Genomic DNA, 72,089 nt, shown 5'->3' with positions numbered 1-72,089 from the left:
ATGTCCGGGAACATGGCAACAGTGATAAAATATTTTATGAATGCGTTTCATTCTAGACTTCTTCGATAACTATCGGGTATTATTGTTAAATAAATTACAGTACCTCACACTCTATTCAATCCAGACCACGATAATTCAAAGTTTTGATATTTGGTTGACGATTAACAAAGTTTTACAACCATTGCTAAAGTATGAAACAATACCGAAAATAATAGAAGTTTGTTGATTTGAGTTTACTTATCAGAAGTTTTAAATTTTAAACGAAATAGATAAAAGTAAATATTGAATGTACGTTATGGAACGCTTTATAATACAACGGTACCGTTGGAAATATATTTCGAGCCGCTATGCCGCGTTTTATATTTATTTTATAAAATAAATTAACAGGTCGCCATTGTGATACGGAAAGCCGATTTAAAATATGAAGGGAGCACATTGCAGCGTTTAATTTGGGACTTTTTATTTATTCAGCCATTTGTCTGATTGACTCTGGTGTAGCTTAATTAAGTCGCTCAAGAGGGTCGGAGTGTTCATTTTGTTTACCGTTTGTATTTCGTTTAGCTTTAACTAATGTAGTTTTTGTTCTAGTATATTGGTTTACTTTTTGGTAGGGCTTTATTCGAGCACGTCTGGGTAGGTATGGTATATTATACCGCCAAATAGCAAAACTTAGTATTGTTGTGTTTTGGTTTGAAGGGAGAGTAATTACAGGCACAAGGGACATAACATCTTAGATCCTAAGATTTGTGGCGTATTGGCAATGTAAAGAATGGTTAATATTTCTTACAGCGCCATTGGTTATCGTGACCACCTACTGATATTATAAAATAAAAGAGTGGCACATTAATATTTTGTTATTTGATCCTAATGTTTCGTAAGGAATTTAATTTGTTTTACCCTATTTTAAGTGAAAGCCAAGTGTGGCTTTAAGATTGGAACGAGTGAATTTTAAATGAGAATTTCGAATTCTAACGCAGAGATGCATGAAAATTCAGTACTAATTCGCGTACTAAATTTATGGTGGAGGGAAACAACGCGAGGAATCACATTGGAGTAGCGTATAGGAATACGTTCCAAGCCCTCAAATGTATCCATGTTATAAATTTATATACAAATTTTGACGACAGAACAGTTTCATAAAAAATCAACTTTATGTAGACTAAACTTTTAGGTTATTTGTTTTCTCTAAAATTAACAGATACAAATTTTTATTTCTATTACTCATATGAATATTGACTCAATATATTTTCTTTTATAGTTTGTATTGCGGTTAGTTTCTGCTCGGAAGAATTTACTTTCCGAACTGGTGATAGTTTTACATTTAATACAGTTCTGTACAATCACTTTTCAAAAATCCTTGTAAAAGCCCACTCGAATAAAGTATATTTTGATTTTTCAGTGTGAAAAGTATTTCATTTATGAATGCGAAAGTGTGTTTATTGGTTTGTCCTGCATTCACGCATTAACAGGGAAAGGGTTCGTCGTGATTTTTACAGTTACGTAATTTTACGACGGAAGAAGGGTGCTTAGGCTGCCTCTGCTTTGGCAAAATAAAACGGGTTTAAGGACGAGGACAATAGAATAGTATTTCTTTTCTTCAAATATGTTGGCAGACTTACAAACCGGTCTCCTTAAGGGGAGTGGACCAATAGAACGATATCGTCCGTCTGATTTCGGCCAATCCCATGTGAGATTAACCTACTACGCAGAACTACGCAGGACATATTATAATGCACAAGTGTGTGCCCAAACAGAGGCGCGGACTCTATTCCGTCACTCTCATAATCCATAATAACAAGAAAGAGTTTAGCTTTATGTAAGAGTTTCAACACACTTCCTACTGCGGACTTCGACTTCGGACTGTTACTGAGAACTTTTCGACAGAAAAACCCAATAGCTTTTTATTTGGCTGACCTAGGTCGTAGGTCTATGACATTAAATTTACATCAAGCCATTAGACCAAGGAGCCATTCACCAGCCATATACATTGGCACCTTAAGAAATATTAATCATCCCTTACATCGCTAACGTGCCAACAACATATGGAAACCTTGACGTTATGTCCCTTGAGCTCGTCGTATACGTGTGACGGCGATCGAAAATCTCGAATCGAAATATGTAGAAGTAATGTATAAGTAGTACCTTTTTATGTAATTTCAGTAGCTAGACTGGCTGAGGCACTTAGTGATAAGCGGTCACCATCGCCAATGCGCCACCAACTTTGAGAACTGATTTGTTGTCCCTTGAGCTTGTTGTTATACATGCTAAATCACCCAAAAAACCGGAACAGAACAATACTAAATATTGCTGTTTGGTGATAGAATATGTGACGAGAGGGTGGTACCTACCCAGAGGCGCTTACACGAAGTCCATTGAAGTAAATAATAATAGATGATTATTATGTTGCCCAAATACACATTGACGTGTAATAAATTGTGTAAATCCTTTGTACACAAATATATTATTATTATTTTAATTAATTTGTATGTTTTGCCTTTGTTGTGTGCTTATTATCTGAATTTATTTCAAGTAACAATGACGCTATTTGGATAATATTGACAGTAATAAAATGCTGACACGACTTAGGAATCTTCAAGAATAAACATTTCTTAAAGATCGACAATGCATCTGCAAATCCCCCGGTGTTGCATAATATGTCCATGGGAGGCAGTCACTTTCCATCACATAAACCGCCTGATTTTTTGCCACTTATTTAATAAAAAAAATTAAATTCAAATTAAAATGAAAAATAAATATTAAATGAATAAGAAATAAATAGATATAATTTTAATCGAAATTCAAACGAAATGATATAAAAATAAAATGCCAAAAAACTAAATTACAATTGATTATTAAAAATAAAATAAATTGCCAATTAATTTCATCAATATTAAAAATATATTATGGACATATCTGTTGCTATGTGTGTGTAAAAGTTGTTTTTATTCAAATCAAAACATAAATGCGTTATCGCCGTTTGAAATGAAGCTTCAGTCTACGTGACTCGGCCTATTTTTTCAGGTTCCTCACGTTGTCTGTACGTGTTCTATTACATTTGTAGAAGAGCTCTCTAAATATTTTACGGTTTTGAGGACTTCGATAATCATTTTGATATAACATTTATATCGTTAGCGAAAATGTTACTTAATTGATTCTAAATGTACTTCAGAAATTCATCTTATAATTTGTGTATAATACAATATTTTTCTAAATATTGTAGGTCTGTTATAAACGAGTATTAATCATCAAGGAGTTTAACTATGTTTCAATATAATCATTTTCTTTTTTAGAAATAGTTAAGCGGATGCGCAAGCGACCATTGCCATAGACATTGGTTCCGTAAGAATTTTTAAGCATTGCATACATCTCCAATTTAGCATTAAATATTGGAATTAAGTAGTCATGGACTTACCGAAGCAGAAGGGCTTGTACAAAAACCTACCAACAAATTGCCTGTGAAGCCTGTAAATGTCTAAAGGCTGGGTTAAATCTTCCTCTCTTTTTTGAGGTTTGGAGTTTACTGCAATACGCTGCTGTAGCAGGTAGGCTACACATGACAGATTTTCATTTGCCATATGCAGGTGTGACGTTTTCCTTCAGCACTGAGTACGTAATGAATTATTTATAAACACAAATTAAGCACGTGGACATTTTGTTGCTTGTCCGGGAAGTCGGTATTATCGGTTAAGATTCACGTCTTTTAACCAATGGACCATCACAGATCATTGAAAATTATATTTAAAATAAACCAATGTAACCCGTTTGAGTAATCTTAAAAATGTATTTGTTCTTATTTAATTGAAACGATATTTAGTAAAAAAAAAATTAACACTTTTTTTGTTTTATTAGAAGAAGGTAATGGAAGATATGCAACGAATACCTTAATCTTAATATTTCTTAAAGAAAAATCCTTTCTAATGGATTGATATTTCAAAGCAAAGGTCTCCTCCAAAATTCAAGTACATATGTTTTATGTTTAAATCCGTATATCACACATACACACACATACAAATGAAAGTCGAGGAGTTCGAGTTATGGGATCTTCGAAATTAAATAAAGATATTAAGGCAGCTTCAGTGACATTTTAATATCGAAAACAATTTATACAATTTAATTTCGACTGTAATTAATCTTACTCAGTGTTTGTTATTAAACAGTGAAAACGATTGATGTGATAAATAACTGAATATTTTATTTTGTTTATTTAAGAACCAATTCAATTTTACTTAAACGAAGATTATTATTTTAACGAAAATTTCATAATTGATAATAATATTGTATTTAACAGTATTTACAAGACTTTTACTTGGATTTATGTAAGCCCATCTGGATAGGTTACCCACTCACCAAGAGTGTTCCGGTTTGGAGGGTAAGTGAGCCAGTGTACAGTACAAGAGAGATAATATCTTAGTGTCCAAAATTTGCGGCGCATTGGTGGTAATATAAAGAATGATTTATATTTATTAAAGTACCAATATCTAAGATCTATGGAAACCAATTACTAATGACCCATTTGTTGATGACATGACTCAAAAAATTCAATGTACATCGTTAAATTGCAGTCCCTTTAAAAAATATATGAGCAAATTGTGTAAAGCACATGGCCATTATATTGCCAATATTAAACACGGGCTTTAAGTCTTTAACGTACATTTAAAATAGAAGGTCATAATGTCATCCATATGTTCCTTCGTTTGTTGTTTTTTTATTCTATCCTACTTGTATATTCCTTCCATCGCATGGAAAGTTCAGCACTTTTCTTAAGAATGTGTCTGTTTCGAGGTTCACTCAAATCCAATATGCTCCGAGTATTTGATCGGAAATCTAAATTGTAATGTGTGGTCACGGTGATTCAATCTTTACATGCGATTGTGTTTGCAGCGAGAACGTTCGGAATACACATGCATTATTCTCTGGAATTGTTGTAAAACATTCAGATATATTCTTTTGAAATACTTTTATAACAAAATTGATGTATATATTTTGAACATAAGTAAGTATATATATATAACGGATATTCAAGCGATTGTTACCGGTTTTTTGTTGTATGTTTGTAATTTATAGCCAATTTATAAGGCTGTCTGTAGTGACAGTCTCAGAACATCACTCTGACCGTGACCATCTTGACTCATTTGACTCCATTCGGAATAAACCGTTCTAAATTAACTATTTTTCATGGCTTATAATATGTTCGTGTCTTAGATGGGGCGTGGATGCATAAGCTAAGGACTTAACGTGTTCTGTTTCACACTGCTTCGAGGAGGACGGAATTTAGGAGATGAAATACCCTCGAACTGCTTTACTTACTAGTGAGCAGAGCGAGGGTCTAAAAAAATCTCGCAAATCACGACAAGGGACTCAAGATGCGTATTTTCAAGAAATCCTCTCCAATCCGTGTCGATGGTTTTAGTGACCAGGACAACTACATTACACATTTCCCCGAGGACTACCGTTTTGAATAATAATGCGTTTAATTTGCGGAAATGTTTCCAGGTCAACTTTTGGTAAGCGGCTGATAAGAATTAACCGGTTACGAGGGTTTTTATAGGCAATTATGGCGCACATCTCGGACTCGTGTACAGAGAGTGTTGTTCAGTACTTTCATTCGATAAAAACTGAATTCAACAACACTTCGTTGTCAAGTTTACTGGAATAAAATACACTTGATTTTGATTTTAATTGATTATCACGACAATGATTTAATTGTAAAGCTTTAAAATTAATTATACAGCTAAACGTGCCATGGAAAGCAGACGAAGTTGTTTGCACCTGAAGCCTTTGCAGCCGTGCTAGATTTACTGTCTCATCGGATTATGAAAGTGAGGGAATAATGAACCTGCCAATATAATTATCAGGAAATGGAACTTTGAATTTAATAAAGTTATGTTTTTTTTTGCATTTTCTATGCATTTAATAAAATTATTCAGGTCAGCCGTTCTGGTGTGACTGAGTGACAAACGTACATCCTTTTAACCAGACCTTCGCATTTTATGGGCTACGTGCTATGTGGTCACCACTGCCCATAGACATTGGCCCGTAAAAATAAATAACCATTCCTACGCCAATATGCCACCGACCTCGGGAACTATGATGTTATGCACCTTGTGCTTATAGTTACACTGGCTCACTAATCCTTCAGACTGTAACACAACGATACTGAGCATTGCTGATTGGCTGCAGAATTTATACACACTTGATTATTAAATTAGTAATATAATATTTGTGAGTGAGCCAGTGTAACTACAGGCACAAGGGACATAACATCTAAGCTCACAAGGTTGGTGGCGCATTGGTGATGTTAGGAATAGTTAATATTTCTTACAGCACTAATGTCTATGCAATGCAATGCACTTAATGACAGTTTTGACCGTTTTCCATCAGTGAATTAGAATTCCCGCACCATTACCATAAAAAAAAACGAGAAATAGGTTTCTATTTTCGTATTCAAGCAGATAATATTGACAAGCGGCGTCCCACGCAATTTGTGTGATATTTTTAATTCATATTTATTTTCAGCTTCAATATCTCATAGAGCCCTTAATGATATTCATATTTAAATATAACATAAAAAGTTATTTTCAGTCGAGTTCCGATTTTCTGGCTGAATGGGCCTAGTCGTTGGAACATCTGAAACACAACCGAAAATTTTGGAGTTAAATCAAGTACGACTGAATGAATTTTTATATGCTTAATTTGTGTTTATGAGTTATCTCGTTTTCGGCGTAGAATGTGATGATTACTTGCCATCAGGAGGCCTATTAGCCGAAGGACGCCCCTACCTAAATTATAGAAAAATAGTCGACTGTGTTAGATGACAGTGCGCCAGTATATACACTAACATAGGTGCAATGCAATCTCCATTCAATAATTCTCATAATATTATTGGAAGGTACGACTATAGAAAGAACTAGCGTAGGACCAATAACTTTACATGCCTTCCGATAAACAACATATGAACATTGGATAAATCTAAACTTCGCGCTGCTGCTGAGAATTCCTTGACAAATGGGTTAACCTGGACATTGTTACCAGTGCTTCGAAACCTGTAGCTTTATATGAAAGCCATAAGCCTATGGGCCATTTTTTTGGTTTATTTATTTAACATTGAATGGGGCAACACAATATTTTTATATATATATTACAAAAGAGAAAAAGAAGAACTTGAAAGTACGTGTGCAAAAAGAACAAAATGAAACATTACGCAAGTAAAACTTATCTGTACATCGTTTTTGCAGTAAAACTGTATAACTTACCTTTAATAAAATTTATGATATTATCATTCAACACGAAACCGACCAAATAGAGACCAATCTACCTTACTTGAATCCATTGGGTGTTGTAATAGCTGTTTATGTGTATTTATGTTAAGCACCTTAATCAACTTTATAGTGGTGGAGAACCACCAGAAAAGACATTCCAAGGATGCCGTGTAATATCGCTATCTCTAATATATGTTTTAAAACAACCGTAGTCTTATGTTGGTATTCTTGTGTAAACTTTTTGTCAAAAAAGAAAAAGTTGCATAAAAAGTCTACTTCAAGTGAAATTTAATTTGGAAACAATACGAAGTTGTCAAAATAGTGTCAAGGTCTGCTGTGTCGGAAGGAACACGGGGGCAGGAGTCATAGTTTTACTAATTTATGACAAGATACGTTTTGACTCAATTCCGATCCAACTTTGACCAAACGCAACTGGATCGTTTTGTTAGTAGAAAAGGAAATTGACTAAACGGCAACGTATTGCGTTCCGATTCGATTGCGATAAAGATACAATTTGTTTGTAGAATTAATGTCCCTTTAGTTAATATATTGTTTGACAAATGTTTTTTATAAAAAACTTGAGAATTAATGAAATATATTTCTTGACATGTGACCATGAAAGATTCGAATTTATTTGTCCAATCCAATGTTTGTTTTTTTTTCTAATGAATATGAAAAACTTTGGGAAATTTCCAGATTTTATAAAATCTAAGTGTCGGAGAGTCAAGTGTTAAAGGACTTCGAAACTATTCTAAATAAAAAAAATTGGCTAGCTGTATTTACAAAATAACCATTTTAGTAATACCTAATCAAGGTTTTTGAATATAAAATCAATTTTCAACATTTAAATATTAATTGGGTTCTGAGAGATTTACATGTTAAATTCTGAAGATCCCAGGTATTTTGTTTGGTATTAAAATTATATATTTATAAAACAAACTTAGTTAAGTTATAAATCGTTAACTTTAACACGGTTAGGAGCTAATCTATAAATCATTTAATTGCTTTTAATTTTAATATTTTCTTCCGACAGTATAAAGTAATTATAAGATTAACTTACACCCGCGTATTCATTCTCTTGTTGTCGTAATATCTCTTTTTTTATTGATTTCGCTGGAAAAACGCCTAACGCGTTTCCCCAACGTCAACGAGGAGGTAGTAGAGAGTGAAGTCGAAGGCGTTTATGGGACTCGCCTTTGCCCAGGACACCGAGTACGCCTCTGTATATCGGAATACCCACTAAAAAACCAGCGTAATCTCCGTCTCTTCGGAGAGCACCTCGGGATCGCTTTCATCGTGACGTCCTGACGGTTTGTTGTCCTCGCCTAACCTAGCGCCTGATATGTTTATTATTCCGGGAAAGTATGTGTTGTTCGAGACTATATTTCAAAACAAATTTCATTCAAATCCGTTAAGCCGTTCTTGTATTGAGTAACATATATCCGTTAAAATAAATTTCACATTTATATTATTAGTCAGAGTTTAGTGGATTATCTAAGTATCTATTAAAGAATTAAACATACTTTTTGGAACTAAGTTAACTAAGCATAAAACAAGTTACGACTTTTAATCCCGATACTGCTAAATCTGGAAAAAAATCCTGGAAGCCCCCGGAGGGCCAAAACCATATAGCTAATATTAAAAATACGGAAGTGAGTTTATTTGTTTGTTAAACCAATCTTTATGAATTTTTGCATACACGTTTTCACGGGTAAAAAAAAGAACACCCCCCTCACACATGGGCAAAGTCGTGGGTGGCGACTACTTAGATAATAATACTGTATGATTCTATTCAATGCACTTTGACATTAAAATTTACTCATTAAAACTGTAATGGAGTTGGAATTGCAGATCCAGCTTCCCGGATACATATCTGACGAGTTTGTATTTCATTTAAACTTTGATTGTAATAACTTTTGATATGAAAATGTGGTGTAATATTTTAATAACATTGTTTTTAATTATACTTATAGAGTTAATTGAGTTTAAAAATTCATTTGTTTCAAATATTATCTTCTTCTTTATCTTCTATACATATAATAAAATCGTAACTGATCGAAACTCTGTACATAGAAGATATTTGAGAAAAAATAGTACTAACACAATTTATTAACACAATAAATCACAAAAATGTATTTTTTAAAATTTTTGTCTGTTTGTTTGTCTATCTGTTCGTTCTCTACCGCTAATCTCGGAATCGGCTTAACCGCTTCGGATGCGGTTTTCACTGATGTATACAGGAGTAACGTTGGGGTAACATATAGGCTTTTGTTTCATTACAATCGAGATGTTATGGAACCAGAGCCGATGAGGTTAAAACCTTTTTAATGATTTCCAGTGGTGTTACATCATCATTTTGCATTTGAAAATAAATTTATTACAAATTAAAATGGGTACGGCGGAGATTATTTTATGTTTAAGCACCGGTTCCTTCTCATTACAAAAACAAAACTCGTTTACTTTTAAGCGAGTTCAGTGCACACGGCTTTATGTGGCTCTGTTGCATGTTCGCAAATGAAAAAAAAATCTATCCTTGAATCCCCGACGGCACTACATGTAATATCGTGTAATATACATTAAGAAGTTAGATAAATACTTATTGGAAACTACAATACCACGACCGACTCAAAGATTTGTCAACCATACAATACTCCTACTTTTGAGGCTTAAAATCATGCGAACGGAGTCGCGGGTACCAGCTAGTGCATAATAAAATGAGCAAGACTCTTAACTCTACAAAAAAATCTTTACTCCGAATTTTTATTAATACAAAGAAAAAACCGATCCTATTTTTGCTGGAACTTTTGATTTGTAATTATTTTATAAGATATATATTTTAATATTACTATGTAATCAAGATAATTTGGTTTAGTGTAACTCCACCTTAACAAGCATTAATATGGGTTGATAGCATTTTATTGTATAACTAGCAAGCAAGCAAGATGTCTTCGCACGGGTAAAATTTATTAGAATTATATAATAAAATATAATTTATATTATAGAATAGTTTTTTTTGTAAAAATTATCAGAATTAGATTTTCAAAGATAACACTCTACATATACAAATAAACTAAACTGAATCCAACAAACAATTAACAAATATTTGTTTACACAAATTGTCAATAGATGGCTTTACCACTATTTAAATCACATTAAATGTCGATTAACAAGGTAATAAATTACCTAGTTCGATTATTCCAACAGATGGCGTTAGTAGGCAATTAAATCGCGCTAACGTTTCTCATCAAAAATAGTTTAAATTATATAGCGTATAATATATCCTTAACGTACCGCTGTCTGAAAGAGAGTGTCAACTGTAACGTGTTATATAGTTCTACACCAGCGTTGCAGAATTATTGATAGTTTGAATATCGATAGTTGACCTCGAAAACTATTCAGGATATCAATAGTACTATTGATAGTTTCGGATTGATCAATACTATTGATAGTATCGAATTAATCGATGCTATCGACACTATCGATAGTATCGATAGCTCTCCGTGAGCAATACTATCGATAGGGGCAATACTAACTTTCTAACTCTCTGTAAACAATACTATTGGTAGTAGCGATACTATTACTAGTTTTGGACTATCGATAGTTTAAGTTAAAATTAATACTATCGATAGTATTGCTCATGGGGAGCTATCGATACTATCGATACTATCTCTAACACCTTAACTATCGATAGTCTATCGATAGTCTATCGATAGTCTATCGATAGTGGACTATCGATATGCCACACCATTTGATCTAACTTCATTCAGAAAACAGGTAAAGTAACAATACGTTTATTATTCGAATATACAACGACTTAATGACGTCATAGTGCAAATAAAAAAAAATTATGATATTCATAAATAACAACTATATTATTTATAACAATGTGATTACATTTAATGGTCACTCGTGGTTATAATGATCGTAATTTCAATGACACTTCAAATGTGGCCCTATCAGGAAGTTCACGTGCCACTAATAATTACCTTTTCACCCTTCACACCGGAACACTATTATATTATACCGTGCCTCGTATAGCCATAATACAGGATGTTGTCCCAAGTTTTACTTGAGAAAAATTAAATAGGGGGTGGTTGGTTAAATTAGTGACTGCGAAATGGTATTCAGTAGTTTGGTTTCGAAAGTACATGACAGACAGACTTGTCAATCATTAGTTGGTGATTTATAATTAAAAAATATGGAAACAAGAAACTATTTGTGACATCCGACAGTTTTTTATCAGATCGGAGAGAGCAAGAGCGACTTTAAGTGTTTTCCGAGGTACAGCAGTGAAACAATTTTCAATAGACGACTTGACCATAACGACCATAACATTATCAAAATATGTTTGAAAATACATAATATACTTGTATATTTTATAAAAAAAGGTAGACGGATGGGTTTATCAGTAACTTGATGGTAAGTGGTCACCATTGCTCATAGATATTGACGCAGTAAAGAATAGCAACCATTCCATACTAAAGCGCCTCCAACAATGAGAACTAAGATGTTGATATTTACAGGCTGCTAATGCTAAAGAAATTGTCCTATCTTGCTTTGTAATATAGTATTATTAAAAAAAAAATTCTACTTAAATATGAACAATTTTAATAAAATATAATTATAAGAACAAAAATATTTTTAATCTCAAATTTCCGGTATGATACTAATGATATCGGCAGAAGCTTTGATGTATTTATTGAATGTTCTAGAAGTGTCATTGGAATTTTGTGAATTATTACAAGTGGATGTTAAAAGAGGTCGGGTGATCCGATTTTGGCAAGCACTTATGATATTTCAAGTGCTTAATCCGAGTTCGTCCATTTTTCTGTAATGTAATACTGTTGAAAATAACGCGCCTGGAGGTAAGACCGACTCTTATGACGTCGGACATGACGATTCTCTTATGTGTCATGTCACCTCTGCACCACAGTTCTCAAACTTACTATTTCCTGTGTGTGCGTAATTTGCTGCTAAATGTTTATTATTATAATAATAAGATAATATACTTTTCTCTTAGTCTTTTTGTTTTTATTCATTTTACTCCGTGTTTATTTATTGATTTATTCCAGAAGTTTTAAATTAATTCAATAACATATGACGACTATTTTTAAATAAGTATGGATTTATATTATCGATACGCTACTGAACTGATTTTAATACAATTTGAAAGAATAAATTTGCATACAATTATTGAAATTTAAATCATTTATAATTGAGGTAACGTAAGCGCTGAAATTGAATATAAGATACTTTTTTATTAAGTACTTTTTATAGCGAAATGAAGTTTCCAGTAAATTGGCAAAAAAATATAACAGCGGTAATTTCAGCACTGAAAGTAAATATAGGATACTTTTTAAGTACTTATTCTAGAGAAACGAGGTCTCTGGGTAATTTGAGATTTTTTTTCGTACAACAGATCAATCATTGCAAACATAAAATTGAGCCAATATTACAAAGTGTTCGAGTTCAAGTTAGCGTAGATTGTGAGTTCAAACCCAGGCGAAGACCTCCCGTTCTCGGTAACGAAGGTGAACGTCGTGAGGAAATCTATATGTGTCTATGGAAATTCATTTCAAGTTAATGAAAATTATCCACATGTATGTCACCTTTGGAGCCATCTACATAGAAGTAGTATATGCCGATGTTTACGGGTATATATTATTTAATGGTTCTAAAATATGGATCAAACATCAAAAATAAATCTCTCTTCATTTTATAAACGGGTTCTAATAGATAGCATTCATATCAGACAATCGCATATACGCATACTATGTCATAACAATAAATTAATAAACTAACTAAAAACTTTACAACTCAATGAATATTAAACGCATATAATTATAAAATCATTATACCCATTACACGATTATGTCCCATCAAGGCTCAAGTACGTTCTATGCGTTCTCAAACAAAGTTCAGTCGTAGCGATAGCCCCGTAGCGGCTGGTCGTGTTCCATGCACGCTGTCGTGTCTACGTTGTGTTACGTGTTGTGTTCGTTACGGGTATAGTATTTTTGTATTTTTAATCTGTTGTGTTGTATTGTGTGATTGTTTCGAATTTGGCGCCAGCTAGCTATTAAGTTATCTGTTGCTTTCAAGATTTTTTTTTAATGTCAGTGTTATTCGTATATTATAAGTATTGTTGTATTGTACAAAAATAAAAACATGCGTATTATAGGATTTTTTAAAACAAAATAAAATATAATTAATCTTTCTCGAAGCTTTCATCAATATTAAAATAAAATAAAGTTCTTTATTAAATTCATAAATTTTATAATTCATAAAAGATGCCTAAAGAAATAAATTGCTAAAATTTAATCATTTAAGAATTAATTATTACATAAACTTCTTAATATCAGATTTTGTTAGATTAAGAAGTTTGTTTAGCTCTTAAATATCCCCTGGGTAATTAGAGTTTCATAATAAAAATGGTTCAGTATAAAAAGTGAGCGAAATTTACAAAGGCACGGTATGAAATAGCCTTTGTTTAGATTGTTAAAAATTAACTTCTCAAGGAAATAACTAGCAAAGTTTTTATAGTTTGCTTCGATAAATAAAAATTGCGGATAAAATAGATATTAAAACTTCTCAATGGGTCTTTTTAAAGGAGTTTCATACTAAGGAGATTTTATTTTATGTCGGATTTTATAAATGACCTATTAGAGTCCGCGTAACAAATGATATTTTAGAAAGTAGTTTGAAGGTTTTACGTCTGTGTGCTTAAATGAGTTAATAGATCTTTTAAAATTTTAAAGTAATATTTTATAATTATTATAAATTTTCAAATTATTGTTTACACAAATTTATATTTTGTTTTAAAGATTTTTTCCATATTATAATAAAATAAATTCACAAATGGAACAAAAGTTTGAAGTATCTGCGGTATTCAAAGAAAAAAATAACCTGTAAAAATATTACTTCGGAAAAACTTCCCATAATTACTATATCTAATTGTCAGAAAGCCTATAATTAACAGTCTATCGGTATATTATTCCTAAATAATTTCACCGATAATGAAGCGATTGCTACTAAATTATTAAAATCGGCCATAGATGAAAAAAAAGGGAAGAAGTGTCTATATGTCTATTTCGAATACCCGTATTATAATTAGTATTTAATAATTTGAAAAAAATAATTTATTGATTACTATATTTTTTTTCATTACGATACTTTCCATTACATTCCATTTGGAGCAATGATCTGTTCTAGCGTCTTTGTTTGATAAACAAATTGGGACATAATTGGTAGTATGATTATTTATAGATATTTCGTCAAAGTCTGAGAATGCATCGAAAGAAATTGTGGTCAACTGTTAGCCTCTAAGTACGCGTACACTGGTAAAATAATATGACGTTTGGCGAATGTCAAGCGTAGTTGTCACGCACACCAAGATAATAAAGCTGTCATTTGTTTTAATTATTTGAACAACACTATTTAGATATACAAATAATCTAAGGTTATGGCTTTGTGCAAGTCCGACTGGGTAGGAATCTTCTGCAAAGCTCTATTTCCTACTTGCAAGTATTTTTAACCCATCGGAATTAATTTTAATCGAATTTTTCTGCCTTACAGCCTTTTAATTTTTATACAGCTGTGAATGTTTCACTGCTGGTCTAAGGCCTCCTCTCCATTCGAGAAGGCTTAGAGCTTGTTATTAGTTGGTGGATATATATGTGGCAAATTCACATCCGACATCCGACACGTGATGGTTAAGGATTACAGCATGAATTATAGACACATGCCTTTGTTTGAACTCACAATCATCGGCTAAGACTCACGTTATCTCACCACGGAGCTATCTCAGCTAACAATAAATATTTAGTAAAAAATGAAATAAATTCTTAGCTCATTCAACCTTTCAACATTTAGTTTATTTAACTCCAAATGTAAATTTCAATTAAAGTATTTTACTTGGATTGTTTGTTAATTATATACAATAAAATCATAATAAACTATTTTAATATATAATAATAATAATCATACTATAGATATGAACAACTCTTAATGTAATGTAGTAATGGAACATTTTTATAAGCAAAATTCGTATCCTTGGACCATTGAGGAGTTCCTTATTCTGCAAAAAATCCTCAGTGTAGAATCGGATCATCCTTAAAGCAATAACATTGCACGGACATCCTAATGAATAAACAAGTAAAATTGATATTCCGTAGGATAAGAGGAAGCTGATAAAAAAATTACATTGTATCAATGACCTCAAACGATTAAGTCATTCAAGAACATGCGATCAATAACATACGTATATAAATTTCTTATAAATAAAAATAGTATTCCAATATCCCAATTTAGCGTGAAGCTTGTGCTACGAGTGGGGACGATAATAATCAAGGGGTCAAAATCGAATCTGCGATTTTAACATCGCTGGTGGCATTTAAACCTTTGTACCAACTAACATATTTGTGTAATATTTAGTTTGTTTTATAGTTTAGTTTTTAGAACTTTAACTATTATAAGGATGAGGTAAATGTTAATGAAGAGAATTTATAATTAATTACTGCTAGAACATTATATATATATATTATAAAAGCGACAGTAACTACGTCTGTTACCTCTTCACGCTTAAACCCGGGATAGGCCCTTGGCACCTTTTTTTATATTCCACCAGGGTATAAAATGGGGGTGACGTTATGTACTATAGGTAAAGTTTTACAGGCTTTGTGCGGGTAAAGCCGCAGGTTTAGCTAGTTTTTATCAATGATTTACATTTAATGATCGTATCGTAGAATTAAATTTATATTGTGTGTGAAAATCAACGAATACTAACTCCAAATTCCTTTGTCTACGTCAGTATTATAATTAAAAAACAAAAAACTTTTAACATTGTAGCTATCTCTCTTTTTATAGCTATTATCCGTCCACTTCGCTAATGCAGACAATTTAAAACCTTTTATTTACTCCTAACTTCATCTCTAACTCTATGCGTGGGTCAAATGTTGCGACTGAATTTTAAACTAGTTCCACACAACCGATTTAGCTAAAACTTTGCACGCACATCTGTTGTTGTGTACAATACAATTTAGTATACTAAATTGTATTTAGTATACTAAATTGTATTCGTTGTTTTACATTTATCATTTAAATTTATTTTTTAGATTTATTAATTCGATACTGTTCATTATTTTAATAAATTGTGCAAACTTGCCAATAAATGAGTTTGACTTTTTTGGAACGCCTGAACCAATCCATAACAATATTATTAATACGGAAGTAACTCCGTCTGCTACCTCTTCACGCTTGAACCGCTGAACCGACTTAGATGAAATTTGTTATGCTGAACTATCATATATATAGATAGTTCAGCATAACAAATTTGAACTAAATCGACTGACTCCCGGTGAATGACATATGCTACTTCTTTAATCCACCCTTCAAATGGGTAAAATTGCATTATAGTTATTTAATTACTTTCATGAATAAATATAAATAGTATCGATCTATTCACGAAGGCTCGCCCGTCGAATTTAAATTAATTCATATTCAATAAAATGATCTTGAGTGTTACGCTGTATCACATTCTAAGATAAACACGATCAGGATTTATTCGAATTCACCTGTTTTGGAGTGAAAAGTAACTCATAATCACGTTTGTGTTATTTGCAATTTTTTTAATATGTGATAAAAAGTTTCTATATATTAATTAAAATATATTTTTGTTAAACAGAGATAGATATATATTTTCTTATTCTGTTTAACGCTTCAATCTAAAATATCATCGTAGCTTTGGTAAAAAATATATGATATTTACTTCACTTTTATACGGCTTTGTGCAAGCCCGTCTCAGTAGCTGCCACTCATCGCATATTCTAATACTATACAGAAATGCTTGGTATTGTTGTGTTCCGGTTTGAGAGGCGAGCGAGCAAAGTCTAAAGTTACCAAAGTTTTCGGTACATTGGCGTTGTGAGGAACGAAGGAGGAGGAATGGTTAATATTTCTTACAGCGGCGTTGGTGACCACTTATGGTAAGTGGTCACTTGGCCAATTGACCGTCAGTCTATAAAACGTACTAAAAAAATCAAACTAAGAAGTCATTGATAATTTTTTTAGTAAAATTTATTCAACTGGAATGAAGTTCTAAGTGGATAGTTCGTTTCACTTTGAATTTTTAATATTGATTCATAAGAAATCTGTTTGAATATTAACCAAGACAAACTGCACGACTAACATTTATGTAGTTTATTCTTATATCCTCTTGAAAGGTTTAATATAACTAAAGTGTTCTTTATTTATATTTACATATTATAATAATGCAAAAAATGCTATGAGACTTAATACCTCAATCGTGAAATGTTGCAAGCGGATTTACAAACCGCTATTTTGATACGTTTATCCTTGAAACGTTTTCGTTATCATATTAATAATACGGGAAGAGAAAACGTTCTATCGCTTTTTAGGGCTTCGTACCCAAAAGGTAAAAGGGGACCCTATTACTAAAAAGCGGTCCTTCTGTGCGTCTGTCACCAGGCTGTACCTCATAAACCGTGATAGTTAAACATTTTAAATTTGTACAGATGATGAATTTCTTTTGCCGCTATAAAAACAAATAACAAACAGAATAAAATAAATATTTAATTGTGGTTCCCAAACAACAGATACGACTTTTTTGTCGTTTTCATACATATACGGAACCCTTCATCTGCGAGTCCGACTCGCACTTGACCGATTTTTATGCATATTGCGCGTACCGTTACTACTAATACGATTTATACGTAATAGGAAAGAAAAAAAAAACAATGAATAATGCATAGCTATTTACTTTACTGCCAATGACAACACAATATGTCAATTCAAACTTAAAAATCAACAACAATTCGGTGGCCTTTTTTTATTTCAATGATGACAAAGTATCGTTAAGTCGAGTTCCATTTTACATAATATATTTCCAATCACTGTATTTTATATTTTTATTAGGGTCGTATTCCGACCAATGGGAGACCGGTATTGACAATTACTTATCATAGTAAATGACATTTATTTGACATTTCACGTTCACGTTATGCGGTGAATTGTGAGTTCGTTCTTACGAAATAACTCTTCAGATATATGAGCGTTACTATTCATTCCTTAAATCGTTGAAGCGCCTTCTAACATCGGCTCTGATATGTGGACGCTATTTCACTTGATCAATCCTGACCCTTCAAACCGGAACACGTCAATACATAGCTGTTTCGTCGTAGAATATGTGGCGTATATTTGTGTTGCTTGCATAGAACTCCAGAACTATTAATCTAATTTAATGAGAATTTAGCAACGAATATGTACATCGATCAGCAATATATGTATATATATATATATAAATTGATATTGGATATCTGCTTAAGATTAATGGACTCCGATACCCGAAACCTATGAAACCTTTTCATCGAAAATTCCTTTTTAGTTTGACACAAAAAACATTTTCTGTATAATATTTAAAGTGATATATACTTGTGAAATTAAACAGTATTTGATATTATTAAAAAATTTATTAATAACGCTATACGTCCTTTATACCATGGGATCTATACCCTAGGATAAAAAAGTTATCTAACTTAACTGTGACATTTACGGGATGTGTTATATTGCTGAGGTCTACATTCAACTTAACAACTTTAAAAGTCAGTGGTTTGTATCCACAAATATCACGAGTTCTAACGAGTTCTATATCAACTATTCTTCTAGACTGGGTTGTAAATAATTTAATACTATTCAAACATTATTTGGTATGCAACATAAATGATCTAAGCTACTGTTGTAGAGGCTTTCAAGCAAGGGCGTGAAAACTCATGGCTGCCCGAACCCTATAGCAGATGCTACTCCCTGTAAATCACGAAAAATTTAATAATGTGAAGAATCAAATGAGGTTTTTTTGGAGTTATGCTTTGAGACACTGTTGAAACGACTACTAAAAAGTTTACTCAGGCCCGAACATACTGGGCCTATTGGTAATTGACCACTGCTTTCAAATCTATAGTTTATATTTGATGAAATTATGATGATTCAATTAAACTATTTATTTAATTTATTAAAGCTATTATACGTTTCGTATATAAAACTGGCAAAAAGAAAATATATTTAGTAAAATAAATAGGTATATATCTGTCCCAGTATTTCAAAGAAGAAATATATAAACTTATAAATAAGAGCTCCAAGATGGCTCAGTAGTTAACACACGCGAATTTTTTATCGAAGATTCTGCTTTCAAGTCTGGTCCAGACCATTGAATTTAACATTTTACATGCTTAATTTGGGCTTATAACGTTCTCGTACACGTTGATTAAGGACACTTTCATGTGCTTAAATCTCCAAACCTTCTCCTCAGAAGGAGGCATCAATAGGTTATTTATTATATATATACATATAGAGAGCCGAGATGGCCCAGTGGTTAGAACGCGTGCATATAACCGATGATTTCGGGTTCAAGCCCAGGCAGGCACCACTGAATTTTCATGTGCTTAATTTGTGTTTATAATTCATCTCGTGCTCGGCGGTGAAGGAAAACATCGTGAGGAAACCTGCATGTGTCTAATTTCAACGAAATTCTGCCACATGTGTATTCCGCCAAACCGCATTGGAGCAGCGTGGTGGAATATGCTCCAAACCTTCTCCTAAAAGGGAGAGGGGGCCTTTAGCCCAGCAGTGGGAAAATTTACAGGCTGCTAATGCTAAAAAAATACATATAAAACAATTATTTGTACAATAATACGAATCTGAACTATGTCAAGAAAAGTAAGAATATGTCGGCGTAAAATTGCCTTAATTCTGTTCGCTTCTTTAGTGACTCGAATGTGTACACCCCTTTAAATCTATTTACTTCGTATATGTAGGGCAAGTGAAACTAAATTCTACAAAGACTCAAGGACGACGTATTCCACTTTTATCAGACAAAAATTAATGACGGTCTTTTCAGACCAGACCTAGCGCTTTAGTAACAAAGCGAATAAAGGGAATAACCTCAAAATAAATTATGCAATATTATACCATGTAATAGTTATTAATAGTGTCTATTTTGCTATAGTTAATGTATCTAATAAATCTAAAGTTCTGTCACATTTGTCTTAAGTATGTTCAATATGATTGTAATGGTATATATTTTTTTGTTATTTATAACTGATGGCTTGGTTAGTTTAGTAGATTGCGTTTGGCTGAAGATTTAAACCCCTCGTTGGGACAATAAAAAGTTATTAAGTTTTTAAGTCAAAATATTCGTAATAAAGTGAAACTTAGAACTAAGTTCTGGTTACATTTTCATACTTAGAATGAACGAACATTATACTATACCTCGTGCAGTTGAATATTCTCCGTTCAGGAAAACCTTTAAGGACGTATATTTTTTTAAATTTCAAATAAGCAAGCTGACTGGCAAATAACTAACCTTGGGAACTAAGATGTTATATCCCTTGTCTATGTTCTATCACTCTATACTAGTTTTCTTAATTGCGGTAAAACATATATATGAGTATGTGGTACCTAGCTTGACGCACAAAACCTACCACCAATTATATGGTCAGCAAGATATCATCATCAATAGAACTCTTCTATATACTTAGTATAGGAAGACATTGATTAGTGTCGGGGTTAAGTGCAGGGATTTCTAAGTGATGTAATTTCACCTATTCATTACTCACTCTACGGCTAAATAGCATTGCATTGATTACCCTGGACCGCTTGTGAACGGCGAATGAGCCAATTATAGGCACAACAGACAGCGATTTATATCGCACATTTTGTAGCACAATGTTAATACAAGGATTGATCAATGCGATTGAAAGAATGAATGACTTTTGGAAAAATAACTATAATGTTAGTTCTCTGAATTAATATGGTAAAAAATAATGTATTTTATTCAAATTAACTTTGTCTTTCACTTGTGAAATATTCAAAACCTACGTTCGATGATACGCCGATTAAATGCGTGTATACTTTTAAAAGTTACAATCAATTAATATTATTGTTAATATTTATATCTACTGTAAAATATTTTATATAATTATAAGATTTAAATTCGTCGATTTAAATAATTTAAACTCGTATTATAAATCCGAAAGTAACTCTGTCAGAATTTCACAGCCAAACCACATAATCATATTTGATTAAATTTATTATAAAGCACGCTTGAATCACAAAGAAGGACATACCAGGCGACAACTAGTTAAATATCATTGCGTATTGCATTACAATTAAATTCTTCATGGGTTATCTTATGGATCTGCATATACTGAGGTCGCACACATTGGCCAGCCAATAAATTATTTTTATATTAAATAATTTTAGTAGAGCTCGTAATTTGGAACTTTGTAGTGCTATACTTTTATGATTTGGAAAGCAATGGAGTCTTTACACATACTTATAGTTGTTACGCACACAGATACAGTGTTTGCGCACATACAAAGCTGCATTAGCAGAAAATCCGTTAGGTAGTCCTTAATTGATGTACGCGTTTAATTAAAATAATCATTAATAAGAACCTTTTTTTAAATTATTAGTATTATTATCAAATAAAATTGTGAATACGAAAACGTTATATTCTTTTATAGCGCGTTCTTTCGAAACTCAATTTCATTTAAATAGCACAGATAATAATACTTATAACAGTACGCCATTTTAATATTTTCCCGCGTTAAATGGCAATGCAGTCGAATTTAAAATCTCTATAACAGTGCACCGCACATTAGTTTTTATGGATATGTCGCTATTACACGGGATATAAAAGATTTTTTTCAAATCGATTTGTAACAAGGGAGAATTTATGAGGGTTGAATTCCTCTTGGGTTTTCGCTTTATGATTTTAACTGAACGTAAAATAAAAAAAAAGTATATACAGGTATTTGAAAAATTTTTTTTTTATAATAATAATAATAATTTAGGTAGTAATAATGGTACACGTCGGTGAAGACTTAAGCTGGCTGAATGGCGATGGCGTTGGTTTTGATTAGCAGTATTGTATCATTAAAAAGTGTATAGAAAATGTATTCTACATTTTTATTATTAGGGACGATGGCGTATTAGTTAGTTTCGTGAATATTAACAGAATATTGCGAATTCCAAACTTGTCGGGTTCCCAACTAGATTGTAAAGCTAGTATGACTAAGATGACGTAAATTCTCATAAACGCTATATCTTATTATTTCAAGGTATTACTAATACTCTTATATGTCCTTCCAATTAAGCGTTAGAAGCACATTGACTATTTATATCCCCAGACGAATCAACTACAACTCGAATATCTCTAAGCGTACTCAATACTGTTTAGCTATTGAGGCGGCTTGTTTAAAGAAACGAAAAAGATATCAATTGATCTTGAAAGAGCCGAAAACATCGTGAGGAAACCTACATGTGGCTAATTTCAACTAAATTCTGCCACATGTGTATTCCACCAACCCGCATTGGAGCAGCGTGGTGGAATATGCTCCTAACCTTCTCCTCAAAGGGAGAGGAGGCCTTAGCCCAGCAATGGGAAATTCACAGGCTGCTAATGTAATGCCAATGATCTTTTTTGAGTTAAGTAGTTCAAATTCATTATGCACGATTTATTTGGTTGTAGGGTGCTATGTGCAAGCTTGTCTGAGTCACCACCTACTCATCCATTATCCTACATCCAAACAGCCTTAGTACTGTTATGTTCTGGTTTGAAGGGCACACGGGACATAACATCTTAGTTCTTGAGTTGGTGTAACATTGGCGATATAAGGATTGATTCGTTTTTTTTTATGTGTTTTTTAGCAGTGGTGACCATTTACCATCATATGACCCATTTGCCCGGCCTTATATCTTAAGCTTTGTATGTTAAATAAAAACTCGTAAACAGTACCTACAAGATGTATATACAATATGTGTTTCTAAATAAAATACATAAAAAAACAACAATTCGTCTTTTTAATATCCAAGCAACAATAAATTTAAATGACGGAAAAACATTAATCAAATATCACCCCAAATACGAATCACATTTAACCTTACCCTATTTTTTTTTTAACTTAACTTTCTATTTAATTAATTAACCATATGCACTTATCGCCCCTTACCTGAATTTAATTTTAATAAAAGGGTATTTTATTGATTAAAATCTTTTATGTTCTAATTAAAACTGATGGTCAGTTCCGACACCGATTTTAACAATTTGGTTAAAGTATTTATGATATTCATATTAATAAAATAGATTAACAAAGTAATTTCGTATATCGTTATTTTTTTTTTTTTTATTTCAATTATGGAAGCAGGCAAAGGTCACCTGCAAATAATTTCGATTAATAATTGTTTTGAAATTCGCAGCGATGATCACATTTTTTTACACAAATCGATTAGAATACTAATTTAAATGAAGCTAATTCCATTTCACAAGTTCATATATCACTACACAGTTCACAGTCTTGCTGCCTGTCAGTCCGTGTGTGTGGTTAGATCTCTTAAACTACGCAAAAGATTTTAATGCGATTTTTATAATAGTTTGAGCGATTCAAGAGGTATGGTAGGAAAACGCTGATTATTTTTAGAGATTTCTAATGTCATCACATTCGTAAATAGACAGAAGTTTTTGTGCTTACACTGCAAACACTGGCTGAACACTTATTTCAAGCAATACAGCATTCATCCTTATCCAATTAAAATACTTAAATACTTTGTGCATTTAATATAGATCAATATAGCCCTGAACTAACTGAGAAAGCTGTTTTAAAACGTTGTATATAAAGACATTCTGTAGTATATTTAGTATCAGCAGTGCATCCATGCGAAGCCGGGCGGGGCGCTAGTTATAAAGAGCAATTAAACGACCTAATTAAAGGCCTCAATGTTAATAATTCATATGACAATTAAATTCGTCTTTCAAAGTTACCAACCCGAGTAAATATATTATTTACTTAATGCCTAATAAGCTTACGTGCTATTATAAACAGGGTAACAGCACCCAGAAAAGGGCGGAACACTTCATAAAATTATTAATCAAATAATACTCACACACAAACATATTAACCTAAATATTATTTGGAAACTTTTAACGTAATTTCTTTCTTTAGTCCATTAACTCGCACCTTAAACATAAATCAAAACAAACGCAAATTATAGTACATGAATAATAAATGTCACGAAATAGAAAAATACTCATTTTGTTCATGTACAGAACAAATATATAATAAAACATTTTTTAAATATTGGTACGCGGACGGACGAATGGGCCACTTGATGGTAAGTGGTTACCATTGCCCATAGACATTGTTGCCGTAAGAAATTTCTTATATCGCTGATGCGCGAACAATTTTGGAAACTAAGATGTTATCTCCATTGTGCCTGTAGTTACACTGACTCTAATAACCTTGAAACACACTTCGAAACAACAATACTAAGTACACATTAGATCACAATTGTCAACTTCGTTCTAAGGATTCTTACCTTCTTTCTGTTCCTACTCATACTTCCGATTTCGTCTCTAATTCCTACTCGATTATGGAATAAAGTACTCGAACATATTAGAAAAGCTACCACTAAATTTACTTTTAAGACTCGTCTACGTGAGCACATATTGTCAGAAAGCCCCTAGTTCCCATAGTTTTTACTATATTTAATTTAGATCTATGTATGTATGTAATTTTTTTTATAGTCTTACATATAAGTACATATATGTACATTGTTATGTTTTGTCAATTATTAATTACCGCCTTCATGGTTTTCTGTTTGATCTAATGACTGTCAGAGAATGCCTTCAGGCATTAAGTCCGCCTTTTGTCCATGTCCAATAATTAAATAAATATTGCTGATTTGTAAAATATGTGACAAGTGCGTGGTTCCCAGAGGGGCTTGCCCGATCACCGAGTAAATAATAAAACATAAAATTGAGTGTCAATTAAAATTATTTTCATAGAAACTTTTTGTTTTATATTAACTTTCCCACCTCGTCGATTGCTTCGATCCGGCATGGACTTGATCAATATGTATTTCGTGTCATTGTCCTCGTTCTATGATAATGGCAAGGAACTTTGTCGATGTAAATCGAAAGTGACATTTGTCGAGCGAAGGAGCAACTCTGGCAAAACCAAAAAAGTATTTGTATTTTAGCAAATGATATATGATAGACTGTATAATATTTGACATATCTTTCTACTTATTATTGGTATTTTAATAGTAATATTATCACTAAAATCATTGTACAGTTGTCACTCTATAATAACGCGATATTAAATAAGGATAAAATTTCATACTAATTAACGAAGTACGTAACAACGCCTCACGAGTCATCGATGCGATTTTGTCAACGCTACCGGACCGCGCGTATCTCAGTTCCAAAAGGTCTGATTCAATTATGATCGCGTACGGTTTATACTTTAAAAATCGATGCTATCAGCAAGGTGGAAAAGACCTTTAGATGAATAATGTCTTATAACGCTTGTATGAAAAAGCTTATTACTGCTTATTTCTTTGTGATTTTTGATATAAGTAAACAATTACAAATTGACATAATATCGCCGAGTGTCTTTCGTGGGTTCTTTTGAAGTCAGAACCGATGGTAGTAGTTATATAGCAATCAAATAATAAGTATATTATTTCTACATTTAAAAAAGGAATATGATTGATTAAAATAACTCTAAAAGATGTAAAATTTAAATTACTAGATAATTAGTTTTCAATACTTATTCACACGGATTAAACTTTAAGTAAATATTAAAAGTCAAGGAATTTCAGTAATGAAAACAAGTAAACTACCTACATATATAAAGTAGTTAATTTTTAAATCAACATAGATTTAAGTTAGTACTTACAAAGAACTTATAACACTAAGTTTGCGACACAAAATCGATATATCCAACGTGGAATTTGTTATTCGTTTTTAAAAGGTCCCGCAGATATTTTTATCGTGGTCTTTTAATACATTTAAATGTCATGAAATTGAATATTTACAAATAAGGCTTAGTATTTAATGAGAGACCGGAAATAAAGTACGAAAGAGAGGAATCAACGAATACCAATATTACGATAAATAATAATTTAACTGTATTTAAATTTACATATTTAAGTAAATTATGTTAAATATTGTAATTACCTATGTATGACGATTTCAATGTTCTATTATTGCCTCATATACTAGTATATATATGTGTATATATATAATATAATTTTGATTGTAAGGGAAAAGCGCGTTCCATTGTCAACTACATTTTCAAAGGCTTGTATTATTTTAATTATACTTCAAAATCAAAGTCTAATTTATTTCAAAATCAAAATACACTTTATTCAAGTAGGGTTTTACAAGCAGTTTTGAATCGTCATTTAACAAACTACATTAAGTGAAGCTACCACCGGTTCGCAATTTTAGATTCTACCGAGAATAAACTCAGTAGTTACTCTTTTATAACATTTATAAATACAAAGTTCGCATTGAATACGAAAATTATTACATTTAATTTACATTATATATCATCTTAACCACTGAAGTGAATGGATGGTGTTACGAACACTCACGCCAAAAAGTATTAAAATTTTATTATTTGTTTGTATATTTTTTTAAAAATATTTTAGTGAGTAGTTTTAATTGAAGTTACTCATATGAAACAATCAATAAAATTAGCGTTATCTAATTATTTATATTAATAACTTCATTATTATTACGCAATCTATGTCAAAGGAATGATTCATTCAATCTAAATTAATTATTTTAAGTAAAATAAAACGACTTTTACAACAATAGTTAAACAACTTTTACAACAAAAGTAATTTACTTAAATAACGGAATTAATATAAAGTAAATAGTTCGGTTACTTAGTCAGACAGTTAGTTAATTTCGCATTTATAATATTGAATGGATGTGAAAATTAATCATTCGAATTGTATAATGTTGCCAATATAATTTATTGGAATCAAATTGTAATTAAATATTGTCATGATTTATAAATGGAATGGATGAATATCCTATAGTTCACTATACAATAGATGTGTGTAAGACGCTTGTGTGTGGGTATTTGTTATGTATGTGTGTGTACTGTATATATTTTGTAGCTAACGACCCGAATGACATTGAGCCAATAAATCTTCCGTTCATAGGTTATTTGCTTTACACAAAAAAAAAAAATAGGTTGTGTCAGGATAACCTGCCACGTACGTATCCAACAATTCGCATGAGAGTAGCTAGGTAACCCAGCACTGGGTCGTTAACTAACTGTAACTTTACTTTACTTTTTAATATTATAAAAAGTTTAAATTTAGAATTATGAGACTGACGTAAACAAATTACCTCGTCTTCCATACGGTACAATGGTCTTAGTATTTATAATGTACCATGTTTGGAGTGTGTCCAAATGTATGTTTAACTAAATTGTAGTTTCATGCCGCTCTAAAGGCCCTGAACTTTGCGTTGGAACATCGTGTAAATTAATTCTAGTTAGGCGACACCACAGAGCTGATTATATTAGAAATGGCATAGATTATAAATCTTGATGTTAGAGGTGGGAGACGTGATTCAAGCGTCGCTTTACGATTTATTGTGCACAATTCCAAAATCCGGTATCAATACAGACAGTTTCGATTTTCATAGTTTCTTTTTTCCCATTGAGATTAATTGTAACAGTTTCTTGTTTTGCCGAAGTACAATGATTTCTCTTTTTCCAGTTACTTGATGAGCGTTTGCTCAGCATATTTTGAAGTGATAACTCATAATGGGAGGATAAGCCACTTCGTTACGTAACTCGTTACGGCGACGGTCTGTATGGTTTCAAATTTAAATTTTAATATTAAATTAATTAGATTAGTTTAAGTTTTTACTTTTGTCGGGCGTCCAGAGGCGCTTGTTTTTTATCATATGGGTAGGCAAATAGGCCATATTATGGTATGTGGTTACCGCCGCCCATTATACATTACATTATACATACATTGCCATTGAACTAAAATTTTATGTTCCTTATGCCTGTAGTTACACTGACTTACTCGTCCTTCAAACCGGAACACAACAACACTAAGTATCGCTGTTTGGCGGTAGAATATTTGATGTTTGGGTGGTACCTATTTAAACAAGCTTGCACGAAGCCCTACCATCAAGTAATATGTTTATATTTTATTATTTGTAATGAAATTTAGGGTTCAGTTAATTGAGTAGGTATACCTTTTTACATCTATAAGGCTGAATAAAGATACATGTAGGTACATCGATTATCAAGAACCCACATTGAACACAAATCTTTGCTATTAGATTTATTTATTTTTTTGTAAATTCCATTGGTGAAATTTATCCACCTATTTGATTATAATCCATGCAATCTCAAAGAACAAAGAAAACTTACTTTTTTTTATTTTTTAAATCAAAGTGATGTCACTTTTAAGTCATTCGTTAATCATTAGTCTTTCGACGCCACTTTATAGGCTAATCACTCTTTTGCCTGACTTACCTATAAACATTTATTGTATCTAAATTATATTAACATTCATATTTAACCTTTTTAAGTCTTTTGATTTTTTTATTTATTTATATATTTTTAATAAGGCTGAGGAACAAACAACTGAATCTGATGGTTAATACCAAATTACTTTTTTTAATTTTGCTCTAAATTAACGCCAGGTTTAATCATAGACTTTTTTTATGGTAAAGGTTGGCGGACGAGCAAAGGGCTACCTGATGATAATGGTCACTACTGTCAATATTAACCATACATAACCATTGCAACACTAACCTTGGAAACTAAGATGTTATATCCCTTGTGCCTGTAGTTATACTGGATCACTCACCCTTCAAACCAGAACACAACAATACAAAGCGCTGTTTGGAAGAATATCATAATATAATCCCAGTCATGAATCTAGGATTTTAGCTTTAGAATTTAATGACTAGAATAATGTAGTTTTAGCTGAATAACAAACGTATATATATGTCAATAATACTTTCTTTGATCTCATATATTTTTGGCCATAGCGACCTGACATATATGTATGTAGTATTATTATGTAAAATACTATAAGTATCTCTAATAAAATACCTCATTATAGATGCCGTATGGGTTTAAAATTGTATAGAATAACGAAATTAACGATTCTGTACAGAATTAAATCGATTCATCAATTATATTCGTCCGATAGTCCACTGAGCACATCTCGGAATACCCGCACTAATGAAGCCATTGTATGTCCTGAACGTTTTTACACTGCAATTAACTCAAACTGAATCGTTTGCGGTTTATTTAATCACGATTGGTCGCCCGCGTCTACATTGCTTCATTTTTTTTTCGCGATCGTACTAGTCCCACTTTCAAGTGGATATTTCGCTATCAGTACGATATTAAATTGAACAATTTAACCGATGACTTAACGGTCTAAGAGTCAGCTTCTACTTTTAAAATAATAATGACACTGCTTACTACAATATTGATATTAAAAAGTATACATTTTGGAAGTAAAATCCTATTATAAGTGTGATAGTGGTTTGTATGAGATGTTTTACGTCTTAACTGTTCAACCGATTGTCATGCAATTTACATACACTTTTAGGGGTTCAGATAAGATCGTAGGGCACCGAACAACTGTCTCATACTTCGACTAAGATGCGGGTGAACACTAACCATTTAATAACTACGTAAAACAATTGAATTTTTGTTACTGTGACATTTGGGTATTTCACTTTTGGTATAATTGCGACACAACGAAACAATTAATATTCTTTAAATGAGATTGGTAGTTAATTATATAATTGCTAATATTATTATTCATTAATTCAACCTAGATAAATCGGTCAGGACACTTCTACATATACATAAGTACTGCTAGGCGAGTTAATTTTAGTAATTTTCATAGTATTATGTCAAATTAAATGATGTTCTCTGATAATGCCGCAGATATTCAAATTGAATTTAGTGTACAGAAATAAGTTCTCTCAACTATTAATAATATTAGTTCTAGGACATTACGCGAAAAATTTAAAGAGTAGAAGAATATACAAAAATATTCCATTAAAGAAATAAAACTCGACTTGACTTATCATTGGTAGTAAAGTTAATCATGATCATTACCATATCCTCTCATAATTAATACAATGGATGTGAAGGTTTGCTTGATCACGCTATTCTTAAGATACCAGTTCGATTTGAAAAAAGAAAAATTCCGTGTTCGATAGACTTTTTATTAAGAGAGATTGTATCTTGGATAACATATCAAGATATGACCCGTGCAGTAAATTTTAATGAAGGTGAAATCGCGTGAAGCATTGTGTATTGCCTTTGTTACATTATGTTTTAATTAATCAATAGTTTAAAAAAAAATTAAAATATTTTGTATACAAAATTCCGTGGCTGTCGAAAAGTTATTTTGTCTAGAGCCAATCCTGTGTATTATCAAATCGAACTTAGTATAAAAATGTATTATCATCAGAACTAAATTAACATGAAAACATTGACTTTAATTATGAAACTTTATGTATATTATAAGAGCAAGTGATTCAAATTAAGCCTGCAAGATTTGACCTAAACAAACACTATATTGCATTAACGCTTGTGAAAAAAAAATTACGTATTGCATATACGAGTACATGGCTTTAGATACCTATTCATTGTTTTTTTCGTTCATATTTAATTTGAACCTTATTAAAACCTTATTAAGATCCTTATTACAATCAAATGACTAAATAAATTCTATAGCGTTATAATCGTCGATTACTGTATATTTTTATTACATAATATGTACGCGGTCAATGAACAAGCCAATGGCAACTGCTCACATTGGCGCCGTGAGAAATTTTAACAATTTCTTACATCGCCAATGCCCCAAAAACCCCACCAACCTTGCATACAGAGATGTTACGTCCCTTGTGTCTGTAATTAGTCTGGCACAACCAGTCTTTAAGCCGGAATACAACGATACTAAATACACTACACTACTAGACGGGTATACACAAGGCCTTACCACCGAGTCATGGAATATAATACAAAATTATTTAAATTAATATTATATTTAACTAATATTTATGATATGACATAATCAATGAAATTGATATAATGAGAACATAGCAGTTCTAGAATACGTATGCAATGAACTGCCGGGAATGCCTTACTCTGCTATATTTGAGTTGCGGTCACATTTCAGTTTAACGAGGTGGCTAAATTCATATTACGATATAACATACAAGTTATCTGTCGCACTGTGACATTATTTTATAATGAGATTGGTATGGGATAGAAAAATATTATGAAGTAATCAGTTTTTTTGTCAAGCGATTAATTAAATAGTTTGTATGTCTCTCATTAGAGATTTTGTAGAGGTTGTGTGAAAACATATCTGTCTATGTATGCAGTCTGGCAATAAAAAGCAAATATTCTACCGTCAAACAGTAATATTTAGTCTTGATGTGTTACGGTCGGAAGGATGACTAAGCCTGTGTAACGTACGAGGGATATAAAATGGAGGCGTATTTTAAGGGATGGTTAATATTTCTAACAGAACCAATGTCTATGGACGTTGGTTACCACTTAACATCTGGTGGCGCATTTGCCAGTCAGTCTGCCTATTTAAAATTAAAAAAAGAGATTATTGTTTATTACTATAAAATTTGTGTGTGTGTGTTTCTTGAACCCAGTGTTATGAACTAAAGCATTTAAATCGTAGATTTCAGTTACAAACCGGGCAAGCACCACTGAATAGTCAAGTACTTAATTTTTGTTTATAATAAATCTCGTACTCGGAAGGAAAACGTCGTAAAAAACCTACATGTGTCTAATCTGTTGTGGTATAAGCTCCAAATCTTCTCGCCAAAGAGAGTACTCCTGCCTAAGCCCGGCAGTGGGTCATTTACAGACTTTAATTACTTTTACTTTACAGAATGTTATTACTTTTACTATCTGACAAATTCTGAAATTTATATTTATCATAACTTGACCTCATAAGCTAATTATTAATTTTAAATATTAGAACATTCAGGTATTGTATCGCTTCAATAATATTAGTTTTACGATAAATTAACTATGCTTAACTAAAATTACCAAAAAAATCGACTATCCATAAAGTTCTCCTACCTACCGATATAATAATTAAAAATGTAATTTTTGTAATACGTTATTAAAATCTTTGTGTATCATGTTTAGAATTACAAATTACTTTTTTGACTATCTCCTGGAAGTATTCGTCATCCAGGAGAAAGCTATTAATGTACTGAGTTTTTTAAAAATCAGACGGTAAAAAGTTTAACCTAAAAAATAAAATGTGCGGTGCATAATCCTATTTTTTGCGTCAGCGTAGCCACAGCTAAACAATGTCGGGAAAAATAAAAAAAATAAACGATCGCTTGTTATATAGGTAGGCGAGCAAATGGGCCACCTGATGGTAAGTGGTCACCACCGGTCATAGGCACTATAAACAATTTTAACCATTCCTGAAAATGCGACACCAATCTTGACAACTAAGATATTATGTCCATTGTGCCTGTAGTTACAATGGCTCACTCACTTTTTAAACCGGAACACATCTAAACAAGATACTGCGGTTTGCTGGTAGAATATCTGATGAGTGGATGATACCACCCAGACGGACTAGCACAAAGCCCTACCACCAAAACTAGAAAACTAATATTATCCACAACATTCTCCAGTTTAATTACGTGTATCATAAATATTCCACCAAAATCATAACACGTCTTTAATATATCGCAGTCGGTTAAGTAGTAACACGGATCGCGTGTGTCAAAGCTTTTAAGCGCGAAATGCCCTTAGATTGTAATCAATTCGCTCGTAAAATTACTATACATATTATAGTTTTTCATTGGATAATAGCACTTTATATTTTCATCTTGTAACTTTTTAATTACCGCCAGCGATAATTAGTTCCTGCATTCTTTTGAGCATGAATATTTAATTAGATGCGTTTTTTACACGCGATGTCCTTTGATGTTTTTTAAACTGAAATAAATGTGATTAATTTGTATTTAAATGTTTGTATACTGTACTGCGGTACGATTTCGGTATATTTGGATATTAATTTAGAATATATACAAAAACCTTCATTAAAAGTATAACATCTCGCTTTATTTCCTTCACTGGTGATAGGAAGGCTGGTTCATGCCCAGAGGACCGGTATTCAGATTCAACGGGGAAATGCTGCTAGAACTCTTGCCACCATTCCGAGCGATAATGAATTCTACAGTATTTTTAATTTTTTGTATATAGTTAAGGCCTTAATGTTAATAATTCTTATGTAAATAAAGTAATGTTAGTATATAATGTTATGTACGAATTTTTAACTGGTTATTATTTTACAGTAATAATAAAATATATATAATAATGATATCGTTTATAATGTACTCTGTAATAGGCTTGTATGATTTCCATTAAATATATTTACATAATATTATAACAAACGAAACCTGAGATACGTCAATGTTTCGTCAATTCGAATATTTTCTTGGATCTTTTACTTTGTACCGAGTCTCTGTTAAAAGTAATTAGGAGTAAATACATAAATAACATATATTTTTAAATAATAACGTCATCAATCTGTCCACAAAATTATTATATTTCTATAAATACTTTTCGTCCGACGCGTATATAGCACGTGTCAGGGGCGTTCGTAGGTTTTAGGTACAAAAAAATCGGTGTGGTTCAAGCTTGCTTCATATCAAAAGTTTCATGAAATTGGGTCTAGTGGTTTAGCAATTAACCGTTATAACAGACTTACGACTAACAGACAGAACTATTTTCTTGTATAATATAATAGTTAAAAAAAAAATTATAATTCTCATTTCTAATCATTGCTTATGTTTCATATATATTTTAAACACATATTGTGTAATGTGATAGTGCATGGTGCATTAGCATTAGCAGCCTGTAAATTTTCCCACTGCTGGGCTAAAGGCCTCCTCTCCCTTTGAGGAGAAGGTTTGGAGCATATTCCACCGCTGCTCCAATGCGGGTTGGCGGAATACACATGTGGCAGAATTTCGTTGAAATTAGACACATGCAGGTTTCCCCACGATGTTTTCCTTCACCGCCGAGCACGAGATGAATTATAAACACAAATTAAGCACATGAAAATTCAGTGGTGCCTGCCTGGGTTTGAACCCGAAATCATTTAAGATTTATAGAAGGTTAAGATGCAAGCGTTCTAACCACTGGGCCATCTCGGCCTTCAGTGAGACTGCCTGTAAATAGTAGAACATTTGCCAAGATAAATTTTAAATGTAATTTTGCTTTTTCATGCTATATTGTATATACTGTTGGTGGTGATATTGAAATTTTATATAATATTAGTATATATTAACATAGTTCTTATTTAATAGGATTATAATTTACCTTATATATGATAAGGCTTTACCTTAAACTCGCTTAAGTAATAAATATGTTATCAACGCATTTGAGAGATCTAGCGACCATTTCGATATTTGATTTACTTATAAATGTTTCATAGAATAATTTCATAGAAATAAAAAATTTAGTCCAGGCAGATCCTAAAACATTATATAAGAATTCCGTTAGAGCGACGTGTCTAGTTGTTAGAATCTTTTTTTATAATAAACGTGCCTGTTTTGACGTGAAGACGCCTACATGTAAACGGAAAGGCAGGCCGACGTAAATTAATTTGCATATACATACTTTAGCGCTTGTGGAAATTGTGTTTATATTTATTAAGTGTAACGGTCAAAACTGTTATGCGGTTTATTTTATTTTCATTTGTTTTTATTTGAACCGAGTTCGTAATGTTGGAACGTGTACGTTTAATCTTCGATTAAGATTGCGGGCTCAAACCCAGCAAAGCACAACTGATTTTTTATGTGTATAATTCATCCCGTGCTCGGCACGGCAGTGAAGGAGTACACCGAGGAATAATGAAAGCCGCATGTACCGGACGAAATTCTGCCACGTGTATCCATAAAATCCCATTGTATCAGGGTGGAATAAGCTCCAAAACTTTCTTAAGAAGCAAGGAGGCCTTTACCCAGTAGTAGGACGTTTACAGACTGAAAAATAGTTGAAATTTAGAACTTCAGTTCAATCCGTTCGTAAACGAAGACTTGTTTGAAAAAAATATCTAAATATTGTTTTTACTTTAATAGGAACCGACATTTTATTATTTTGTACAATAAAAGGCTTTTATTACATTCAAAGTTCTCTCAATCTTTTGTGTATTGAAATTCGCGTTTTAAGCTCAACGATGATCGATCGAGCTATAGTAGGCTTTTACGTCAATTGTTTTGTAAAAAAAAAAACGAAAAACAAACTTTAGTGCAACCGTCACGTTGACGCGAAAAAGTTGCGACCGAAATTAATGTCTTTGTTTCAAGCTTACAATAGCTGTTTCGAAGCCTTTACTCAGTTCTATGGTTCGTGGTCGTTTTGTTTGAGCTTTGTGTTATCACTTCGATACGGTTTCATTCAAGATGTACTGGGATTAAGGCCAGATTGCGATCCGAAATTGTTATTATGACTTCATTCTGATTACTTGGTACAAATATTGAAAGTTTTAAGTGAAAATTATGAACGAAGATTTACATTGAGATATAAAATTATTAATATATTTAGGACATCAAGCTTTTCTAAATAATATATTTTTTTTAAGACTTTTTGTAAGACCGTCCGAGAAGGTACCAACACTCATCAGCTATTTTACCGCCAAACAGCTATACTTAGTATTGTTATGTTCTGGTTTGAAGGGTGAGTGAGCTGGTGTAAAAACAGGCATAAGGGACATAAAAATGTATTTATCAAAGTTGGTTGTACATTGGCGATGGAAGGAATGGTTAATATTTTAGGCAACACCGATGTCTACCATGTCTCCGATGGTGATGGCCACTTCCCAAAAGTTGGCCAATTTGTACGTCCAACTAAAAAACTATAAAAAACCATAAAGGATCTCAATGCTTAGACTGAACCTTTTTTTTATTTCTCATCGATATTTTAAAAGTAAATTCACTATAATTGCTTATGCAAACCTAAAAACATCTCCCTGGCGCGACTATCTTAACCAGAGGTTGAAAATAAAAACATCGATGAGTTATTCGTGTTGAATTATTTACAATTCAGCTCACGCAAATGACGTGATTGAGCCTATTTCCTTTTATTTACACGGAATATAAAAAAAATACGTAAAATGATCGTGCACGTTATATAAATATTTTCGTTATATTTGTTGCGAGAGTGACTCAGTTTAATTAGAATAATTTAGTAGTTCTTAGAAAGAACATCGTCAATTAATATTAAATGCTTTTGACCTTTGGATTTTAAATGCAATTGTACTTATTTTTTGTTGATTATTTCTGTTGTACGTAAAAGTTTTTTGAACCAGATCTTTTTCTTTTCATTTCATTGGTAAGACCATAAAAGATACCCAGCTATAGGCTATTTGACGTATGTGAGATTCTAACCGTTTCCGTTTAGTCATAACATTTTTGCGATGCTTTAAACGCATTCTGCAGAAAACTCCTCATTGGAGTTTCCTAGCCTTACGGATTGCTCTTCACTTTGGTTCAAATATGTTCGAAGTATTACGATTAGGAAAAGTGAGGAAAATTGAGTGGGTTCGAACCTCTACCAAACCCAATCTGCCTTCTCCTTCAAGACTATGACAGTCACATTGTTAACAGGAGACCTACTCTGAAGGGAGATTGGGTCGCTCGCGCGGTTCACCCTTATAAGCAGAGAAGTGTCAAAAGCGAACTTTACAGTGCCATTGTCGCGTTACTCGTACGCATGGTCGACAAGAACTCCGAAGAGTACAATCCAATCGTACGAATGCTCCACGATGAGGTGACAACACAGAGAATATTGTTTTAGTTAACTTTGACTAAAAGTTTATTTCATTGAGACGTCATTATAAAATATTTTTTACAATGCAGTCTTATACATACAAACTTATATGGTAACAAAATGGCAGAGTTAAAATTCAACATTTACAAATTCCATTTAATTGTAACTACCGGGGTTCATTATAAAGGTTTAACGAGGTCTACAACGTATTTAGTACCCAGAAGCTTATGAGTGGTTGGAACAGTGATTGCTAGAAGTAGCATCAGTCATGCTTACAAAAATTAAAACAGACCTATATTAAATAAAAAAAAATGACGTTACCCTAAAAAAATAGTGATTTTTATTTCACTCTGTCTTCAAGTTATTCTTTGGCCAACCAATGGTTTCTTAATAATTATTATAGAAGTCGTTAAGACCAAATAAAAATAATACCCTAAATAACAAAGAAAATAAAAAAACTGATTTATGCTATAAATTTAAAAAAAATCAGTCTAATATTTAACTGACCGATCTGATACGTAAACTCTAAACGTCAGAACCATAAAACGAATAAAATTGTTTATGGCTCTGAAATATACTACTTTTAATCCACTTTATGTTCTAAGGACGACAACATTGGGGTGATAAATTTACACCCGGTGATAATTAAGCGTATAAATACAGTCATATGGCATCATAAATTACGAAAATTATGAGAAATAAACATTTATTTTGTAAAAGATTTTAAATGTATGTAGTAAAATGTTTGCTCGGACTATTATTTTATATTTTAAGCATATATTTTTTTATGTTTTTTTTTTTATTATTACTATGTATGGCAAATGAGCCTCTGGATAATAAGTGATTACTTTTGTCAATGGTCTCGTAAAGAATTTTAACCACATAAACTGTCGTTAAATAATTAATTACTAGACGACTTTTTTTTTTAATTCTACATAGACTTTTATCATTAATTTTACCCTCTCGGGAATTGAATAAAAGTCTCATGCTACTTTTAGTCCTTGCTCGGTGTTTACGTTTACTCCGACTTAGCCATGAAATCATAATAAACAGATAGTTACTTTCGCATTTATGTATAATATTAGTACGTATGAGCCGAGATGGCCCAGTGGCTAGAACGCGTGCATCTTAACCGATGATTTCGGGTTCAAACCCAGGCAGGCACCACTGAAATTCCATGTGCTTAATTTGTATTTATAATTCATCTCGTGCTCGGCGGTGAAGGAAAACATCGTGAGGAAACCTGCATGTGTCTAATTTCAACGAAATTCTGCCACTTGTGTATTCCGCCAACCCGCATTGGAGCAGCGTGGTGGAATATGCTCCAAACCTCCTCAAAGGGGGAGGAGGCCTTTATCCCAGCAGTGGGACATTTACGGGCTGCTAATGCTAAAAATTAGTACGTATTCATAAGAGATCCTTATTTAATATATTTAGAAACATTACACATGCCAGTAGATGATCAAATCTACTAAGGTCGGAGAGATCTAATATACCAAAAAAAAACCGGCGAAAGAATCTCACGATTTTTTTTGTATTTCATATTTGGACGCAATTGTAATATATCCAAGCTGTGTATCGTCGTATCGGTGTTGTATAATGTCAATAGTTTTAGAGTAACATTTAGGATATATTTTATCTTTATAATATTTTATAAACTAACCTTAATTTTGTTAATCAGGAATCAAAATTAAATTTCTAATGTAGTTTGAAGACAAATAAAAGTAAATTATTAATTAATTAATAAAAGTAGGTAAATTTACTCAGCAATTAACTAAGATTTGTTTTAGGCCGGCTAGTGACCATTAGGAGTGTATCCTAAAAGGCTTATTATTTTTATATTAAATATTAAACTAAAATGAGTCAAAGTTTGAACTGCTCCACTTAGCTCTGAAATATCTTAGAAGTTAGATACAGGACTTCTTCTTCCTTAGATTAAATACGTTCTTTACTCAACTACAACAATGCTGGGGGGCATAATGTATTTATTTTATTTAGTTTAACTATTCAGCTATTCATCTCGTGCTTGGCCAGGCATCTGGACACATGCATGCTGCACTGCCTGTGTATCTACCGACCAGCATAGGAGCATTGGAGCATCATCTTGGAATAAATTCCAAGCCTTCTCCTCAATAGGAACAAAAGCCCTATCACAAGATTTTTTGTACACCACTAGGATATTTACAGACTATTCTATCCGTATGGCAAAATAATAAAATCCCAAGTCTCTATAATGATGCCAACTCACTCACTTCTATTCCGCATTACTACAATACAAAAGCATTGTTATGTGAAAAACATCTACGAGTAGGCAGTTACACAAATGTAGCGCTAGTTAAAGTTCGCTTTAAAGCGCGTACAAACATTTTACGGTAGAAATGGGTTGTATTAATTAATATATAACACGGAACAAACAATAGTCTCTTAATGAAGTAATTAAGTTTAATTGTCCATGCGACAGTATGCTGGCGAGACAAACGGATTTCGACACCAGTCATAAAGTTATAGTTAACATCTTTATGTTCTCCTCTTTAACGGTTAATTGTATGAGTCTTGTTCTTGTTGAGGATGTGGGTAAATCTATTATGGTTAATTTTATGGGATGTAATGTTGATTTAATACTTTGGTAGTGAAAGGTTCTCAATATCAATAATCAGTTATTCTTTGAAGCCTGGATGAGACCAAAGAGACCACCACTACTTGCATACACTTGAGGTGTGCCCCACGTGGAACATTGAGACGTGGCCCATACAACAGATCTTAGTCCAAGTAGTAGTACAAGACTTCGTGGACTAAGATCTGTGACCCAGCGAGCAGTCGTGTCAGAGAAGCATGGCGTGGATGGTCCTAGTGTTCTTCTATGAGACCAATATACTCCAGATGGTGAGGGCGGAATGGAATTAGGAAATGGCCAATCTCGCTCAATCCTTTCAAAGCGCCGACAACTGGGAATTAAAAGATAGTGGGCCTAGGTCCGTTGTCGTATATGGTAGGGTTGAGCCTAGCTTAGTAGTCTCATTTGTTCTTATTGGTCCTAAGAAGGATGGCAGCCAGGATGGCCTCGTATACTTAGTCGCAAGGGGGAAAGCAACCTCGCCCCCTGAGCCAAGCTGGCATGGGAGGCGGTGTGGATGTTTATGTGAAAATGATCCTACAGCTTCTCCGATCCGTATCCAAAAAATTACCGGGTCATCTATCAGGAGCGTATTAGGATATATTCACTGTGGAAAAAAAAGAAATTTTAACAGATACCTAAATTTAATTACAGTAACATAATTTAGTAGAGCACTAGCTCATTTGATCGGCATGGCTGGACCACCTGATACAAAACACAGAATTAACCCATAACTAACAATTTGGTGGCTATACCATGATTTTTATAAACAATAGGCTAATAAGGCTCTCTACAATTTGCTGCATAACGTATATTATAGTAATAGTTCTCGAAATGAGTTCGGGGTTAAGAATAAATTTACGTCTAGCATAAATATATATATTTTTTATCATGATATAAAGTGTATGTTTTATTTTTTATTAATATTATGACTTTTTTTAAAACCACATATAGTAACCTTCTAACCAATCTAACATTCGCTGAATTCAATACTTATTAAAGAAAGTTACAAGGTTATTAATTATTTCTCAAAACTGAATAAGTGACATTGTCAAATCACATAAAATAAAACACGCTATTAAATATAAGTTTAATTTAAAGGGCTGCATAATAAGTTTAGTTTTTTACTTTTGGTATTTAGATTTGCATGTTAATTATATAGAGTTTTATTAGTTTCATACGAAGAGGAAAGTAATGTCACTAGTGTTAAAAACGGTGATGTAGTAAAAGCGCCGTCCAAATAAAAAGAGCAACATAACATAAAATACTTGCATATGTAATATTGCTATTCTTATTTTATCTTCTTATTAACATTGAGGTGCTAATGATATAAAAAATGTTATATTATGGAAAAGGATAAACTTTTTAGTATAAAGTTAATAAATTAAATTGGCTCAGAGCATAAAACTGTTCGTACAAATTTTAAAAAACCTCTTCCCAACGCATCATATTAATGAAATAAACAATGTTAACGTGCTATGTTACTTTAGGAAATTCGTAATGTTATTTTTAGTCTCGTGATAAAAATTTCAGCGGCATGTTCTTCGTTCATAAAATAAGGAACAATTTCACAACTTCGTACCGAAATGTTTCCGGCGACTCGCATACTCATATGTCCTCAGTTTTATGTCGCCTCAGTGGGTATACGCTTATATTCATACTTTAGTAGCTTGACAGTTATTATGTATACCACTTGGAATAATGCTGATCTTCTTATTAGAAAACGGTTTGCAGGCTAAAGTTTTCTGTATTATAAAATCTATATTATCGTCTGTCACTTATTAAAACGTTATTATCTACTAATATTTTGCCATTTATAACATAAGTATTACCATCAAGCCCTTAAGTATATACGAATAAGGACTAAAAATAGTTACTCGATAAATCATGACCGCATAGAATAGTAGTGAGAATGCCAGCAACATTATCTACTTGATATTAATAATACTAAAATGTGTTCGATGTATCGTCCTAGCTAATACCTACCGTCGTGGGTAATCCTATTTATAGCGACGAAGTGTCTGATTGATGTATTGCATATAGTTTATAGGTCTGAACTGAAATAAGCCTCTATGATAGAAAATGCAATCGAGCGTAGCGGTGATGATTTGAGTACTATATGTAATAAAATATTTCATGTTACTGCTAAACTTCAAAATTTAGTAGTAATCAAGAATATTTTTTGTTGAAATAGAACTTACTTCATTTTGGTACTTGAATAACCTAAATAAGTCTCTTAGTCTTTTTATACCAAAAAGTACTCGTCACGTGACAGACTATTGTAAAATAATTTGTGAAATATTATTTGAAATTAAAGATAACGAATAAATAAATATGGATTCAAATAAAAAAAAATATTAACCTTTATTCTGCGTCTGAATAAGACACACACATTCGCACAGATAAACAGAAATTGACTTAAAGATAGTTTGACGTCACGGAATACGACTTGGCTTTACTATCAAGGCGCGTCATTAAAGGTCTTATATCAATAAAAAGTATGACAATTTTCATTTTAAGAAAAAAGAACCGGCACGCCGTCCAGCCTGTCTGCTTTCAAATTATTTACTACAATAAGCTCGTCTAAAACTTTAACACAATATAGATTTTTCTTAACAATATTTTAAAACTATTAATAAAAAAATTAGTTGTTCGGTCGAATTTCTGTTAAGATCCATGAAGAATATTTAATGATATTATACAATATATTAAAATATGACGCTGCATATAAAGAGTTTGCAAACAATCGTTCGTGAATTGAAAATTTATCCAAAAACCAAACATAGCCGTTGACAAAATCTAGTTTATCATTGTAATTGTTGATTTTAACCAATGTTAATTGACCTATTTATCACGTTTAAATTTTCATGTTAAGCATCCGCCAATCATGGAGTTCGAAGAATAAATGTTTGCATGAATAATTCATACGCAGTTCATTTTATTATGAAAATTAACGTACTAGTATTGGAATCAGACGCAATTAAAGAACGAATATAATTTATTCTCTCCGTATTCTGCGTTTATGTATTATAAAACAATTACGAAGAAAAGGCAATTACATAGGGTTTTAATAAACTCAACTACATCATTTTCATTGTGTTTAATACTGTAGAAAGAGAATAACAAAATACGTTGTATTAATAAATATAAATTATATATTATTGAATAATGTTTCCCTTGTGACATAACCATTTTTACGTGACCCTAATACCAGTTTATTGTTTCAGATTTCGATGTGAAAAGCAATAAATATGGACTTCAAGTACTTAATCCTAATGATCGCTTTCGCAACGGTCGAGATAAACTTGACTGAGAGTCGTCAAAATGATAAACGGAGATGGAAATCCGAAAAATCCCCTTATTCGCATTACGTTAACATTTGCGATATACAGGACCGAGTGTCTAAAGTACACTGTTACTGCGAGAGTATTAAAATAAAAACAGCTACAAAAGCCGACTGCTGGGTTTTCAACGGTGGCATTGCGGAAGACGATCCTTTTTGGTCTAATTTTTATTCACAGCCGAAAATAGAAAGGCTTACATTTAATGTGAGAGCCGACGGGGGCTTAACGTATATACCAGCCAAGGTTATTGTTAGACTTGATCGATTGCAGTACCTAAATATACAATATGCAAATATATTCAGTATACCATCATTCGCATTCACCAATTCAACGACGTTGAGGGAAATATCGTTACAAAAAAACAAAATTGGTAAATTGGAGAGAATGGCATTCGCCCACTTAATAATGTTAGCTAATGTGAGCGTTGCTGAAAATCAGATATCGGAATTGCAAAGGGACGTATTTTACGTCTTGCCCAATTTGCAAAGGCTACAACTATCCAAGAATACGATTAGCGTTTTACACGACGGGTGTTTTAAGCATTTGAACAATTTGATAAAATTGGATCTCAACAGTAATTTGCTGACGGTTGTCATTAGAGAGAACTTCCAAGGATTGTCGAATTTGATTACATTGGACATGAGAAACAACAAATTGATGATGATAGGAGATCTGTCGTTTGCGGAACTTTGGAGCCTTCAAGAACTTTATTTAGATGGCAACGAAATAGAATTTATATCCGAACGGGGTTTCGGCGGATTGACTCAGTTGAAGAAACTTTCTTTAGCCGATAATAAGTTGGGAGTGCTAGATGACGGAGTGCTCGACGATATACAAAAGTTGAATTTCCTGGATTTAAGGAATAACAAGTTGGAAACATTGAAACAAGAAACGCTGAGAAGCGTTATTGATAATATGAAATCAAATTATGCACTAATTTCTCTCGACGGTAAGTCTCTTTAAGATTATTTTAATGTTATTAGTATTTTAATGATAACATTTTAAGCCGCTTGACCAATTATTTTACAAACATTTTCAATAAAACTTTAACATCAGATAATTACCTAATTACCACCAGCTACGGATGTATTGAATAATATACAAGCTCAATTCAGTGGCCACAAAAACTGTAGGCTGTGGTTTTTCATAGCGTGCAATTGATCCGATCAACCACAATTCAATGAAGAAATAATTAGCCATAACGTGAAGGATTTATGATTACAATGAAACTATATGCTCATACATATCCGTCACTACCTTGTTATTCAGGTCATAATTCATGATGGATAAATTATGCAAAAGCGGCCGAGTTGTTGTATTAAAAATATGAAAATTTACGATTTTGAACATGAGAGGATCAGACGTGATTGTTTGAAATATATAAATAACCTGCATAATTTTAATGGAAGAGATCGATTTACTGGAAAATTTCATATAAAGAATAATATTTCAGATAAAATATATACAAAGTGAAAAGTTCCATTAGTGATTAAAATATAATTTCTTGCGCTCGTGTTGTAGTTAGAATTTTGTAGATAATAGTTATGTAGTTCAGAACACAATTAACAAATGTGGAACTTTAGTATGAGTTAATTAAGCGTGTTTATTACTCTGCCGTAAATTTGAATTGTCTAGGGAGCACTTCTATCTGAAGACGATGAATTGTTAAGTTAAATTAAAGACGATTAAAATTAAAGGGTGTCATTATATAGAATTATTGTTCCTACATTCAAGGCGATAGCATATTAGTCGTTAACAGAGTGTAGATTATCTGGTTACATAATTGCATTATGAAAAGGTGTCTTCGAATTCCACACGGATATTTAAATTCTTTATCGATCGTTTGATCGATTTCATTACATAAATAAATGAGTAATTATTGTTTGATTTTCATTTGTTTTAGCTATGTTTTGCAATATTCACGGGCTTCACAAATATAATAGTGTAGGTTCTTTGTTATGCCAGCACTTTGTTCTGGTCGCTGCTATCGCGCCTAAAATATTAACCACAGTAAAATTCATATGGTGCTGTAAATTCATCACAGCTTTAATGCGCACGCAACTAAAATGTACACTGCCATGAAAGGGTGCAAAGGCAAGTCTGCACACGGGTCGTGGAACACAATCGTAATATTAGTCACGCAAAAATATTTCTTAAAGCGCGGTGATATGGCAGGTTATTCTTTGAAAATATTGAATAAAGGATGTTTGGTGTTGCAAATCCTATCTGTATAAGCTTAATACGTTCGTAGTTACTAGTCTATGAATCAAGGGTTGATGTATAGTTGTTTGTTGCGCTGTGACATTTTAATGGAGAGTATATTTCGTGGTTGAGAGATATTATATTTGCCGCAAAACTGCCCGTTATTACACTTGCATTTTCGTATATGATTTAATATCTCCTTTGATTCTGTTTTTTAATTTGCTTTTTGTTTGAAAACGTATTTATTTAAGAGTACAATTTAACTAACAACAAAACAATTAAATTTATTTGTGCTTACTATTTGGAAATGACTAATCTCACCACAGATTTTTTTAATGATATATATAGTTATTTACAAATAACGTAATTTATAATAAATTTTATATCAAAGACCCAAACTATTGTTTTTTTTAAATTAAATAATTATTAAATAATGAAATATTTTTCAACAGGGAACAAGTTAACATGTGACTGTCGACTGTCTTGGCTACACAAATTACGTAACGAAACACGAAGTAAACGCGTAAAAGCCTCCTTAGATCGTCTTCAATGTATCATGGACACGAAACTAAAAAATAACCTTGTCAATATCAAGGTTCAAAATGCTGAAGTACAGTATAAAGTCAATGTAGGTCTTAAGAAAGAGATAGATAAAAATGATGACGACGAAGAAGAATTCGAAGACGATAATATTTACGATGACGCTATGAAGGATCAAGAAAACGGATTGGATGTTACAAAAAAAGATTATCGCAGGAAGCTAATGGAAATTCCAGTTGACATGCTTCCCTGTGCTAGCAAACTTAGCTACGAAGCCTCATTTTCGCCGCCGACACAAGACGAAGTCAAATATTATAAAACTTCAGGATGCGAAAAGTGCTTAGCGTCAACCATAAGTTTCATAGCAATATGCACACTAACGAGAATATTGTAGCGTAATATTCAATAAAGTGGAAGATGTTTTAGTTTTTAATTTTAATGTCTGTAATAGTTGTTTATATCTATTAGTGTTATAGATCTATTCATAAGAACTGCCTTGTATTAGACTAATAGAAAATTGAGTTCTATTTTTAAAATGATAATCTAATTGTTAGTTGAATTAAATTAAAATTTTAGTAATTTCGAAGTATTGGTAATTAAAATACCAATAAATATGAAACAATACATTTTTAAGGGATTATTTTTATTAATTTATTAACTTTTTTATTTATGATAACAATAGTCTAATTTTACTAAATTGTATCTGTTACATTATATATGTAGGTATATACTTCTATTCTGTTTAATAATTTTGGTACAACTTTGTCTGGAACCGGTAATAGCTCATTTTAATATTTATCTCCTTTTTTATTTTAACATATATGTACGTCGTATATGTAATATGTAGTTAGATAAGCAGATCTTATTGCTACGTTTTTTCACGTGTGAATTAAATAACTAAGGTGAATTTTTTACTGCAATGCAACATTTGCATAGAAATGTACAGCAATCTCCTGGAAGCACATTATTAGGATAAGATCAGCCTTTAAATTGGACTCTTGAGAGAATTTAATGCAAATTCAGCGAATTTTGTAAATGATATAGTTCAAATAACAGGATTATCAACAACACAAATGCGTTACAATTTACTTGTTTGCAATAATATATTTGGACTCTGGGTGATTTTTGTAGGAATCGCGTAAGGAGATGCCAATTCACCAATTATTTTACTCTCAGATAATTTCACATTGTATGTCAATGCTGTCAGCTTTGAAGAGTGACCCAGTGTTATTATAGATATGGGTATCGTTCTTGGTCCCATGTTTGGTGGCGAATTTACTTCTTGCGTTCATTTATGGGCTAAAACGTCATTAAGTGGAGCATTTTCTCGTCTGATAATAACAATAATATCATCTTTATATCATTAATAAAAAATATTTTATCATAGTAAATATCAACTTATTTTGTGAAAATCAAAATCAAAATATACTTTATTCAAGTAGGCTATTATAAGCACTTTTGAAACGTCATTTAACAAACTATATTAAGTGAAGCTACCACCGGTTCGGAATGTAGATTCTACCGAGAAGAACTGGCAAGAAACGCAGTAGTTACTCTTTTTAGAACGGAGTTGTAACTATGTAATAACTATTGAAAATAGGTAAAAATGGTGGTTGCGTTTTTTAAATTAAAATCCTAAAATCTGTCAATCCGTACGCATAATGGCAAGAATTATGATGTGAATGACATTTTGCATGTATAATGTCGTATTATAAAAAAAAATGAATTTATTTTACGTTTTTTTACCTTTTAAATCCTAATTTGTTTTGACATAATAAATACAAAGCTGCTGTACTTTGTAATATAGTAATGATGGACTGTAACATAATATATTCAATAGTGTTTGTATTTTAACATAACAATATATAGCGTGTCATATTTGGTATTGATTTTATATTATATTCATTTCAGTGTTCATCGGCTTTTAATTATCAGGGTTTGTTCATTAGTCTAATTAAGATAATCATTAATTAATTAATAATTAAATTTTTTTTTAAATTTATCTTTTATGTGTATATTTTTTTCATATTAACAGATGTAAATAGCTCAAAGCTTTTATAAGCATTAGCGTTAAATTAAAGACTGTTTTAGGCTTTAAGTTTTTTAACTTTAATATTTAATTTCAGCTTCCCCTGTTAAGTGATCCACTAACCAAAGATTATTTTGTAGGATGATTTTTTTTTAGTTGTAGTTTTCGTTTTCGTTACATATCTTCATATTGTATATAGATCTATTGTCCGATATATATTTTATTCGTGTATCCTGTAAGTATTGTGTGAAATAAATTGATACTTTTGCCTTGGGATTTTTATTTTATATGTATATAATAAATATTCTCTCAACTTTTCTTCTTAAATAAAATAAATATTATGTGAAAAGATCATATCAATTCTTGAATTTATTTTAATAATATTAAGCTATTGTTATAGGAAAAATATATTATATTATTTTTTTTAAATAAAGTCGTGTTTTTAAATTTTTTGTTGAATTCGCTGAATGTGATTTTAATATAACTGTAAGCTGTTGCCTTAATTAGCGATTCAACTAATAGAATATCAATTATTCAAATAAATTAGAGCAATTTAATGACAGCAAGATTTTTGGTTTCACAACTATTCAAAAATTATTAAATTCGACATTTCAAGTATAGAAATCAGTACATAATCAGCTTGTAGGTACAACAACGAAGCTACGAGGATGCTACATGGTCTATGAGTGCAGCATTTTTATCATCTCATCTCCAGGCTAAACCGTCTTTTGCGAGTATTGTGTCTAGAGACTATTTATTTGTTTATTGTTGAGTAAGTATATAGATTTCGAGAATTCTTTTATTGAAAATATATTGTAGAAGCTATTACAACTTTTTATGCTTTAATTATTGAATAAGTATATCATAATATCTCAAAAAACTCGTTCATTTTATTCTGCCGTTTCTTTAAAGATTCTGAGGTCTTTTCGTTTCTGACTAGTGATCAAACCGATATGAATATCATAGACCAGAATTAGAAATAATTATTACTGTGAAAGATTATTTACATATATAATTATTTAGTTGTGTAACAAAGTTATAGATTTGTATGTAATTTGAATTGTTTAAAATATAATAAAAGTTGCATTCGTTTTTAAGAAATAAACATTGTTAATTTGAAATGTTCAAAAACTCTATCTGTGTTTCTAAAGTTAAACAAAGTCGCGAAGTAACCCTTCAGTAAAGTTACTGACTTAAACATATCTATAGAAAACTCTATATCCTCAAACGTTCTTTTACTTAGAGTTACACGAAGTATTTTAAGTAAATTGGCAAGCAGTTTTTTTCATTGTATAGGAGTAAAAAAAATAATAGAAAGAAAGCTAACATTAACAAAAATCTTATATATAAATGTCCCGCTGCTACACAATCACCCCGCCCCTCTTTTGGAGGACTGGACTTTACTCATAAATTCTCCAAAAATCGCCAAGCACGAAAATTAAATCCGTAATCTGAGAGCTATTTAAATATATTGAAAGTGTTTCCCATCCTATAGAAAAACTACATTCAAGTTCATGTCAAGGTGTCGACCAGGATTTCCTTGACGGAACAGTAACATTGATCAACCGGTAAGTCTTGAACTTTTTGCTTAAAAACATCAAGATGCAGTGCGGTTGCAGCTTGGTAGTTTATTGTAAATTTAATGTTCTTTACACTCAATATAAATAAAGCAACTGGTAGAAGTTCCACTGTCGGTCAATGACATATACACTTATTAATTATATATTTTATATAACCGATACTTGAATCGGTTCTTATTTATTTCTCCAGCAAATATTCCAGCTACTTTTATATAGAAATCATCTCCTACAAGTTTTTTTTTTGTGGTACAGTTGGCAGGATACATTGCCGGCCTGTAACTTGGTAATATGACTTTGTGTAAGCCCTTCTAGATAGGTACCACCCACTTAGCATATGTTCTACTGCCAAGCAGCAATACTTAGTATTATAGTTTTCCGGCTTGAAAGGTGACTGAACCAGCTTAACTACAGGCACAAGGGACATAGGATATTATATTATAGTTCCCAAGGTTGATGGGACATTAGTGGTATAAGGTTTAGTCAATATTTTTTACAGCGCTAATATAGTAACCACTTAGGTACCGTTGACCGCTATCAGGTGGTCCATTTGCCCTTCCGCCAATAAATATTATAAAATATATATAAAATTAAATAATAAATAAATAATAAATTATGATTAAGGTTTATTTTTTAATATAAACTAGAATAGTGAATAAAATAATAATATTAGTTGAAATAATTTTATACTAAACTTCATAATTTTTTTTTATATTCAATAAAATCTAATTGTTTTTAAGTAACGCTATTAACTAGATATAAATACAAGTAAGATAAATATATATTTGTTTGTATACATATAGCCCTTACCCTCTGACCCAAGTCAGAGACGAACTATTAACTAAGGTTGAAATAATAGTTTTCAATCAATATTACATTACAATAAAATTTTGTAAAATTAACATAAAAACAACTAAACAATAAATGATTTATTAGAACTGAAGCTTTATTTATTGATTTCATTTGTAATTGAATATTATTAATTAATATTATTTTCATACAGAAAATCTGCATTTTTATTATGTTTTTGGTCTGAGGGCGAGTGATTTGGGATCTTCGGTATCCTAATAAAAAGCTACAGCTTTATTTGAAACAAATATAAAGAATAATTTAGTTCTATGTACGTCTTGAGAAATATAAAAAAAAAGAGTTTTATGTACGACGTACGTTTTAAAATCGGTACGAGTTATACATGACAGTAAATCAAAAGAGACACTAACAAAAAAATAACTTAATAAGAAATTAATAAAATTGAAGGTACATCGTTACAATTATTTTAAAGCTTTTCGTAACATTGCGTTTAGAACGTAAAATTGTTGGTCCTACGGCTGAATTTCACATCGTATCTGGTTTGCCACCTCATTGGGTTATAAGAGTGAATAAGTACACTGATACTTAAACACATTTATGCCCTATAATCCTACGCAGTCCTCTAGCCTCCCTTGAGGAGTAGTAATAAAAAACGTAGTCGAAATCGGGTCTAGTCTGTGACTATATAAAGGCCGCCTAGCGATGAAAGAAGTCACAGGTTCGATCCTGATTCCTTATGCAATTGTCGTCCCCACTCCTAGCACAAACTTTAAGCTTAATTGGAAGGGGAAAAATAGAATATTAGTAATTACTTAGAAAGAAGGCATTGCTAAAGACACACCACCAGACCAGGCTATCAAAAATCTAGTCTTTCTAGATTATTCCTAACTGATATTATAAATGCGAAAGTCAATTTGTTTCCAAAACTTAAGACCTAAAAGAGTATCGTATAAAAATAATATGATAATCAAACAATTATCAAGTTATTTCTACTTACGTTACTACTACTGCAACATGCTCGTAACAGCTTGTAAATTTACCATTGCTGGGTCTCTTTCTTTGTGGAGAAGGTTTGTGTGTTGATGAATACAAATTTAGTAGAATTTCATTGGTATTAGACACAAGCAGCTTTCATTGCGATGTTTTTCTTCACCACCGAGCGCAACACGTGACACAAAATTATGCACATGGAAATAAACTTGTGCTTGCTAGGATTTGAACCTGTTTTTTTTTTTTTAAATGTTATAAAAGAGTAACTACTGAGTTCTTGCCGGTTCTTATCGGTAGAATCTACATTACGAACCGGTGGTAGCTAATATAGATTGTTAAATGACGATTCAAAAGTGCTTGTAAAAGCCTACTCGAATAAAGGATATTTTGATTGGTTACGATGCACTCAGCTTACTCATTATACCCTCATTATAAAGACCATAATAGGGTACATAACATTATCACACGCGAAACAACGGGCGAAAGCTAGTGACTACAAATAAAACAATACCGTTCATACAAGAGGCTTTGTATATTAAGAACGAAAGCATTACATTTTGTATAGAGTTATATCTTCGTTTGTGTAATAATAAACAATAATTGTCTTGCTCGTGTTTACTTTGCAAGGTGGCGGCTAAATTTGTTTACAAGTCCATTGTGTTTCGTGATCAACGAAATGTAAATTTGTAAACGTTTTAACTGATAATAAGGTCATCGATTTATACAAAGTTTGAACATATATCGAGATTAATCTTTTGAAGTAATCCTTAGATGTATGTTATCATAAATTGTAAAGGATATTCGTTCAGTTGAGAGACTATTTATTTATTTATCAAAGTGATAAGGGTGGAGTGAACGTTTTTTTGTTCTTTTTTACAAATGTAAAAAAAAAATATCTATAAATATTTAATATGTAGATTAAGATTTCAAGAACTGAGAGGACAGTGCGTTATATAGGATGTCTTATTTCGACTTGACATTCGTATTATATTATTTAATCGTAAGCTTGGAAATGTCAGAGAGTCACACGTAGAATGTGTGAAAATATATTTGTTTCGTTATTAAAATTTTGGACATTATTTTATATTGTTGTTATAGTTTACATAAAAAATGATAATATAGTTTCATACTAAACCAACAAGACAAGACGAATGGCGTTACAGATTAACGCCTTATCAATTTTAATTGATCTACTTTTTATGAAGTAGTTGTCCAGCTGATGGTCGTCAGGTGTTATGGATAAAAGTAGTCTATGTCTCTCCTTGGAGCTCAAGCTTGCTTCTTACCAAATTTTATCAAATTCAGACAGACCGACATACAAATAGTTACTTTCGCATTAAGAATATTACTATTGAATTTGAGTGTAATTGAAAACAAGTGTATATAATACGACGGATTTATTAATATGCTTTTTAATTCATTAATATAGTACTTTATCTTAGTTGAGCATTCGTTCACTCTAGATATTAAATTTGATTTGGGTTCCAAATTTTTGATTTCCGTATCCAAATGATAAAACGGATGATATTACTAAGACTCTGCTGTCCGTACATCTCTCCATATGACACCAAGCTGTATTTCATGAACCGTGATAGTTAAACATGAAATTTTTATATGGATTAGTTTGGTTTATATTTTTTAAGGTCAAAATCTACACATTTAAAGAATCATTTCTAATGTTACCTATATCAGCTGTAAATTTTAAGTGTTTAGTGGTAAGTTGATGGTGTAACTATTTCAATAATTAAATAATATACTACTATTGTCAGTATTAAGCAGCTAATGTCAATTTACGCTTGATGTTGTAAAAAAAATAAAATTTCAAGTATATTTTTATATTCTATATCTGAACTGGTCAATTTAATCAGCGTTTCGCTGCAGCGCTACAGTCGCTTCGACGATGGATATTGACATTTATATATTTGATTATAACTTCCGAATCCTTTCATGTACAGAGATTAAACTAATCTAGATTGACAAGACAAGCAAGTGCAATGCAGAATAGGCAAAATACGTCAAAAGAAAACACAACCACTCTGTGGAACCAGCTTTCGCCGGCGGTTTTTCCGAACCGATACGACTTGGGAACCTTCAAGAAAAGAGCGTACTCTTTCCTGAAAGGCCGGCAACGCACCTGCAAGCCCCCCGGTGTTGCAGATGTCCATGGGCGGTGGTAGTCACTTTCCATCAGGTGAGCCTCCTGCTCGTTTGCCACCTTATGAATTAAAAAAAAAAAAAAAAACTGTCAGCGTTTCACTTAAATCTACAAATAATCTACTACTCTACTCAAACTGTACTTCCGCGGCTTGTTGCTAAAAGTTCCAGTTAATAACTGACTATCACAGAACGCAAGGCTGATGTAAACAATTGAAAACGATGACTATACAAAGAAATTATAATCAATAAAATAAAAAGTCATTATGAAAGTAATATGAAAGAGTAAAAGAAATAAGCACGTTAAGTAATATTAAATATTAATTCATTTAAGCATGTAAATTTCCCACTACTAGGCTAAAGGTATCCTCTCCCTTTGAGGAGAAGGTTTGGAGCACATTCCACCACGCTGCTCCAATGCGAGTTGGTGGAATACACATGTGGCAGAATATCGTTGAAATTAGCCACATGAAGGTTTCCTCACGATGTTTTCCTTCACCGCCGAGCACGAGATGAATTATAAACACAAATTAAGCACATGATAATTCAGTGATGTCTGCCTGGGCTTGAACCCGAAATCATCGGTTAAGATGCACGCGTTCTAACCACTGGGCCATCTCGACTCTCGTAATTATTAACACCAGGTATTAACAATAGCATTTATATCGAATCCAGTTAAAATTATTATATTGTGGATTTGTAACATATATAACTTTTGCTTCTACTCAAATTAATATGTTCAATACTTCCATAGTAATGTTTCAGTAGTAATTATCTGGAAAGATTATTTAATAATAATCGTAACAGACGAGTCACATTTGGCTTCGCTCGCGTTTTAGGGATTGGTTAGGTGTTTGGCATAAAAACAGCCTTCCATGTAATTCAAGCTTGCTTCATATCAAATTCCGACGAATTCGGTTAAGTGGTTTAGCCGTTAAAGTGCTACAGAGAGAAAGACAGATAGTCAGAATTAATTGGGTATTTATAATACTAGTTGCGTTAGTTACGACGTTTGGTGATCTTTTAAGAATATTATGAGTGTTATTAATTTAATTGGAACTTGTAAGTCTTAACAATTTTTATCTTCGATTCACGTAGTTCAATTCGTTTATTTGTTGTGCATATACCTGTTATATAATTCAGATAGAAATGTCAATTTGAAATTAATTTCAATAACGAAAAGTCTACGATATGTTGCTGATTAAAGCCTGTTATGTATAAAACTGGGGAGTTTGCACAAATTGGCCGGTTCAGGATAACGATGATATATCCAGTTACATTTGTAAAACCTTATTTGCGAACCTTTCGATGTTACGGCTAATGGATTTAAACGTCCCTTTTAAAGAACGGCCGGTTCGACGGGTACTTAGAAATATATTAATGTGAGACATATAATGAAATACAGCTTACTGTAATCTCTTGGGATTTATTTATGGTCGCAATAAACATTATATGAGATCCAGGGTCTAAGCCATATCAATAATATAAAATTGTGTTTAACTATGTTCAGCTACGATAAATCTCTAACAACCTTAAACGTATTTCTAATCATAGTTATATATGTCAACTAGCTGTGCCCGCGACTACGTGCGCGTTGGAATTTAATAAAAAAGCGTGATTTTATTATTATTTTACATATTATTCTAGAATAAAAGTAGCCTAAGTTCTCCTTATTACATCAGCTATCTGCCAGTGAAAGTCCCGTCAAAATCGGTCCAGCCGTTCCAGAGATTAGCCGGGACAAACAGACAGACAGACATACAAAAATTGTAAAAAATGTTATACATACATATGCATTTACTAAAACGCGGTTATTTTAATATTACAAAGAGACACTCCAATTTTATTATATTAATAGATAATATAATAAACTTAGGCATAAGTATTTGCAAATATTTTTTTATAAAATGTGTGTAGATTGACAAATTTTCCACCTGATGGCTAGTGATCATCAGATATATTAATAATTCATCATGCCACCTGCGATACTAATTATATATGGTAGAATGCGTTATGAGTGGTTGGTACCTACCTAGGTAGGCTTGCTCATTGTAATAAGGGATGTTACGGACATGTTTTTTCGGATATATGAATAATATTTTACCGGTTTCAGAAATTATTTCAAATTATCCGATTGTTTCGGAAAGTTTCAGTTACGGATATTAGATTAACTAGAAATTGTAAAAGAAAAATAACAGTACTTCAATTTGCCTTTATTTGTACGCTAGTATTTGGAATTAATTTAAAAACAAATTAGCTCCTCTTTAAGTAAAGCGCTATGCAAAAACAAAATTATATTAAAAAACAAAATATTATCGGCTTCGCTTACGGATACAGATAGATTTTAATTTCGGATATCCGATAGTTTCGGTTACGGAGCTTCATAATATTTCTGATTGTATAAAAAGGAGCAGTGGCTGCCGTGTCCTTCGGTTGATCTAAGGCCTTGTTAGAATATATAGAATACATTGTATTTATTCTACAAAAAATACCACTCCGAACTATTTATAATATTAGTTCCGGTTGTTACATGATTTTTTTAAGAAACAGATATTAACGTCTGCTTGGCATATTTTTGATATTATAATGTTTATACGGAAGAATATAAAAAAAAATATTCCATAAAAGCTGATATACATACTATTAATACAAGAAACAAAAACAAAATTTGTTATCCTGATTTTCGCTTGCATACGGTACAGAGAACGTTTTTATGCAATGGTATAGGCATATATAATAAGATACCGGAAAATATAATCAATTCACCATTTTATTAAAACAAGATTCGTAAATAAATCTTATTATTAATTAAGACAATACTTTTTGCCTGGACATAGGTTCGGGTTACACCATAGGACTGATTAAGAACAATAATATTGTGAATACTAACATCATTTTAAATCTAGTTATTTAAAAAGTAACCATGCGACTTGTCGTTTCTTCTCTCGAGGCTGCTTCCCGAAACGGTGGTAGAGCTGAAATATAAACGATTTAAAAATGCTTATAAGTTTACTTAAATAAAATACAACCGATTTGATTTGCTTTAACTGCTGGGGTCTTAGAACTTAGGTCTAAAAACATTAACAGCGTTCATACCAATCTCCGATTTACGTGGTCCAGTCACTGTATTTATAACTAGAACCCACGGCTTTATTCGCGCAAAATTTGCAAAATGTTCTGTCACACAAAACCTTCATCAACATTTTACAAAGAAGCCTCTACCCCAAAAATCAAACTATCTACATAACAAATTTCATCTAAATCGGTCCACCGGCTTAGCGTCAAGGTGTAACAGACAGAGTTACTTTCGCATTTATAATATTAGTGATTTTTCATTTTAAATATATTTGATATTACTTTTAATCTATACAAAATAAGCGATCTTTTTAACGATAGACTGATTTAAAATCTGAGGTACAACATTAACCGTGTACCTACTTTTTTAAAAACTCCCGAGTATAATTGATGAAATGCGTAATGAAAAATAACACGCTCATACTTTTATACTTTGTGCGAACTCATATTGTTATTATGCATAAAACAATCAGTTCTGGCTTTAGATATCATTATGAAACTCATCGTTAATTACAAAATTTATAAAAAGTCATAACATCAACAAAAAAGACAGTTTAAAGCGCTACATATGCTGGTTTAGGATCTTTCTACCACCCCCTTTCATATGTGAAGGTTAAATCTTATAAAGTAAAGCTAGTTCCAACCAATCGATGGAGCTGTATTATTGAATACATACTTTTACTATTTGTGACCATTAAATATAGTATTAGTACTAAAGCTAAAGTAAGAAATCTTATATAGGCACAACATCTAACGGAGTTCAAGTTGAACGAATAAAAAAGCATTAAAATCTCTGTAAAATGTAGGCTCAGGAAATATTTCATACTATAAACCGCGCTCAAGATACCAATATATATGTATATGATAGAAAAAGTGCGTGTTATACGCGCGTGAGAAGTTCTACTTCGGCGTCATATAAAAGCAATAAAATAATAATTGTTATTTTGATTAATGTTGTTGTATTTTTTAACCACAATTATAATATACACCGACAAATTTAAAAGTTCACAGTTTAAATTTGAATAAAATAAACATTGTAAAGTAACATAAGGCGTGAAGTTGTCTATTCCGTGTGTTTTGACACTTATCGGCGGTCTAGTGAGCAACTTCATGTTGCTTTCGTGTGACTGTGTGCGAGCTTGCACATTATCATTATCAACACGCCTAGAAGTATATCTTCAATAAGATAAATGTTTGTTCTGATCTGCATTTAAATTTTAACAGATATGATAAATAATTGTTTGAGATGCCTTGGAATAATTTTCGGGGTTTACCTATTTAGGATACATTACTTTGGTGGAGTTTTGTTCGACTTCGACGCAGGTCCACGTAATATACAGCCATTTACACAGCGGAGTACTGAGTAGCGGCGGAGAAGGAACGAAGGAAGGAAGATGATGTATTGTCTCGCCGTTTCTTGTCCAAGCATACGAATTTGTCTTACACCTAATTCAAGTCAATAGATGTTTCACATCAAAATTAGTCTCTGCAAGTATTAAACTCATCATCGTGAGGAAATCTTCATGTGTCTATTTTCAAAGAAATCCTGGCTCGTGTATAAACTAACCTACGTCCTTCTTCTCAAAGGTACAAGAGGTCTTCGCCCAGCAATGGGATATTTACAAGCTTATACATACTAATAATAGTATTGTAAAGTTTAATCGTAATCATGTTGAAATTCTTTTATTGTCACAGTTTGTAGAAATTGATTCTATTCAATAGATTATCGCTAACTTAAAACTTTTTTATTTTTATTATCGTTATTAATTCAGTGGCACCTGAATTGGTGTTTATTTAATTGCTTTTTTTATGATATCAGTAGGCGGACGAGCAAATAGGCCAACTGATGGTTAGTGGTTATCACCGCCCATAGACAATGGCACTGTAAGAAATATTAACCATTCCTTACGTCACTAATGCACCAACAACGTTATGTGCCTTGTACCTGTAGTTACGCTGGCTCACTCATCTTTCAAACCGGAACACAACAATACCGAGTACTGCTGTTTGGCGGTAGAATATCTGACGAGAGGGTGATACCTACCCAGACGGGTTTGTGCAAGCCCGTCTAGATAGGTACTACACACTCATCACAAACTTTACGGCTAATCAGCCATACTTATTATTGTTGTGTTCCAGTTGGAAGGGTTAGTTAGCTAGTGTAACAGGCACAAGAGACGTAAGGTCTAAAATGTCCAAAACTGGTGATATTGACGTGGTAAGGTTTGATTAATTTTTTCTCGGTCTCTCATTTACTAGTCAGCCTACCTACTTATGAAGAAAGAAGATTAAGAATATTCGGACAAAAAAAATATTCTTTCATCCTTGAATATAACAATACTATTATTAAACATGTGTGAAGCCAGTGGGTTAAGCTAGTTGTTAATAAAATTTAAAACCAATAAAAACTTGTATCAGTAAAAGGTTGTGGAATTAAAAGCATAATCAGTATAATTGAATATGAAAAAGTAATTAAGTAACAGTCGACGTTATGTATACTGGAGGCAGATGTTGTATAATATTTTCATAACAGTCCGGAAATTAAATCGAATCGAAACCCTTGCAATATAAATGTTTGTGTAATATATATTTTCTTAATGATATTTTTTTAAATATATTAAAGCTTGTTATGACCGTAATGAAATATCAATATTGAATCATAAATTATGTTTTATGAGAACTTATTTTTAGCTTAAGTCTTCATATAGAAATTATTTTAATGATCGGAATTTGGCGAATCTCAACTGTTTGAGGATAGAATTTATGCATGTGTTGTGTTTTTGCGTGTGTATACGATATATGTGTGTATGTAACTAATTTGTCTTTTTTGTGAATTTTTCGATAGTGCCAATTCCAACTAAATTCATCTAATGTGTATAAGTATCAATAACAAATTATTTAATTTCTATTTTAACATCATATTCAGCCAATCACATTCAACTACTGGAAGTAGACCATTCCCACGGTGCACCGAAGCTCTCGGCTCTCTATCTATATCCACTTGGATCCTACCATCTTCTTAAGGTCATCGACCTACCCAGCTACAGAGCCCCCTTGCTGTGTTTGCAGACTTACGGTATAAAACATATCTGCCCTTAGACGAGCCCATATACAAGACCAGCCTACTGCCACATCAGTCTGCTCTTCTTGAAAGCTAAGAATCTTTTCCGGATAATATAATTTCTGATTTTAGCCTTTAACCTACGACAACACCTTCATAGCCCGCTGAGTTCCTTTAGTTTATAGACTAGAATTGCAGTTGGCGTCAGTAATGATAGTTTTACATTACATTACATTAATATAATTCTTTAAAATGACGTTTCAAAAGTCCTTTCAAACCTTGCTTCTTTGTTAATATACTAATATAGTAGGGGGAAATCTACGGAACTAATGGTGCAAAACTGATAAAGTACTGGTAGAAAGCTATACTATTATGGAGAGTTTACTTGGTGGTAAGGCTTCGTGCTAGCCCATCATCTTGTAGGTACCACACACTCATCATATATTGTACCGCCAAACAGCAGAACCCAGTATTGTTGTGTTTCAGTTTAAGGGGTGAGTGAGCCAGTGTAACTATAGGGACAAGGGTCATAACAGCTTAGTTCCCAATGTTAGTAGCGCATTGGCAATGTAAGGAATGGTTAATATTTTTTATATCACCATGGTCTATGGGCGATGGAGACCACTTACCATCAGGTAGCCCATTTGTTAGTCCGCCTACCTATATCATAAAAAAACAAACTTAGAATAGTCACAGAATAAAACTAAAAGCTCTTATATTAAAACATATTCATATCGGTTTAAAGATTTCATTTATTTGTAAGCAAAAAATATTTACATATAGAGATTCAGTATAAATAAATTTAAGTACTTACACAGAAGCATGCATTATATAATTCAAATAAAATATGTTCTTTTTAATAAAAATATACTTTGTAAATTATAATGACCAGTCCATTAAACGTGAAGTTGATAGTGTGGGCCGAACGCATTCAGAGTTTTCCAACGTTAAAATTTAACTTTTTTCGTAACGTGATCGTAAAAATATCACTTAACAAAACAGATGCTTCATTATGATTGCATATTACATTTTTTTTTTATCATAAAATATATTTTAAATATAAAACATATAATGAAAATAAAACTTTGTACACTACAAAGGATGACTCATCTCATAACATATCTCTTATAAAGGTTCTAGAAATGCTTAGGATAATTTACAAAGGTTTTGTGTAGAGACGGTCTCTTAATAGAATTGGATCTTGAAATCAAATCTAAGCTCTGAGAATATCATGATAAATCCGATACTTTTTTAATAGTCCGATCGTCTAGAATAAGCTCTTGAAATCTGCTTGTGACCGATCTGGCTATAATAATTAAAAAGGCTAGATAAACAAACGTAAAATTGATAACGTTTATAAAATTTCATTCCGCTTATATTTAAAGACGATTTTATTAATTCTCATATAAAACGATTATCACATGTTTACCATCAAATTACAATCTCGATTAATTTAAGTACGATTTTAAAGTAGCTACTCTTCCTAAGCCGCATCCGAGTCGTATCTCTATGGACCCGTCCATGAGGCCATTACGGGAACCACATTAGCTCATACAAAAAAAAAAAAACATTAAAAACTCTCCAAAAATTCAGTGACGTACAGAATAACATAATATATATATATATGAAAATGAATAGTATTTTACCTATGTATATCAGGGTTCAATGTGATCAATCCTAGCAGTCTTCAAATTTAGTTAAAGGTTTACAAATGTCGGAGAATTTCTTATTCTATTAAGGGTAAATGACATTCTATTTAATGTATTCCGAAATTTATTGAATCAAATTACCCACCTTAGTTTAGCATTGTATGTAAGTAAAATTAAATATCTTCTCCTCTTAAGGGTAAGTCTCGAAGCATATTAAACTAAAATAAAAATGGAATTGCTACAAGCAATGTTTTTTATAGTAATTAAAAATGATTTATATTAAAAAATAAAACAATTAAACGTTCATTTTAGGCCAGTTTTGCTCTTAACATTACACATTAACAGTCTGTAAATTTCCCGCTGCTGGGCTAAGGCCTCCTCTCCCCCTAAGGAGAAGGTTTGGAGCATATTCCAGCTCGCTGTTCCAATGCGGGTTGGATACACATGTGGCAAAATTTCGTTGAAATTAGACACATGCATGTTTCCTCACGATGTTTTCCTTCACCTTCAAACTTCACGGGCAAGAGACGAATTATAAACACAAATTAAGCACACGAAAATTAAGATGCACATATTGATCTTGAAGAATAAATAATAAGGTTCCAATTTTAAACATTTGCCACTTCGTTGAATTTATATTGCTACAAACGATTGTCATATAAATAAGGGACATTATATTCCACATTGTGTCACAACTCGGATGCGATAATGTAACAACGTGCTTCGAATATCGCATAAAAATATGCACTTAAGGGTAAGTTACCCGTTATTGTGGGTAATTTTATATTACAGTTCTCGTCAAAATGAAATATTGAACAATAATATCGTCTATATTCCAATTTTCTGAAATATTATATTAGTCGACTTCAAAAAGTTGACCATGTTCCATAATATTTTGACAAATAGAACCTAAATGACTATTAAAAAAAGGAAATATTTTAAAAGTCGTGCGTAAAAATTTTTTTTTAAATATTTTTTAAATTAAAATCTATTAATGCAGACTTAGAACATGATAATGACCCCGTCATTTTGTGTCAGTCTATGGGATGAAACAAACTATATGATTTTAATGAATGACTTTGATTATTTGGTATACATTTTATTAACATAGTCAGATATTATACCTACTTCAATTAACCCAAAAATATACTTAATTAAAATATAAAATAAATCCATCAATTATAAAGTTAAATAGTATTAATAACGAATAAATAAAAGGGGAAAAATGGGGTATTTAATGTTTTCTTAATTCTTTTTCCCATTTATATTATGAAACGTAAGAGCCCTCGCCTTAATAATCGCGATATGAAGAAACGCGCCTATTATTACCGCCATATTAACACGCGGGCGAGGGGCGACAGCTGGCGCAAACATTAAGTGCAACACATTGTCCGGACAGGTATTAAGAGATTTGTGAACGCGATACTTTATGTTTCAATTCATCACTTAAAATGCAAATGAGATCGTAACATAAAATCAGAATATTCAAATTAATAAATACGTACTTTGTCGTTCTACAAACTTGCTCATGTTGGTTACTTGGTGGTAAGGCTGTGTGCAAGCCCATGTAGGCTAGTACCACGTATTCATCATAATATGTTTAACCGCCTATCAGCAATACTATGGTTGTGTTGCAGTTTAAAGGGTGAATCGTTGAACAGGGACAACAATGTTCTCAAGGTAAGTGGCGTATTGATGATGAAGGAGTGGTTAGAATTTCATACGGTGCCGATGTCAATGTGGTAGATGGTACCATTTCAAAGGCTAACAGCTGCAGTGTTTATTATATTATTCAGATAGCAAATTATACGTTATGTATTAATACATTTAATACTTGTAATTAGCTCGTAATAATCTGGTAAGACTTTTTCCCACTCATTAATATGTCTTACGGATATTTTTGCCTTCTCGTTAAATTACTTGCATCATTGGATATATCTTGATTCTCATCCCTTATTTAACTCACTAAGGTACCGTGTAAAAAATAGTTTAGGCTTCTCCTACTAATCATAAATATAATGATATTAAATTAAATTAATTACACTTCCATTGCATATTTGTTGATATCCTAAAAAAGAGCTAACTCAGATATCATATATAGAAAAACATTGAAACGAACTTTCCATTTTTACCCCTTTATCAGGGTATTGATTTTAATACCGCTAATAAATATGTGCTAAATATAATTAAATAAATATATGATATTATGTGTGATCATTACCACATTAATCACGACCCACATTGAGAATAAAACCTACCAATCACAAGAATGTGATCATAAAGAATATGAATTTATTTTTTGAATAAATTTCAAAAACTATAACATACTTAAACCAACTGTAAACTAACTTTATTAATATAAGTAATTAACTTATTTCCTGTAACATGTAATTAAATATTTTAAAATTAATTTCCATATTAAAATTTTACATACATACATATCAGTGAATCTTATGAAGTCTGTTTTCCTTATTTTGAGTAAAATAAGCATACTATTACTTTTTCAAATAAAATAAGAATATCTACCTAACTCTTGATAACAAAACACAGGATAAATTAGGGTATTCGAGATTTATCCATGGATGAAGCGCGTAAACGATCCAGTTACTCAATTTTATTGAGTAAATTTCATTAAAATCCTTTCATTTTTGAACAAATAACAAAAAAATCGACTGTTATTATCATACATTACAATTGCTTGTTGTAAGTTATCTTAATACTACAAAACACAGATTCAGACAGCCAATTGCTTAGTATGTTATGAAATAAAAAACTGTACACGTTGAGTGCTGTTTCAATATGCGGTAATGGCAACAATTTCATCGTATGAGTGATGCTCCAGGTGTTATTAAATTGACGTTCAAAGTAATAACACACCTTTAACGTACCGTCAACGTATTTGCTTGACATTATTGCTTCTAACGTCAATGTTCAAATAAAAGGAGGTAGTATATGTCTTTATATATTTATAAAAAGAAGAAATTTGTGCTAAACGGCCTATGAGTGTTTAATTTTTACAAACTGTACTTAAGCTTGCTTCTTAATTTAGTGATTCTCGTGACTGTACCAGAGTTGGAATCTGACATTAGACCGACAACAAGCGATTCAATTTTTTTTAAAGAATCTTTTAGGCGCTTGATGTTAGGGTGATGGTGTTTTTGTTTTTTAGTTAAAGAATAGTTAGCGGATGGCCATCTAATGACAAGTAGCCCATTGACCTTGGCAGTGTAAGAAATATTCCTTATGTCGCCAATGCGTCACCAACCTTGGGAACTATTTGTTGCGTACCTTGTGCACTTGTGATATCTACCTAAAGAGACTTGAACAAAGCCTTACTACCGAGTAAGAATGAGTATTACGCACTCGTGCCACGGAAAGCAAGCCCGTTAAACATCGTACAATGCGATTAGGGTATTCTAACAAGTTAAGTGCATCTGTAATTGCGCACACACGTAGGCGCTAATATTTCCTGCTCACCTGAGCAGGAACGATAGAACCTTGATATTTTAATTGCTGTGCAATTTTGATTCGATTAGATTTGCAGCAGGACCGTTATCTTTCAGTACTGAGATAAATCAGCTAGAACACTTAAATCTTTATCAAAGACCTAATTCAAATCCGGACAAGCTCCAGAGAATGTTCATGCGTTTAATATTCGTTAAGGTCAACCGTGGGATACTTATCAATTGTACCTATACATCAATTTGTACTTAACAAATATTTTGTGTTGTTACATTACTTTAGGTCTATTTTTAAGCTATGTTTAATTGCATATTTCTTGAAAATTGTCTTTCATTATTGATTATATCATGTACATTCGATTTAAGTTTAACTCTTATTTTTATTTTATTTCTTCTTAAAAATTTAATATTAGAGTATGGTCTAGCTTTACAAAAAATTTATTCATTATGTTTATACTTAAATGTTCCGTAAACTATTTGTCGAGAAATGTTTGTCGTTTGTTATTGACTTGTGAATAAACGTTTCTGAAATGCATTAAGTATAGTATAAAATACGACCGGATAATTGTTTTCAAGAAAAGGCATCGAAAGGCCTACGGGGCGTTAGCTAGTAACACATATACGGGATACTAGCTGAACCTACGGCTTTACCCCCACGAAATTTACGAAACTTTGCCTAGCCTAGCACACAAACTGTCATTTATTTAAAAACGTGGCCTATGGTCTTCCCCGGGACTCAAACAGTCTCCATACAAAATTTTATCTAAATTGGTATAACTGTTTAAGCTTGAAGAGGAAACAAACAGACTTTTTCACATTTATAATATTAGTAAAGATTAGACATTTACGCTTTTCACAGAATAACTACGAAGTGAGAAGTGAGTAGTAGTACTTCTGTCTAGTGATGAACAGCGTACAAATACAATGTAATAATTTCTAACCCATTCGAACTTCCCAATAGACTTGTGAAATTCTTAAGCAATAGAAACATTTGCAAGTAACTTAACTTAATGTGCTAGCCATAAACATATTACATAACATTAACCTTTAATGCGGTGGAAAGGTAAACGGTCTCGAAAACGGAACTGAACTTGATATGTGAGTTTAAGGTAACGTCAATTTAACTTTAGGACCGATGGAAGGTCAGATAAAACGCTTTTATTAACACTAACTTCGTCTCTCGTTACTTGTGGTATAGATTAGCTTGCAACTAGAGATTACTTTAATGTTTGCTCTGTTTTGAAATGAATTGTTTTTTTTTATATGTAAATAATGCTTTTTATATTTTATATATCTTGTTAGATTTAAGAGGACGTATATGGACAATGCGGATTTTAATCTAATTCGTTGAATTGCCGTGGCGTGCTAGATTTGTTATAATAATATAAAACAAGACGGAATAAAGGCAGACGGGCTAATAGATCCTTTGATGGTAATTAGTTACCACCTATATATATATATATATATATATGGACGTTGACAGTGTAAGAAATACTATGCCAATCATGCGAATTGAATGTGCGTATAATTACTGGGTGACTCATTCTTCAAACCAAAACATTTAATGATAAATAAGAATAACTCATAAGTTTTTTGTAGGCAGACCTGATGGTAAGTGGTCACCATTACTCGTAGACATTAGTACTGTAAGAAATATTAATCATTCCTTATTTTATCGCCAATGTTCCTCCAATTTTTAGTTGCACTGGCTTTCTCAGAACTGAAACACAACTATACTAAGTATTCATGTTTTGGTTGAATATAAAATAAGTGGGTACTTAGACAAAGTCATACCACCAAGTCAAATTAAGGTCTGCATTATCTCCTATCAGTATACGAACAATATTGTTTTGAATTAAGAATAACACACGGAATAGCTGATTTACGATATTTCTCCTTTTACATACACTACGTGCTCTATTTCAGGCTAATACAAAAAAAAGTATTTGTTCAGCCAATATCAGTAGCATTCATTATTAATATTCTATTTTAATGTATACTTTGATTATTAATTGCGTTGTATATAAAAATACTTTTATTGTTTCTATTACAAAAGACGATAATTATTTTCAAAACTACCCGTGGTTTTCAATATAACTCTTCATTCAGCCGTTATTGCAGTAATAACTTTTTTTATAATATCCGTACCTAGTGTTGTTTTTCTGACAGATGTATAAAAACAGAAGACGGTAATGCGACCCAATCAGGGAGATCAGATATACTATGCCAAGTGATATCCTTACAAGTAAAGATGTTCTTTTGATCTACATTTGTCAACAGATGTATTTAAAGTTAATGTCACTCGCCCTTTAAATTAGAACACAACAATACAGCGTATTGCTATTACGCGGTATAATTTGTGAAGAGTAATATAGATGATAGTAAACACACAGATGATATTAAACACACAGACACAAATGAGCCTACATAAATAAAAATAATGTTTTATGATATTTTAAAATCATAACCTCTGTCATCACATTACTCTATATATTTAGATAGCTGACGCAATCTTAGAAGTTTGCAGATTGCAGACGTCCTTATGGTAGAATCAAATTAGGGTGAGGAGTTAGATCTTTACCATGATATGTGTACCTTATCTTTGTGAATCTCGCCCTAAACGTTTACTATTTCAATTTACATACGGATACTCCCTTTGTTCATTTGACTTTAATTTAAATTTATCTTTACATTTAACAAAACTAGCAGTAGCTGGAGTAATCTGATGAAGAAATTGTCGTTTAATTATTACAAATGTAATCTAATATGTATTTTTTTGCTGACGCTACTTTTATTTGTCTTATGTCTTACGCACACTAAGACACCTTAAGCATGAGCGTCACTTAAATGGATGCACGCGTTCGTTAGTGAATAAATATATTTTTGTTATGGATTTTAGAAGAAATTCGTGTAATATAAAACATTACGTAATTCATCCGACGAAAACTAAATTTAAAGTTTGACATGTAATCTAAAAACTCATTTGAAATTATAAATACATTTTACAAAGCGCTCTAAAGTTATAGCTTAGTTTGTTTTGCGGTTATTTAAATTTAAAATCATATTCTTATAACTTAACATTTGTTTGACATGATAGACTTGTACAGTTGTGTCTGGGTTTGAACCGGAAATCATCTCGGCTCCTACCGAAAACTGATATATCATTATTAAGACCCATTGCAGATTTAATGCTAGGATCTTGAAAATTGCAAACTAATAAGCTAGTCGGTACACTAACGAGGTAGCGTATTTTTAGAATATTATAAACCAAACACAATGTACTTAATTATGAACTCACAAGACCTAAGGGACGGCTATTTTTACTGAACAATAGAAGATAGACAGGACTGAAATAGCTTTTCGAACTAGAAATTTATTCTGAACATTCGTATTAGAGGGAAATAAAAGACTATAGGAAAAGGCTTTGAATAAAAAAATAATCATGAAAAATGGCTTCATTCTTTTTTATTATGTAATCACATATATATAATGAGTTTATAGCTTGTAAAAAAGATTGTATGTATTTGCATTATCACAATCATTGTCTATGTAATCATAACGTAATATATCTATGTATATAAGAATAATAGCAATGCCCCAAATTAGTTTAGGAATTACCTAAGCCTATTAAGCATATCACTTATTATAGGAGAGGGGACGACAACAGCCTAAGGGGTCAGGATCATCCTGCGACCTTCTACATCGCTAGGCGGACTGTTAATCATTTTGCGCTATTGACGCTTTTAAAATTATTTTTCACTAAAATTGTTTCTTATAAACAATATCAATAAATAAGAAGATTTCCAGTTGTAGCTCGGACGTGCAGTCTCTTCTTAACAAATCAACGACCATCGTGAAATTTTCTATAAACGTTTTCAGAATATGACATACAGAACCCAACCCCTGCCAACCTCCATCCTCACGCTTGGGAGAAGCCGCAGAAGGAAAATAGTTTTTAATATTGATCTAAACATATTGTGACGTAACTGTAAAAATACTTCGTTAAAAACATCGCAAAGGTGGTTTCGAGTTCCAAGATTATAAATAGGACCGAGGTTTTTTTTTTAAACGTAAACAGTTTCAATATAAAATAACATCAAAGAGTATGCTGTAAAATATTTTACGATAAAAAATTTAAATCAAGCTAAATATGATTTATATATTTATACCTTTGCATTATAAAGCACGGTTAGCTTCCATATTCTTTTTTTTTTATTTAATTTTTTAGACTGGCAATAAAGTCAATATACATTTTCACATAGTGTGTGTTACACATACTTATGTTAATGCATTAAAAAATATTTCATCAATAGCAGTCACAGTAACTCAAGGTAATAGAGATTCGATTATTTTTGAGAAAATTATTTTCAAGATTTAGAATTAGATTAGAAAGATTGACTTGAATAGCTTCTACAGCTAGATTGAGTTATTGTTTTTAGGGTTCCTACCCAAAGGGTAAAATGGACCCTATTACTAAGACTCTGCTATCCGTATGCCCATCGGTCTGTCCGTCTGTCACCAGGTCGTATCTCATTAACGGTTATATACTTACAACGAGACACTTGAAATCCTATAAAACAGACGTGATTTTTGCCGTTCTCATGGATAACTAGCTGTTGCCCGCGGCTTTACTCGAGCTGATATTGATTATATGACAGATCAATTTAAAATATTACGTTAATTTAAGACCTATTTGTATACCACATTTGTGGTTCGACTTTCGCGGGCTATATCCACCAGTCTGCTCGTATAGCTCACTCTTGAACAGGCTATTTAGAACTGTCCATGCAAAAAACAGTCTTTTCTTAGGTTTTTGTCTTTGTGCTTTGTGCTTTATGTCATGGCGAAGGGAACTTTAAGCGCGAACTGTAATCTCTTGAACTTAAAAGGATATTCTAGTGGTATTAAAGATATTCGTGGAATATACACTGTTTCTCCTTTAGCACATCCAGTGATAACTAAAGCCTCTATGAGATTACGATAGCGTGCCGTGACGATAGAGTGCCGTTACTTTTAGTCTGGTGCCGTTTCATAATTTTGGAGGTCTTAAATTCCTCAGTAACATTATTGGCACTCCAATCTTCCAAAAAAGTGACAGACTTTAAAACTGACCTATATACGAAATTTCAATCCCTATTTGAACCCTTAGGGGTAGAATATTCAGAAACGCATACATATCTACTCATTTCTAATCAGTAGCCCAAAAATAAAGTTTTATTTTTCTATCTTAAAAAATGGCGGGGTTCCATACAAACTTTCAACCCCTGTTTATCTTTTATCTATTCTAGTTTCTGTATATTTTACCCCTTAGCGGTAAAATATACAGAAATGCTTAAATACTCATTTTTAATCAGAACACCAAAAATGAAGTTTCATGTATCTAACTTAAAAAATGACGCATTTCCATATAAACTTTCAACCCCTATTTCACCCTCTTAGGAGTACAATTGCCAAAATTCCTTCCTTAGTGGGTGTCTACTTAATAAAACGATCCTACTTACTAAATTTCATAGTCCTAACTTTAACAGTTTACGCTCAGCGATGATGAATCAGTCAGTCAGAACACGTTATTTTATATATATCATAATAATAGATGGCACGGAACCCGTCGTGCGCGAGTTCTACTCACACTTAGCCGGTTTTTAATCCTAATAAGTTTGTTACAATGGATTTTCAAATCAAAGTCACGGTTGTATGGGTATTTATGAATACGCAATTAAAAACTTTGCGGACTTATGGTATTTGTTCTGATAAAGTACTGAAATTTTGTTTTACTTGTATTAAGGGATCTCGTCAAGAACTTAAATTTTCTTCTATTATTTCAGAAAACTTAGATGATATTCTTACGATTATATACTTAATTTATATATTATTAAGTTTTAATTATATACATACACTATTAATGTTCTGTTTAAGCCAAAAAACTTTTAAAACACATATTATCGTTCATCGTCTCCAGAGAGGACTGTCGGCCGATTATATGAATTCGCGATCTGGATTTTACTTAATAATTTTGATTGTTAATGAATATTTATATTCTTAAGACTCCAATTAACTCTTTTAATTAAACTTTGCTAAAATAGCAATTGTACTTACGCAGATGTTACATCCTGATCACTCCTAAAATATTAATTTTCAAATTTAAAGTGATGACGTCATAATTTAATCCGATCATTAAATATATTTCTACTTCTTTTGATTCATATTCCCAAAGTTAATACAGTTGAGTATCTTAATACTTCTATATTTAAAGATTATCAGATTTAAATTAAAAAAAATAATTTAAAAGTTACCACACCTATTTGTTCTTTAAGCACAAGATTAGTTATTACCAGTAAAATCCAGTAAAATCCGACTTATGATATTAAATCGTTCATCGTTAATGGATCCTCTCTCAAGCCGCAAGTTTGTCAAAATAATTTTTATAGTTCTATTTTAATTTTTCTTCTTGTTTAAATTAATATCTATCATCGTAATAACGATACGAGTAAGTGCGTTTTTTTGCTATGACTGTGTATATTTGTTTATATGTGTGTGTGAGTAGTACAATGGTCACTTCGAGGTATGCAAATATTAAGTCTTAGTGTGGCTCTGGTTAACTTATAATAAAATCATATATATTCTAACAAGATTTTTTTATTTATTATAGGAATACTGATGAAATTCAATAAGCGTAGAATATTGGAAAGTGCAGTAGTACGATTGTTGTATTCAAAACAAATAAATTATTTGTATCTCCATTAATTTCCACCAATGAAATGTCGTAGAGTGAAATCGAGAATCTTATGTATCCACTTATCATTCTTCCTGTTATTAATATTAAAAATAAGAGATCAATATGAACTAAACGATCGTAATGAAATAAATATATCCAAATACAAAACTATTTTACGATGTTGACTGTCACGTTCCATAGAATTTAGTTGAAAATAATATGAAATTCGAAATATGAAAATCCGTAGTTCGTGCACATGCAAGCGAATTCTTGTATTGAATTATAATAATTATTTATGGCAATAATAGAATTCTAAACATGACTATACGTAGCGAATAAATGCATGTTAATAAATGCAATAATGCTTAGAGGGGCTTTACTAAAAGCGTTGATCATTTATGCCGAGTTGCTATATTAAATAATGATTAGTTTTGCTAATGAATAGTACAATTGCCTACGAGGTGTAGATCAAAAGTGTCCCTATGTTATAAGTATGTTATTATTTAATGTTTGTCTTGGTAGGTTGGTTGTTGGTGGTCCCATTCATCACATATTGTACAATCAAACATCAATGCTTAGCATTGTTGTGTTCTGGTTTAAAGAGAGTGTAACTACAAGCACAAGGAACATAACATCTTAGTTCTCAAAGTGTTCATCATATTGGTGACGTAAGGAATGATTATTTCTTATAGCGTCAATATATTTGGGTGGTAGTTATTCACTTACCATCAGGTGGCCTATTCACACAATCCTCTATCTATTTTATAAAAAAAATGTATGCTATATTGATTTGTCACATAAATACGTGTTTGTTGTGGGATGCTCGACAGAAGAGATAAGTTAAACTGTCCGAAATACGACTAGCACTGTGAGTTAGAATGAGAGAGGAGAAGCCTGCCTACCACTGCCATATGCG

General features: G+C 31.9%; 1 protein-coding gene across 1 annotated transcript; it reads left to right on the top strand.

The window, feature by feature from the left end:
- Window positions 1-13,191: 13,191 nt before the first annotated feature.
- On the top strand, window positions 13,192-46,162 carry LOC125068785 (connectin-like). The gene is made up of 3 exons (XM_047678096.1): window positions 13,192-13,265; window positions 42,794-43,859; window positions 45,565-46,162. Exons 2-3 carry the CDS (start codon window positions 42,818-42,820, stop codon window positions 46,044-46,046), a joined length of 1,524 nt encoding a protein of 507 aa, XP_047534052.1. The 5' UTR covers window positions 13,192-13,265; window positions 42,794-42,817; the 3' UTR covers window positions 46,047-46,162.
- The last annotated feature ends 25,927 nt before the right edge of the window (window positions 46,163-72,089 follow it).

Source organism: Vanessa atalanta, chromosome 14 (genome assembly GCF_905147765.1).
Source record: "Vanessa atalanta chromosome 14, ilVanAtal1.2, whole genome shotgun sequence".
Lineage (NCBI taxonomy): Eukaryota > Metazoa > Arthropoda > Insecta > Lepidoptera > Nymphalidae > Vanessa > Vanessa atalanta.
The sequence above is the reverse complement of the archived record's forward strand: the minus strand, read 5'-3'. Positions and strand labels throughout refer to the sequence as shown.

Coding starts and splice junctions, on each gene's coding strand:
- LOC125068785 (XM_047678096.1), top strand. CDS start 42,818: ATGGACTTCAAGTACTTAATCCTAATGATCGCTTTCGCAACGGTCGAG. Junction 43,860..45,564: donor TGCACTAATTTCTCTCGACG/GTAAGTCTCTTT, acceptor ATTTTTCAACAG/GGAACAAGTTAACATGTGAC.